The sequence below is a fragment of the Bos indicus x Bos taurus genome, chromosome 5 (genome assembly GCF_003369695.1).
Source record: "Bos indicus x Bos taurus breed Angus x Brahman F1 hybrid chromosome 5, Bos_hybrid_MaternalHap_v2.0, whole genome shotgun sequence".
Classification (NCBI taxonomy): Eukaryota; Metazoa; Chordata; class Mammalia; order Artiodactyla; family Bovidae; genus Bos; species Bos indicus x Bos taurus.
Genome location: NC_040080.1, coordinates 46,565,289 through 46,621,628, shown reverse-complemented (window position 1 = coordinate 46,621,628; position 56,340 = coordinate 46,565,289). Strand labels below are relative to the sequence as shown.

Here is a 56,340-nt window from a genome sequence, read left to right as displayed (position 1 = left end):
AAGTAAAAAGAAAGTTAACAAAACTGCTGGAAGTGTCGAAAAGGTTGCAAAGGTGACTTTGGGCACCGTCAAAGGCAGGGGTTGGAGAAAATGAGCAAAAGTCACAGTCAGGTTTGTGAACTGTGACCGATCTGCAAGCTTGGAGGGCGGCCTGGGGAGAGCAGAGCTGCTCTGTTTAACAGAGGAAGACAAATCCCGCATTCCAATGTCCACAGCCCGCTCCAGGAGAGGGAGGGAGCCCAGAGTGACAGGGAGGGGAGCCCAGGGTGAGGGGGAGGGGAGCCCAGAGTGAGGGGGAGGGGGCCCAGAGTGAGGGGAGGAGAGCCAAGAGTGAGGGGGAGGGAGCCCAGGGTGAGGGGGAGGGAGCCCAGGGTGAGGGGGAGGGGAGCCCAGAGTGAGGGGGAGGGAGCCCAGGGGGAGGGGGAGGGAGCCCAGGGGGAGGGGGAGGGGAGCCCAGAGTGAGGGGAGGAGAGCCAAAAGTGAGGGGGAGGGAGCCCAGGGTGAGGGGGAGGGGAGCCCAGAGTGAGGGGGAGGGAGCCCAGGGTGAGGGGGAGGGAGCCCAGGGGGAGGGGGAGGGGAGCCCAGGGGGAGGGGGAGGGGAGCCCAGAGTGAGGGGGAGGGAGCCCAGAGTGAGGGGGAGGGGAGCCCAGAGTGAGGGGGAGGGGAGCCCAGAGTGAGGGGAGGGGAGCCCAGAGTGAAGGGGAGGGGAGCCCAGAGTGAAAAGAAGGGGAGCCCAGAGTGAGGGGAGGAGAGCCAAGAGTGAGGGGGAGGGAGCCCAGAGTGAAGAGAAGGGGAGCCCAGAGTGAAGAGAAGGGGAGCCCAGAGTGAGGGGAGGAGAGCCCAGAGTGAGGGGGAGGGGAGCCCAGAGTGAAGAGAAGGGGAGCCCAGAGTGAAGAGAAGGGGAGCCCAGAGTGAGGGGAGGAGAGCCCAGAGTGAGGGGAGGGGAGCCCAGAGTGAGGGGAGGGGAGCCCAAAGTGAGGGGGAGGGAGCCCAGAGTGAGGAGAGGGGAGCCCAGGGGGAGAGGGAGGGAAGCCCAGGGAGAGGAGCCAGGGTGACCAGACAAAGGGTTGAGGAAGGTCTGGAGATGAACTACTGGACTGGGGGAGGGGAAGGAACAGAGTATCCCTGAAAGTTCCAGGAGAACAGACCTATCTAAGATGCCCTCTGCAGTGCCTTCTGTGTGGGACTTCACCCCTCTTGGTGACCCCAAGATCTTTATGTTCCGTTCACAAGTGTTTGTCAAGATGGGAGTTTTATGGAAATGGAGAAGGGACCAAGTTTCATGTCTGAGTCAGCACCATACTGAGGAGAAATCATTCAGGGAGAAGCGAGAGCGACAGGGGAAGTGGTGAAAACATAAGCGTCCAAGAATCTCTGAAACTTCGGAGGATTTTGAACTTTTACTGGACGTAAAGTTAGAGTGTTAAACCCAGCAGCTCTGCCTTCCGCCCAGTGAATTCCTCATATGCAGCCAAAATAAATTGTAAAAGGCAAATCTGTCCATGTTTTATAACACCTGCACTCCTAAACCCCAAAACACAAACACGAAACCCTCCACTTGCTCTCAGGTTAGGGCCCACTTCCTGGCCTGACCTGCAAGGCCCCTGGGGTCTGGGCCCTGCCACAGTCTCCAGATCCTCTGCACTCTTGACACCCAGGCTGGTTTTCTCATCTCAGCAGTTTCACACCCTACTGACCACAGGGCCTTTGTACATGCTGTCCTCTCTAGAACTGCCCCACCCCACCCCAACCCCGGGTTAACTCACTCACCCTTCAGCGCTCACCTCAGACAAGCCAGTCCTGACCAAGTCATCCGTTCATTGTGGAATTTACCACACCGATTACACTGGCAAAGAGGAATGGAATAATCACAAGATGGCTTGGAATCCATGCCTTAGAATAATCATGATTCATGTCCTGGTGCTAGGCACACCTTCCCTGAGTATGTTTTCATTTGAATCCCAAAGTGGAGGTCTGTCTTTGAGGGGACGGCGGGGATGGCTGTTGAATAGACGGTCAACAGTGTCTGCTGTATTACCATACACTGCACCCTCTTGCAGGGTGGAGGGGGCTAGCATCTATTTCTGGAAGGGGAGGGAATGGGCGGGCGTCCCAGGTGGCACAGTGGTAAAGAATCTGCTTGCCAATGCAGGAGACACAAGAGACTCAGGTTCGATCCCTGGGTCAGGAAGGTCCCTTGGCTTAGGAAATGGCCCACTCCAATACAAGAGCATGAATGAATTCACCATGTCTGAGGGCTGGACTCAGACTGGCCTGAGGAGATTGTGGGCTGTGTGAGGTATAACGGAGCCTTACTGGACAGCTTGTTTTTCATATGGGTAAACTGCAGGTCTTCTTGGGCTCCAAAATCACTGCAGAGGGTGACTGCAATCATGAAATTAAAAAACACTTGTAGGAAGGAAAGCTATGACAAACCTAGACAGTATATTAAAAAGCAGAGACATCACTTTGCCAAAAAAAGTCTGTATAGTCAGGATATGGTTTTTCCAGTAGTAGGGTACAAATGTGAGAGTTGGACTGTAAAGAAGGGTGACTACCGAAGAACTGATGCTTTTTAACTGTGGTGTTGGAGAAGACTTGAGAGTTACTTGGACAGCAAGGAGATCAAACCAGTCAATCCTAAAGGAAATCAGTCCTGAATATTCATTGCAAATACTGATGCTGAAGCTCAAGCTCCAATACTTTGGCTCAGATCAGATCAGATCAGATCAGTCGCTCAGTCGTGTCCGACTCTTTGTGACCCCATGAATCACAGCACGCCAGGCCTCCCTGTCCATCACCAGCTCCTGGAGTTCACCCAGCCTCACGTCCATTGAGTCAGTGATGCCATCCAGCCATCTTATCCTCTGTCGTCCCCTTCTCCTCTTGCCCCCAATCCCTCCCAGTATCAGAGTCTTTTCCAATGAGTCAACTCTTCACATGAGGTGGCCAAAGTACTGGAGTTTCAGCTTTAGCATCATTCCTTCCAAAGAAATCCCAGGGCTGATCTCCTTCAGAATGGACTGGTTGGATCTCCTTGCAGTCCAAGGAACTCTCAAGAGTCTTCTCCAACACCACAGTTCAAAAGCATCAATTCTTCGGCACTCAGCCTTTTTCACAGTCCAACTCTCTCATCCATACATGACCACAGGAAAAACCATAGCCTTGACTAGACGAACCTTTGTTGGCAAAGTAATGTCTCTGCTTCTGAATATGCTATCTAGGTTGTCATAACTTTCCTTCCAAGGAGTAAGCGTCTTTTAATTCCATGGCTGTAGTCACCATCTGTAGTAATTTTGGAGCCCAGAAAAATAAAGTCTGACACTGTTTCCACTGTTTCCCCATCTATTTCCCATGAAGTGATGGGACCGGATGCCATGATCTTCGTTTTTTGAATGTTGAGCTTTAAGCCAACTTTTTCACTCTCCACTTTCACCAACATCAAGAGGCTTTTTAGTTCCTCTTCACTTTCTGCCATAAGGGTGGTGTCATCTGCATATCTGAGGTTATTGATATTTCTCCTGGCAATCTTGATTCCAGCTTGTGTTTCTTCCAGTCCAGCGTTTCTCATGATGTACTCTGCATATAAGTTAAATAAGCAGGGTGACAATATACAGCCTTGACAAACTCCTTTTCCTATTTGGAACCAGTCTGTTGTTCCATGTCCAGTTCTAACTGTTGCTTCCTGACCTGCATACAAATTTCTCAAGAGGCAGATCAGGTGGTCTGGTATTCCCATCTCTTTCAGAATTTTCCACAGTTTATTGTGATCCACACAGTCAAAGGCTTTGGCATAGTCAATAAAGCAGAAATAGATGCTTTTCTGGAACTCTCTTGTTTTTTCCATGATCCAGCGGATGTTGGCAATTTGATCTCTGGTTCCTCTGCCTTTTCTAAAACCAGCTTGAACATCGGGACCTGGCTTATTGGAAAAGATCCTGATGCTGGAAAATACTGAAGACAGGAGGAGAAGGGGGCAGCAGAGGATGAGATGGTTAAATGACATCACCAACTCAGTGGACATGAAATCGAGCAAACTCCGGGAGACAGTGAAGGACAGGGGAGCCTGGCGTGCTGCAGTCCATGGGGTATCCAAGAGTCGGACACAACTTAGATACTGAACAACAACAAAACTGCAGGTGAAATCATGTCCCCTAGAACACACAAAAACCCCACACAACAAAACCTCCCAACTCAGTTAGCAACAAGTAAGATTTTTCATCTCATCCTCAGACAGAATCCTGGTAAAGACCAGTATGGAGTCATAGACCACTGCCATCAGCTAAGCCCTAATCTGATACCTAGTCTTTGCTTGCTCACCCTAGTAACAGGACACTTGCCACTTCCCACAGAAGCCCATGTCACTTGGCCAGATCTCCAACACTGACCCACCATTAAGCCATAAAATCTGATTGGCTTATTGTTTAATGGAAACAAAGTTTCAGTTTAGGATGATGAAAATGTTCCGGAGATGGATGGTAGTGATGGTTGCTCTAGAATGTGAATGTACTTAATGCCATTAAAAGCTACACTTAAAATTGGTTGAAAGGGACTTCCCTGGTGGCCCAGTGGCTAAGACTTCTCGCTTCCACTGCAGGGGGCCTCGGTTCAGTCCCTGGCCAGGGAGCTAGATCCCACATGCCACTACGAAGATCAAAGATCCCCCCATGCTGCAACTAAGACCCAAAACAGACAAATAAGTAAATATATTTTAAAATGGTTAAAATGGTAAATTTTATGTATTTTTATCAGAATTTTTAAAAGTGCATTGCCTCTGGGCTTCACAATTTATAAGCTTGTGTGACTTGGAGTACTTTTAAAGTGACCATTTAAAGGTTACTCTAAAAAATCTAATTAACAGTTAAGGCAAACCCTTCGGTGCACCTCACCGTCTTTGATCCTGATTTGTTTTCGTTCAGTCTTGTCCCCCCAGCTAAGAAATCTGGGCTTATAATTCCAGTTTCAAGTCCTGCCTCTGCCCTGAAGGGAGTACAGTCACTGTGACCCTCCCCGGCAAGGAGCTTACTATGCGCTAGGCTCTGAGGCTCTAAAGATGTCTCAAGGAATAAGTCAGAGCCCTTGTCGTCCCAGACACACAGAGAACACTAGGACTTCTTTTTTTTTCTTTTTTTTGGTACAAAGCTACAGGCCTCCAGTCCACAGGAAACCTGGCCCAGCCCTAAAGGCCTGCAAGGCTGGCCCACGATGATTCAGCCCTGAAGACGTCACCTAGCTGAAATGATGACAACGGCACAGGACGATTCTGGTTCCTGAACACTAAGCACCTGGAATGTTTGTGGGGTGCAGCCTGTGGCCTCCTGGAAATGGGTGACGCAGGACAGCCTGGGGATGTGCCGAAGGACAGGAGGCAGGAATTGCCATCTCTGAAATCTTATCTAAGTTCAACCCCACCTGACCCCCCAGGAATCACAGACCCACAAAACAATCAAAAAACCGGATGGAGACCAGAGGAAATGAAACACCCAGCTAACTCGGGGTTCACACTGGCAATTTGTAGGCCTTGTCAACTTTTATAGGGGGATTTTTTTTTCAACTGGGTTTTTTGTCAATGTTCCCCCCCCCCACACACATGAAAAAGTGAAAATTCTCATTCGTCTTTGAAAAATTAATACATAAATGAGGATGTCTCTCGTGATGAGCTGGCTGGAGCTGAGTTCCATCTCGCTTTGGATAGGCAATCATCCCAACCCCTTAGCTTCCCTTACTGGCACCGCCCCCGGGCCCCTGGAGGCCTCTGAGTTCAGGTTTTCTCATCTAATCCAAAATCTCTGTGTCACAGAAGAGTTCAATGAAGCCCAAAAGGTGAGTGACTTTCCCAGTAAGTAACTCATCTGGGACCAGAAAGATCTAGAATCTCAGGGGTGCTGCCCAGGGCGCACCCCAATCCTCTAAAGAACCTCCCTACGGGCTCTGCTGATGCGCAGCAACATGGGCCCTCCTGTGTGGGGAGGGGAGCAGGTGGTTCATTGGGAAGACTGAGGAGATGGCCAGTCGGGTGTCAGAAACGTGCCCTTCTGTGGGGGACACAGACGAATGCAACATGGTCCTTGCCCCTCACCACACCCCCTGTCTCCCCTGGTCTCCTGTCTCCATCTCTCCTCACCAGGTTCTTCCTCTGTAACATGGGAGTCCTCCTTGTGGCAGGCAGAATTGAGGTCCCATCCCCTGAGTGTGTGGGAAGCTGCAGGTGTGAAGGTTGAAAGGCACTTGGGGAGCAGCATGGGAGAGAAGTGGGCTGAAGAGGACGAAGAGGAAGGAGAGACAAGGCAGCCGCCAGGAGGAGAGGCCCTGGGAAAAGGGTGTCGATGTTTATGGGGGTATCAGGATGGACCAGGTGACGCTGAGGTAAGAAACAACCCCTCCTCTCAGCCACTCCACTGTTTTACTTATTTTCCCCAATTTTATTTAGATATAATTGACAGACATTTGTATTAAAGGTGTACAATGTGACCATATATATATATATATATATATATATATATACACACACACACATATATATAGAACGGATAAACAACAAGGTCCTACTGTATAACACAGAGAATTATACTCAATATCCTATGATAAACCATAAAGGAAAGCAATATTTAAAAAAGAATGTGTATTTATATATATATTAATATATATCTGAATCATTTTGCTGTGTAGCAGAAATTAACACAACCCTGTAAGTCAACTATATTGGAATTAAAAATATTAAACCTAAAAAAAAATAGCTTAAAGGAATGGGGTGATTTTTTAATTTGTCTTAGCCAGGTCTTAGTTGCAGCACATGGGATCCAATACCCTGATGAAGGGTCAAACTTGGGTCTTCTGCATTGGAAACGACGAGTCTTAGCCACTGAACCACCAGGGAAGTCCCAGAATGAGGTGATTGAGGGAAAAAATAGTTGACCCATCATGTGGAAAAGCTTCTTTTAAAAACTTTTTTTAATGTCATTTTTTATTAAAAAGAAAATAGTTAAAAATTAAAAAAAAAACACATCCACAGAAATAATTACTTTTTACTGAGCAATTGCAACAAGTCAGCCACAATGCTGAATATCTGACATGGATAACTTCATTTCACACAAGCTAAGAGGTAGACACTATTAGTATCCTCATTTTACGGATTTAAAAAAAACCCAGGCACAAAGACATGAAAGACTTGCCTAGATCACGCAGCTTATCACTAATGGAATTCATAATTGGTAATATGGTCTAGATATGTTTAACCATCAGGCTTTATAAGGAAGCAATAGCATCGTTTATAGTAATAAATCCTATTTTCCTTTGCTTAGTGAGCATCTCCCACTTGACACAAAGGCACTCTTCCTGAAAGTCCTATGTAATCAATCATAGAGCTAATAAAGGCAAATTAAGAATCTGATAATAAGATGTATCTAAACTCTGACACCAACTAGCCAGGTCTCAGTTTCCTTATGTTACCTTATGGGTTTAACAAGACCACATGGTATTTTTGCCAATGCCCAAAATTATTCAGTTCAGTTCAGTTCAGTTCAGTCACTCAGTCGTGTCCAACTCTTTGTGACGCCATAAATTGCAGCACGCCAGACCTCCCTGTCCATCACCAACTCCTGGAGTTCACTCAAACTCACGTCCATCGAGTTGGTGATGCCATCCAGCCATCTCATCCTCTGTCGTCCCCTTCTCCTCCTGCCCCCAATCCCTCCCAGCATCAGAGTCTTTTCCAATGAGTCAACTCTTCACATGAGGTGGCCAAAATATTGGAGTTTCAGCTTTAGCATCAGTCCTTCCAATGAACACCCAGGACTGATCTTTAGAATGGACTGGTTGGATCTCCTTGCAGTCCAAGGGACTCTCAAGAGTCTTCTCCAACACCACACTTCAAAAGCATCAATTCTTCAGTGCTCAGCCTTCTTCACAGTCCAACTCTCACATCCATACATGACTACTGGAAAAACCATAGCCTTGACTAGATGGACCTTTGTTGGCAAAGTAATGTCTCTGCTTTTCAATATGCTATCTAGGTTGGTAATAACTTTCCTTCCAAGGAGTAAGCGTCTTTTAATTTCATGGCTGCAATCACCATCTGCAGTGATATTGGAGCCCCCAAAAATAAAGTCTGACACTGTTTCCACTGTTTCCCCATCTATTTCCCATGAACTGATGGGACCAGATGCCATGATCTTGGTTTTCTGAATGCTGAGTTTTAAGCCAACTTTTTCACTCTCCTCTTTCACCTTCATCAAGAGGCTTTTTAGTTCCTCTTCACTTTCTGCCATAAGGGTGGTGTCATCTGCATATCTGAGGTTATTGATATTTCTCCTGGCAATCTTGATTCCAGCTTGTGCTTCCTCCAGCCCAGTGTTTCTCATGATGTACTCTGCATATAAGTTAAATAAGCAGGGTGACAGTATACAGCCTTGACGTACTCCTTTTCCTATTTGGAACCAGCCTGTTGTTCCATGTCCAGTTCTAAGTGTTGCTTCCTGACCTGCATACAGGTTTCTCAAGAGGCAGGTCAGGTGGTCTGGTATTCTCATCTCTTTCAGAATTTTCCACAGTTTATTGTGATCCACACAGTCAAAGGCTTTGGCATAGTCAATAAAGCAGAAATAGATATTTTTCTGGAACTCTTGCTTTTTCCATGATCCAGCACATGTTGGCAATTTGATCTCTGGTTCCTCTGCCTTTCCTAAAACCAGCTTGAACATCTGGAAGTTCACGGTTCACGTATTGCTGAAGCCTGGCTTGGAGAATTTTGAGCATTACTTTACTAGCATGTGAGATGAGTGCAATTGTTCAGTAGTTTGAGCATTCTTTGGCATTGCCTTTCTTTGGGATTGGAATGAAAACTGACCTTTTCCAGTCCTGTGGCCACTGCTGAGTTGTCCAAATGTGCTGGCATATTGAGTGCAGCACTTTCACAGCATCATCTTTCAGGATTTGAAATAGCCCAGCTGGAATTCCATCACCTCCACTAGCTTTGTTCGTAGTGATGCTTTCTAAGGCCCATTTGACTTCACATTCCAGGATGTCTGGCTCTAGGTGAGTGATCACACCATCGTGATTATCTGGGTCATGAAGATCTTTTTTGTACGGTTCTTCTGTGTATTCTTGCCACCTCTTCTTAATATCTTCTGTTTCTGTTAGGTCCATATCATTTCTGTCCTTTATCGAGCCCATCTTTGCATGAAATGTTCCCTTGGTATCTCTAATTTTCTTGCCAGAATCTAATCAAGAGAAAAAAAGACAAATCTAAAACACGAAACATACATTTTCAAGGCAACTGACCTGACCCTTCAAAACAATTCTTTGTGAGTTAATGTCACAAAAGACACTAAAAAGACAACCAAGAGGAAGACGTGGACCTTGACTGGGTTAGAAAGGAGGAAGCTGTAATTTAAAGAACTGTTTTGGGGGCTTCCTGGGGAAATGGAATGTGGACAGACGAAGGACGTCACAGAGTCAGTGGTCACTTTATTGTGATAATGATACTGTGACCCCTTGCTCTCACAGATAAAGGGTCATGAGATCTTCAATTACTTATAAACAGTGCTGGAAAAAAGTACAGGCATACCTCTTTTCACTGGGATTGCAGATACTGCATTTTTTTTTTTTTCAAATTGAAGGTTTGTGTCAACCCTGTGTTGTCAAGTGATGGTTAGCATTTTTTAGAAAGAAAGTTTTTTTTTTCATTGAAGTATAGTTGATTTACAATATTGTGTTAATTTCTTAGCTGTACAGCAGAGTGAATATATATATATATCTTATATATATATATGTTATATATATTATATATTTTTTGTAAAGCTAAGAAATTAGCATTATAAATATACACACATATACATTCCTTTTTAAATATTTTTTTCCATTATGGTTTATCACAGGATTTTTAAAAATTTTTTTATTGTGGTAAAAGTCACATAATATAAAACATACTGTTTAACCATATTTAACTGTACAGTTCAGTGGCACTAAGTACATTCACACCGTTGTGAAACTCTTGCCATCATCCATCTCCTTCCTAAACTGAAACTCTGTCCCCATTAAACACTAACTTCCCACCCCTGGCCTCCCGCATCTACCAATGTACTTTCTGACTCTATGAATGTGACTATTCTAGGAATCTTGTGGAAGTGGAATCCAACGGTATTTGTCTGCAACTAACGTCTATGGGCTTCACTGGTGGCTCAGATGGTAAAGAATCTGCCTGCAAGGCCAGGTCAGGAAGATCCCCTGGAGAAGGAAATTCTCCAGAATTCTTGCCTGGAGAATCCATTGGACAGAGAAGCCTGTCAGGCTATATAGCCCATGGCATTGCAAAGAGTTGGACACGACTGAGCAACTGAACTGAACTGAACTGACTCGACTAACACATTCAATTTCAGTGTCTATTGAAGTGCAATTTTTTTGGTCTCTATTGAATTTGCTATGATATTGCTTCTGTTTTATGTTTTTGGCCATGTAAGATTTCAGCTCCCCACCCAGGGACTGAACCCACACCCCCTGCAGTGGAAGGTGAAGTCTTAACCACTAGACCACCAGGGAAGTCCTGGAGTGCATTTTTAAGGTTAACTGAATTTATGTCCTAAAGACAGATTGTACCTTCTTCTTTTTCCCCTGTGCTATACAGGGGAAATTTTATACATATTTTATACATAGTAGTGTACATATGTCAGTATCATAGGATATCGAATGTAGTTCTCTGTGCTGTACAGTAGGGCCTGGCCATTTATCCATTCTCTATGTACAAGCTTACTTTTGCTAACACCAACCTCTCTCTCCATCTCTCCTGCACACCTTCTCCCTCCTTGGCAACAGTCCATTTTCTCTGTGAGTCTCTTTCTGTTTCATAGATGGGTTTATTTGTGTCATATTTTAGATTCCACATATAAGTGGCATCATATGGTATTTGTCTTTCTCTGACTTATTTCACTTAGTGTGATAAGGAAAGAATTTTCAAATTAAGGTATATACATCTTTTTTTTTTTTAAGACATAATGCTATGGCACACTCAGGTTACGGTACAGTGTAACTAGAACCTGATACGAACTGTGCGAGCTTGCGTGCTAAGTCACTTCAGTCGTGTTCAACTCTTTGTGATCCTATAGATTGTAGCCCGCCAGGCTCCTCTGTCCATGGGACTCTCCAGGCAAGAATACTGGACTGGGTTGCCATGCCCTCCTCCAGGGTATCCCCCCAACCCAGAGATTAAGCCCATGTCTCTTATGTCTTCTGCATTGGCATGCAGGTTCTTTACCACTAGCACCACCGGGGAAGCCCCTGCTGTGCACTGGGAAAACCCCAAAAAATCACGTGACTCCCATGATCGCAATCTTTCCCTTATGGTGGTGATCCGGATCCAAACCTGCAAAGATCTCCCAAGTTCTGCTGTAGAAGAGAAAAGGAGGGAGAGAAAGAAAAGCAGCAAAGTGTCACCAGTGTGTGACCTCAGGGAAGGGTATGCTGTTCTGTTCAGCTTCTTAAGAGGTCTGAAATGCTTCCACAGTGAAAGGGGAGAAAGAAGGTATTCCCTGGCAGTCCAGAGGTTAAGACTTCACCTCCCAATGCAGGGGGTGCTGGTTTGATCACCTGGTTCGGGAACTAAGGCCCCAGGGTTCCACATGCCTCTTGGCCAAAAAACCAAAACTTTAAACAGAAGCAATATTATAAAGACTTACAAAACTCAATAAAGACTTAAAAGAAATAGACTTAAAAAAATTTTTTTAAGGGAGAAAGAGGGATTTTCCTGGTGGTCCAGTGGTTAAGAATCCACCTTCCAAAGCTGGGAACACAAGTTCGATAACTGACCAGGGAGCAGAGATCCCACATGCCACAACGCAACTAAGCCTGCACGCCACAACTCGAGAGAAGCCTTCTTGCCACAACTAAAGAAGCCTGAGCACAGCAACAAAGATTTGGCGTGCTGCAACTAAGACAGAACAAAGCCAAATACATTTTTAAAAAATTTCAAGGGGGAGCATGGGGAGAGAAGAGGTAGAGGAAGGTGGAACTGGACAAGCCTGATCTCTCAGGGTCCCTTGGGTTTTAGAGTCTGGGACCCTGTGTTCATTTGCTAAGGATGCCAGGACCGTGGTTCACAGACTGGCTGGCAACACTCATTCTCCCAGTTCGGAAGGCTGGAAGGGCATGTCGGCAGGGCTGGTTTCCTCTGAGGCCTCTCCCTTGGCTTGCAGGTGACCCTTCCTTTTGCGTGCCCCCAGGGCTCTGTGTATCTCTCCTTTTCCTAGGAGGACGCCAGTCACAGTGATTACAGCTACCCTCCAGGCGTCGTGTTAACTTCATCTCCAAACACAGTCATCGTCTGAGTACTGGGGGTTAGGGCTTCAACATATGAATTCTGGAGGGACACAACATTCCCCACGTGCTACCAAGTTCAGGTTCATACTGCTCACCGCACAACAGGCCAGTACATCAAGAAGCAAGTTGCTGGGGCAAGGAATAGTGACTTTACTTGAAAATCCAGCAGACGAGATGGTGTCCCAAAGAACCTTCTTAGCCTAGTTATAATTCAGGTATCTTTCTTTCCTTTATTTATTCTGACTGTGCTGGGTCTTGCAGCATTCAGACTTTTCTCTTGATGTGGAAAGCGGGGGCTACTCTAGTTGCAGTGTGGACTTGTCCCTGTGCTTCACGGGCCTTGTCATTTACTTGTTTTATATAAGGAAACACTTTGCCTAAAGATGTTCCTTTTGTTGATATTCACAATGCTAGGTAACCCAGCCTGTACCTCCCTGACACCCCAACTTCTTGGATTATATGGAAGCACCCTATTTTCTAATTTTCAAATGCAAAGCTCCCAGCGCCGCCCCCCTCCACCCAAGGCACTGCTTGTTGGGGGAGCTCACAGTCCCCCTAGCCAGCCTTCTTGCCTTTCTTTCCTGCTTCTGCGACTGCCATCTCTTTTCTTCTCCTTCATTCCTACCAAGACCTGTGCCTGAACCTGTGCCTGAGGATCTGTGGTGGTGGTAGAGAATTACAGGGCACACAGCATAGGCAGTGCCTTAAAGTTGCACATTTGCTGCCTCTGCCCACAAGCCCAGTGGCCACTCACCACTTTCTCACCCTAAACCTCAATGTGGCAGCAGGACTGTTCTCTGACTTTCGTGGGCTGACTTTCCAGCTGAGGCTGAAGGACCTTCTCAGAAGCCCCTCCCTCTTCACTCTTTCTCCTTCTGTTTCACCTTTTCCTTTCAGACCCTGTAGGATGGGTGTGAGGCAGGCAAAGTGTGCTCAAAAATCAAAAAGGCAAATCTCTGATATGAATTATGCCCCTCCTCTAGGATGTGAAATCCACTAAGGTTATTTTTGTTTGTTTTAAATATTCATCTTTCCCTTCTGACGAAAAGAAGGGAGGGAGGGACGGAGGCAGGGAGGAAGAAAGAGAAAAGAAACAGAAAGCAACCCAAAGGTTTATTGTAGGTGCTGGCTATTTAGATTAACTATATTTTGAAGGAATGAATATGCCCACTCAGTGGATTTTTGTGTAGCCTTTGAAATGAGGCTTACAAGCGGGTTGTGATAATTTGAGAAAGCAGTTAATTAAAGGGGGGAGGCACAAAATAGACATTATCACAACATACAGAATTTGCATAGGAAAAGGCTGTAAAGAAAGACACCTACTTCTTAAACTGTGGTCACTGTTTTTACCTTTCATCATATTGTATATTTACTCCTTTGTGAGTATGCTACACTTTGCCTAGCATATTAACTCTAATTTTCTCCAAGTGTGAAATTATAAACTTCAGTGAGCCAAGTGGCCGTGCAGTGCTTTCAGATGTTGCTGTAGTTGTGTCCGACTCTTTTGTGACCCAATGGACTGTAGCTCCCCCAGCCTCCTCTGTCCATGGGATTTCCCAGCAAGAATACTGGAAACAGTTGCCATTTCCTTCTCTAGGGGATCTTCCCCACCCAGGGATCGAACCTGCATCTCCTGCAATGGCAGGCAGCTTTTGCAGGCATTGAGCCACCAGGGAAGCTCAGTACTTTCATAACTGATAGGTAAAAACAGATTCTTTAAAAAAATGTATTTATTTAAAATTCAAAGATGATAACAGATTCATGAAATGGCATTAAGTGAAGGGAGTTTATCTTTGTTCCTCAGTTTTAAAATGGAGGAACTGAAGACCCAGAGAGACAACCAAGTGTTTACTGAACTGGGCAGAAGGAAATCGCTGATCACTCATTTGTGCCAACCCCACCTTCCCAGGGCTCCAGCAGTTCCCACGCTGCTGGAGGCAGTGAATGGCCAAGTTACTGTCTCCAGGTCATTTGTTAAGGTACCCTGTGAACCCCTGCCATTCTGAGCTCATTTAAGCCTCCCAGTAGCCAGGCCTGTGCGTTTGGCGATGGTGTTAGCTGAGCTCAGGAAGGTGAGGTGGTAAGGAGGGGTCAGGGGGTCAAGGGCAGAACGCTGTCCCCTTCCTGCGGACGGCCTGGGCGCCAGCGTACGTGACCGGGCTCCGCCTGCCCTGCTGAGCAATCCTTTCCCAGCACGTCTTGCTGAGTCACGGTCCCCAGCAGCTTTTCGCTGAGTCACGGTCCCGAGATCTGTTTTCGCCGAGTCACGGTTTCCAACTGCTCCCGCCTTAATCCCTGCGGGCAAAGTCCCAGTTACTAGGCAGGCAGCGGCGACTCCCAGGATCAAGCCGGTCCTGGCTGACGGCTGAATCGCCCCCAGCAAGCCCTCTTCCCCTTCCCCCCTCCCGCGGCTCCCCAGCCCGCCTCCCTCCCATCCCTGTTTTAGGAAACTTAACACTTCCCTGCGGCCAGGAACAGCTCTGGGGGCTTCACACTTTAGATTGCAGAGCCCAGTGGGGTCGGCGGGATGGTCCTCTTTAAGAGATGGGGCTCTAGTCAAAAGCTGGATCGTCTGCGAAACTGCTGGTCCGGATCATGGCCAGACAAGGTCATGGAACACAGGAAGGCAGAGGGCAAAGAAACAGGACAACTAAATGCAAGGGTTAGAACCTGGACTGAGGGAAAGGGCAGTTAAGGACCTTTGAGGGCACTTGTTGAAATTTGAACATAGCTTTAATATAATGAATGTGTGTGAAAGTCACATTTCCTGATGTTTATAATTGGATCGCAGCTTACCAGAGACAGTCTTCTGGATATACTACATGCTAAATGAGCCAGGAAAAAAAAATTCATAGATGAATGTCAAAAAGAGCATATATATAATGGAAAGAGAGGGAGAATGAATGGTTAAACAAAAGGGACCAAATTCTAACCTAACAACTAGTGAATCTCCGTGAAAACATACAGAAATTCTCTGTAGTATTTCTGCAACTTCTGTGTATTTGGAATTACTTCAAAGATGATTATTTGAGAAAAAAGATGAGAAATCTGTTGTTCAAAACTCCCAACTGAGAGCAAAGTTTGTCAGGTATTAGTGAGCCTGACCCTATTCAGAACCATCCAGAAACTTTTAGATAGGAAAAAGGCTCTTGGGGGCCCTGAAAGGGGAACTAGATGCCACTCTCAGACCAAACAACAGCTAACACTCACTTCAGGCTTCCTGTGCCAGGCCCAGCTTCGAGCTTCTTACAGATCTTGAACTGATTTAATTCTCACCACATCCCCTTGAGCTGATGCTGTTATGACTCCTTGTTTTGCCAGACAAGGAAATAAAAGCTTAGTGTTGAAAAATATATACATGATAAGTCATGAATCCCAGATATGACTACAGTCCTTTGTGGAAGTGCTGTGATCAGACTCAACCGGGTCCAACCAGGTCTTGGAGCCATAGTCAGGCTCCATATTGGCCAAGCTTTTTAGCAGTCTGAGCTCCCTAACACTGGACTGCTGCCTGGTCTGGCTGTGGTCTTCAGTCCCTGGACCTGTGTTAATGGAGACTGGGCAATGTTAGAAAAAGATATTAGTCTTTCTTCATTCCTCACCACCTCAGGCCCAGGATTTCTAGACAGTTCATTGTTGTAGAACTTCAGTATGCTTTACAGCCAGACACACCTGGCCTCCCTCATGTCTCAGGTGAGCTATGTGACCACGGGCAGGAAATTTAACCCTGCTAAGCCTCCTTCATTTAATATGAAAAGATCATTTAATATGAAGGGACTGGATATAGGGAGTGTCACGATCCTTGCTATCTTCAAGGATCTTACAGTCAGGATGGAGGCTACTGGGGGACAGGGACCTCAGCCAGGGACCCATAAGACAAGGGGAAGAACTTCAGGAAAAGTCTGAGCCAAGTTGGTTTGTTTTACAGCTTTATTGAGATGTAACTGACATACAATGAACTCTATATATTAAAGGATGCAAACTGATGAATTTTGACATGAGTATACTGGGAAGCTATCTCCACAATCAATGTAATGAACTTATTCATCAGTCCCAAAAGTTTCCTCACCGTTCTTTGTTATCCTCCCCTGCAACAAGAGAACTGCTGATTATATTAGTTTACACTTCCCAGAATTTTACGTATTTCTATATACACTTCATATATAATTTATATATAAGTGTTAGTCACTCATTCGTGTTGACTTTGCAACCCTATGGACATAGCCTGCCAGGTTCCTCTGTCCATGGGATTCTCCAGGCAAGAATACTGGAGTGGGTTGCCATTTTTCTTCTCCAGGGGATCTTCCTGACCCAAGGGTTGAACCCAGGTCTCCTGCATTGCAGGCAGATTCTTTGCCATCTGAGCCACCAGGAATGCCCTGTTTATATATAAGTTTACATAAAAGAAATTATACAGTAAGTACTCTTTTAGGGGAAGGTCTGACTTCTTTTCCTCAGCAGAATCCTTTTGAGATTTTTTCATGTTGTATGGATCAGTGGTGGCTCATTCTGTTTCATTGCTGATAATCCAGTGCATGTTCGTACCACGGTTTGTTTACCCATTTACCTGTAGATGGGTTGTTTTCAGTCTGGGGTTTTGCAGATAAAGCTACTGTGATTATTCATGTACAGGTATGGACATATGCATTCATTTCTTGCAAATAAATACCTAGGAGTGGAATGGCTGGGTTGAATGGCAGGTGTATGTTTAGGCTCTTAAGAAATTGCCAGACTGTTTTTCCAAGTGGTTGTACTGTATAGGAGGAAGAAAACCTTTCCCTCTACCCTCCTAGGTTCTCCAGCTGGGGCCCTGGAAATTAAACTGAGGGAAGATAAATTGACAAGAGAAGCAGAGTGTGTTAAAACGCAGAGGGTTCATTCATGTGGGAGAAACACTGTGGTGAATTAGTCAAAAGATCCTTATAACTGAGGCTTATGTAGCATCTTAACAGAATAAGGGTGTAGAGAGGTGACAAGATAAAGAAAAAAGAGTTTAGGCTTTGGGGGCAGCAAGCAGCGGGAGGGTAAGCATACGAGGGAAAGTCGTGGAAGATAAGGGTTAATTTGGAAAGGTTTGTTATGCCCGTTCTTTGGGGTGCCATCCCTAGGCTACGAGTCTAGAGTTGTCTAAGCCTGCTTTCAGACAAATCAGGGGAAAAGCAGAGAAGTGGTTTTCTGACATTTCTTGTTTCTCAGTTGTCTTCAGCTCAAAACAACCCTTATACCAAAGTAGCATAACCCTTACACCAGAGTGTGGTGGGGCACACTCTGGCCTTTGGCCTCTGGCAAGTACCATTTCATGTTCCCACCAGCAGTAAACGTTCTCCTTTGTCTGCATTTTCAATAGCCGGAAGAGTCAGCCCTTAATTTTAGCCATTCGAATCGGTTTATAGTGGTATGTCATACCGGTTTTAACTTTCGTTTCCCTAATGACCTGAGATGCTGGAGAAGACTCCTGAGACTCCCTAGGACTGCAAGGTAATCAAACTAGTCAATCCTAAAGGAAATCAACCCTAAATACTCATTGGAAGAACTAATGCTGAAGCTGAAGCTCCAATACTTTGGCCACCTGATGTGAAGAGCCAACTTATTGGAAAAGACCCTGATGCTGGGAAAGATTGACGGCAGGAGAAGAGGGCGACAGAGGATGAGATAGTTGGTTGGCATCATTGATTCAATGCACATGAACTTGGGCAAACTCTGGGAAGTGGTGAGGGACAGGGAAGCCTGTTGTGCTGCTATCTGGGGGGCTGAGAAGAGTTGGACATGACTTGGCAACTGGACAACAACCACAACAAAATGACCTATGAACTTCAATGTCTTTTCATGTGCTTAGTTAGCATCCATCTATTTTCTCTGGTGAATTATTTGCTGAAACTTTCTACCTATTTAAAAGATTCACTTATTTGCCTTGTTATTGAATCATATTGATTCTTTACATATTCTAAAGACAAATCCTTTGTTGAATGTATTTTTGCAAATATTCTCTTCTATTTTATTAAATAGAATAGGTGTCTATTAAAAGACACCTCTTTTTTTTGCATCACAGTATCTTTTTCTTTTTAGTATTTATTTATTTGGCTGCTCTGGGTCTTAGTTGTGGCATGCAGGGTCTAGTTCCTCACCAGGGATGGAACCCCAGCCCCCTACACTTGGTGTGAACAGAGTCTTAGCCACTCAAACACCAGGCAAGTCCCGGTCACAGTGTCTTTTAAAAAAGCAAAAGTTTTAAATTCTAATGAAGTCCTATTGGTTTTTGTTTTTTTTTTTTTTAATATTTTCTGCTCTTTTCTTTTGGTTGTATTGGAGAAATCTTTGCCAAATCTGAGGTCAGTAAGTTTTTCCTTTATGCTTTATTCTGTATGCTTTATAGGTTTACCTCTTTCTTGGAGGTCTATTTCTGGGCTGAGTCTTGAAAGGTGAGTAGCCAAGCAAAAGCACCGGAAAGAACATTCTAGGCAAGAGGGACCACTGGAGCAAAGGCCCAGAGGGATGGGAGCTTCTGTAGTTCAGGAGTAGTCAGGTATTCCTGAAACTAGCACACAGGGTGTAAGGAAACGAGACGGGTGGGATCCCTCCTACTGGAGACGTGGCCTGGGCTGAGGGCAGAGGGCTAGACTGAAAAGCTTGCACTTTATCCCAAGGGCTACGTGGAGCTAATCACGAGTGTTAACCAGAGAAGTGCTGCCAGCACCTCAGTTGCCTTATCAGCCAAATCAGGAGGAGGAGGAGAAGAAGAGATAAGGAATGAACAAGTGTTTCATCTTGCGCCCGGGCAGGCCCTCTTCTCCTGCTCTTTCATGGGGGTACCCAGTTCTCCCAGAAGGGAAATGATAATCAACTCCTATTAAATGCTAACATTTCCTGGTGACTGTCTTCCTGCTTCTGGGAGCTCTCCCTCCCCTCTCCTTTTCCGCTTTGTTTTTATTGATATTAAGGTACAGTTAACTTACAGTGTTGTGTCAGTTTCAAGTGGACAGCAAAGTGATTCAGTTATACATCTCTATAAGGAGCCCTTTTATTAGCCATATTCATCTTTTGTCTGTTACAAGAAGTCCAAACGTTTTTCTCCCATTCTGTCGCTGGGGTGTCAATCTTGTTTATCAGGCCTCTTGCAACCTAGAAAGATTCAGTGTTTTGCAGTCCAGACTGAGGATGGTTTTCATGATTTGGGGCTCGTCTACCTTGCGGAGACCAAGGCTGGGCTCTATGTAGCCTGCACACCACCGTGGCATTCCCCGTTCCACCCCATCCCCCTACACTCCCTGGGTTAAGGACTTGCTTGTTCTCTTTGATCCGTGCGGGGCATGGATGCGGTCTGGCTACCCCTGCTTGAGGACACCCAGGAAAGAGTCCACTGATTCGCCTGGAAAACCGGTCCAGCTGAAGCTAAAGATTTCTCACCCCCAACCCTGTGTTCTCCCAGCCTCCACGGAGGCCTCGCCTTGGTTTTTCACTTTCATGCCTGAGGAGCCGCAGCCCTAGCCCCTCCCTGCAGCCCATGCCGCTTCCGTTTTCCAGGCGGGCGGAGGGGTGGCGCCTTCGGAAAGCTGAGTCTCGGTTTCCACGTTCCCCTCGTGCCATTTCTGCTGTGTCATGGTTGGGAGGGGGACTGGCGGAGACAGGAAAGGCAGATTTTGCTGAGTCACCCCAGCTGCTTCCTCAGCCTCCAGCTGGATGCTTAGGTAAGGGCAGTCTTCCCTGCTGGCAGGAGGAAGTGAAACTTCTAGAAAAGGGTAGACGCTTCCCATTTCACTCAAGTTTTTGCACCGCGTTTGCAAAGCCCTGTCCCATACATCTCAAAAGGGATGTGTCCAAGGTTGAGCTGCTGAAGGTCTCCCATCACAGCCAACTGATCATTCCATCTTCTCAGATGGTTGAACTCAAACTTTGGAGTTAATCCTTGACAGCTCCTCTTACTCACAACTCACTTCCTATTCTAATCCTAACATGTAAAGCTCTGCCTTTACAATATGCATGCCCTAGGCCACTTACCTCTCTGTTCTTTGCAAGCCAGCATCGTCTCTCCTTGGATTTGTGTGGTCAGTTGCCTTCTGCCAATGTCCTGTGTCACCCAGAGCAGCCAGTGATTGATCCCAGGAAAACCCAGTGAGACCCCAGCACTCCTCCCTTCCCAGCCCTTGGGTCTCCCCTACTTACAAAGGTCCTAGCAATGGCCTGCAGGCCTCACAGGCTACATGTCTCTCCTGCTCCCATTTTCCACCTGTCCCCTCCCGCTCTCTGCTTCAGCCATGCTGACCTCCAGGCTGCTGCCTGTCCCTGCCAGGTCTGGGCCACCTGGGGTCTCAACTCTGACTTTTTCCTGTGGCCCCAAAGAATGATCCTCCCACACCTCCCAGCCTGTGGAGCCCACCTTGACCTGACTGACTTAGCATCACAATCACTTATTGCTTCCCATACTTCACATCTCTCTGACATCTCCAGCCAGGGAAAGTTCTGTGCTTGCAAGGGTTTATGTGGCTAGACTGGGCCCATCTAGACTGGGCCCTTCCAGAGACTCTGCAGTGATTTCCCTACTTTGAGACCTGTGACCTTAATTACATGTGCAAAGGGTGATTGAGGAGGAGATAGGCTTCAGGTTAGACATTTACAACTGGCCTCCTGCAAAGGGTAATGATCCTATTCGACGATAACAGAACATATTCACAGGTTGTAAGGATTAGGCAAGGACATCTTTGAGGGGCCATGATTCTGCTTACCACAGATAAATGCTTACCTCTTGGGTATGGGGAGGATGAAATGGGACCCTGCTTGGGAGAAAGCTTGGCTCAGAGCAAACTCCAGTGTTTCTTTCCCATTTCCATCTACATATGGCTTTGCTGCTACCTACCCCCTTTCTGGATAATTTCCCTGGGCCCAGACTTCATGAGGACACTGAGCACCCATGTTCTGTCAAAGTGGGGTTCTAGCCTCTTCAGCTTTGTACCTCTAGCTCCACACATAATAAAACTGGCCCATTTCAGCTGCTCAAGTATTTGACTCTGCAAGGGAATCCAGAGAGAGGGTGGTGGGTTCTCTGATGGAATTAAGCTTTATTTGGGGGGCAGGGAACTCCCAAGCGGTTCAGTGGTAAAAAAAAATCTGCTTGCAGTGCAGGAGACGCAGGTTCGATCCCTGGGTCGGGAAGATCCCCGAGATGAGAAAATGGCAACCCACTTCAGTATTCTTGCCTGGGAAATCTCATGGGCAGAGGAGCCTGGCGGGCTCCAGTCCATGGGGTCACAAAGAGTTGGACATGGCTTAGTGACTAAAGAACAACAACAACACTTTAATGGTGGAATGCTAGGCATCATGCAGGGAGATGGCAGGAAGGATCTCTCTGTCCACCCAGTCCTGCTTCCCGAAGCTGTCGTGGCAAATATCACAAACACAGTGGTTTGAAACAACACAGATTTATTCTCTGGAGTTCCTGAGGTCAGAAGTCCTGAAATGGGTGGGCAGGGTTGCATCCCTTTTGGAATTCTAGGGGAGAATCTACTTCCTCAACTTTTCCAGCTTTTGGAGGGTACCAGCTTTCCTCGGCTCGTGGCCCCTAACTCCGTCTTCAAAGTTAGCAGCACAGCATCTTCCAATATCTCTGTCCTGCTTCCCTCATCACATCACCTTCTGTATCTGTAACCTCCCAGCCTCCCTCTTATAAGGACTTTTCTGATCTTATTAGGATAATCTTCTCATTTCAAGATGCTTAACTTAATCCCATCTGCAAAATCCTTTTTGCCATGTAAAATAAGTAACATATTCAGATGTTCTGGGGATTAGGATGTAGACACGGTGGGGGGCATTATTTAGCCTACCACAGGAGGAGAAATATTTAAATCATTCCAGTTGTTTGAGAACAGAGAAGAGGAAGTCAGGAAGCTGAATCAGCATGGGGAAAGGTCACAGGCTCAACACTGGGACAGAAGATACTAGATCAGCCCTATCCAGCCCCCTCCGCCCTAGGGTTGTCTGTGTGTGTTTGTGTGTGTGTGTTGGTGGGGTGGGGTGGGGGGGTCTGTTCTGGCTAAGTCAGGGGCTCTCACGGAAGAACCTGTAGTGAGGAATGAGCCTGGACTTGGAACCAGGACCCCTGGGCCACTGAAGGCTCTGTGTGGGGCACAGCCTGGCGAAGTCACTCTCCTCTTGGATCTTCTGCTCCCCCATGTTAAGTATGAGAATGGCAGATCATATGAGCTTTACCTTCTGGGCTTTCTGAATGGACAGGCTGACGGCAAGCATTCAGACTTTCCCACTCTTATCCTGTAAACTCTTGGAGGATAGACTGGCCTCCCATAAAAGGGCATGTGATATGGGGGTCAGAAGTATGGATTCTGGCTTCCAAGTGCTGTGCTTTGAATCCTGGCTTGGCTATTACTAGCTATGTGACTTGGGAAAACGACTTTACCTCTTTGTACCTTAGTATTTACGTGGACAAAACAGAGATGAAAATCACAGGGCTTTTGCCAGGATTAAATGCAGTCTTACACATAAGGGTTCTGTACACAGTAAGTGATCAGTAAAGTCAGACTAAGATCAAAACTTGTAGCTTGATTCCAACTCTTTCTGGCAACCTAGCTGTATGATCATGTTTACCAGAAAGAGATCTTGTGGCATATATTCATTCATTCAATGTTGATTGTCTGCTACTTACCAGGCACAGTTCCAGGCTCTGGAGATTCACAAAACAAAACCCCTGTCGTCCTGGAGCCTACATTCTAATGGAGATATCTGTTTCTAATAATCCTTCTTTCTAGAAAGTTCCTGGCAACTCTTTTTTGAAATCTGCTAGCAGCTCCAGTTCTAGTCCTTACCTCTGTGAATCTTGTGAACCGGTAAATGCCATCCTCTGTAGAATGAGCCTTTCAAGGACAACCATGGAGGTGACTTCTGGGCTCTAGCGGGAAAAACCATGGTTTGTTTTTTGGCTTGTTTCACCTTCTACTGGATTCTGAGACAAGACCAAGAACAAAAGTTCAAGACCCTACCTTGAACTTTTGAAATCTTTGTGTTAGACTGCCTGGATTCAAACCGTTATCTTCACCTCTCTGCCACAGTTTCCTCATTTGTAAGATGGGGACAATAACAGTAACAGCCTTATGGAGTTATTACAAGGATTTAATCTGTTAATGGAGAAGACAATGGCACCCCACTCCAGTACTCTTGCCTGGAAAATCCCATGGACGGAGGAGCCTGATAGGCTGCAGTCCATGGGGTTGCTAGGAGTCGGATATGACTGAGTGACTTAAATTTCACTTTTCACTTTCATTCATTGGAGAAGGAAATGGCAACTCACTCCAGTGTTCTTGCCTGGAGAATCCCAAGGACGGGGGAGCCTGGTGGGCTGCCATCTATGGGGTCGCACAGAGTCAGACACGACTGAAGTGACTTAGCAGTAGCAGTAGCAATCTGTTAATACGTGTGTTTAGTATAGTATCTGACGCACAGGAAGGGCTCAATGAATATTAGCTATTAGTATTGTTATCATTGTTCATCGAAGCAGAAGGTCAATATATAATTTATACCAAGAGCTAGATTCTTTGGCATAGCCCCCCTCTCTAGAAGACTGAGCAGCCCCCATGTCTCTAGATTGATTTGGTGGTTGAAGTTCAGGTCAGTGATCCTGGAAGAGGATGGATCATGGGCCAGAGCTCTGACCTTGGGTCAGATGGACACACTGACCTCCAGTACCTGCTTGGTTCTTCCAGACTGTCTCCAAGCATCAGAGACTTCTACTTACCCCCAGAAAGGACCGCCTCAGCCGCTGTAGTCCCCCAATCCAAGAATCCGTGCTTGATGGCTGGGCTGGCCGTCCTCAAGCTTGTACTCACATTCTTTCAGAAGTGGAGCACTTGCTACCTCTTTTCCAAACAACATCCTTGTCCTGAGTCAAAGTTAAACTTCTTTGTTTTGTTAATCTAGAATCCAGAATTGCAACTTTGGGAAGAGACTTTGATATTGTCATTCGAATTGTCATCTGGGCTTGCCCAGTGACCTGCTTCCCCTGATCCTAAGTGATCAATCTCATGCAGTATCAATTCCATAGTTGATCACAGGACCAGCTCTGTTCCAGGCCCGGGTGGGTACCACATGTGCGCTTAGTCACTCAGTCATGTCTGATTCTTTGCAACCCCATGGACTGTAGGCCGCCAGGCTCCTCTGTCCATGGGGATTCTCCAGACAGGAATACTAGAGTGGGTTGCCATGGCAGTCTTCCCAACCCAGAGATTAAACCCAGGTCTCCCACATTGCAGGCGGATTCTTTATCATTTGAGTCATGAGGATGAGATAACTCAGACTCAATGAGCTCCTACGCAGGTGAGCAGGGAGGTGGTCTGGATGACCAACATCATTGTCCTGCTGGGAACCAAGTGCTAAGAGGGCCTGAAGGAGACAGGCAGAGACTTGAAGTTTGGGTCCCGTTTTCCTGCTTTATGTGTATCCTTGGTCATGTCACTTAATCCCTGCCCCCACCCACCCCCTAGCTTCATTTTCTCTGTCTGTAAAATGGTAGAGATCTACCTCATAGGGTAACTGTAGGGATGAACCATGAAAACAGTACCGTCTTTAGCACTTAGTAGGTGCTCAAGAAAGAAAAAAATGGCCAAAAGGAACATGAGGAAGACCCTCAGGCTGCCAGCTGAGGGTCCCAGAAGGAGGTGATACTTAGGGAGCAGGCTGGTGCGGGGGACTGCAGACAGGGTCTGGGGACGGTGAGTCCTTGACATTGCCCTGCAGCCTCCTGCTCTAAGAATCCCTGCCTCCCAGCTCTCTGGAACCATTCAGATTCCTGGGGTATTCAAGTACCATTTCTGGGCTGGAGGCTCTGAAAGGGGCAAAATCACACTGCTGCACAGATTTCCAGAAGTTTTTTTTTTTTACGTCTTGTTTTAAATAGATTGTTTTCCACGGGTCATATGACCGCTCCTCCTCCGCCCCCGCAGGCCAGGGGCGGGCGGGGCGCCGGCTCCCGCGGGTGTTGCAACTTCGGGCCCCAAAGTGGGGAAAGGCCAGCGGGCGGCGGCCACGTGACTCGCCCCGGGGATAAATAGACGGCGAAGCTGGGATTCGGCACCGTAGCCCTCCCACCTCCTCCATCCACTTCTGGGCCGTCGGAGCCGGAGTTCTCGGAGCCGCAGTTCTCGGAGCCAGCATCGACCCCACACCTACACAGCCGCAGGATGGAGCGCCCGCAGCCCGACAGCAGGCAAGTGCGGGGCGGGGGACCGGCCTCTCCCGGGCAGGGCAGCTCCCTCTTCCCGAAGAGCTCCCGAGACCGAGCCGGGAAGCAGGAAGCGACCTCGCTGAACGGGCGACGGTCACTTGGGGCTTTGGTGTTAGGAGGAGCTGGGTGCCAGTCCCGCCCGGTGGGGCAGCTGGAGAGATGAAAGGTGATTGACATGCCTGGCTCCCTGTGGATGACCTGATGGGAGTGTTGTCGTGGGACCGACTTTGGTTTTGGTTTTGTGCGAGTGCTTGGAGGTAGCGGTCTGCTTAATCCGGGATCCTCGCGACTGTTTGAGCCTGGGTGACAAAGCCTGGCTTTCTTACTGGGGACTCCTCTTGGCCGCATCCACCACCTCTGGCTAGCTGTCGAATTAAGGAGCACATCACCCCGGCTACTGAGCCCGCGTTTGCAGTATGAGAGTGGCATAGTAGAGGAGGCACAGCAAGCAAGCCAAGGTCTCCTGACTAGCTGGAATTTGGCCCTGGGTTTGTCCACCTCTGAGTCTGGCGCCTCCCATCTCCCAAGAATTTGACCAGCATGTACAGAACAGGGGGTGATGTTTCTGAAGGAGTGCTGGCCAGAAAGGAGAAATGACACTCGTGTGGGAGGTGGATGCAGAGGCAGAAATACTCCCCAAAAGGGACTGTTTCTTTGAGTAAAGCTGAGTTTTACTTGAGCTTTTTCAATACTTTGCTGCGAGCAGAATATTACAAGGGATTATGAGATCTGTATCTGAAACCTCAACAAAGTTAATGAGTTAAATCTTGGGTCTAAAAGCCAGTGGAAGCAGTTGCAGGTGAATTGAGTGTTCACCTTGCCCACCGATGCTGCTCCCTTCTCTTCTCTATTGAGAATAATTGGCCAGACCTTTCCTGTTGGTTTGTGGGACCCGTATTACAGTGTTTTAATAACTGAAAAGTGTGGCTGGGGTTGCATCTTAAAGGTAGTTGGGGAAGTGGCTGTGTATTAGATGGGAACCTGGGTTTCCGCAGAGAAGCCTGATAAAAGCGGAAATCTCTTTTTTAAGTCCTGCACACAGGCAGGGGTACCCCTCAGAAGCTCATGCTGGAAGAGACTGTGCCCAGAGCCCTGTCCTCGACTCCCTTGTTCACCTCTGTACCTTCTCTCTGCAGCATGCCCCAGGATTTGTCAGAGGCCCTGAAGGAGGCCACCAAGGAGGTGCACACCCAGGCGGAGAATGCAGAGTTCATGAAGAACTTTCAGAAGGGTGAGCTGACCCAAGAAGGTTTTAAGGTATGTGGACTGGAGGTACCAGCCTTGGCAGGGGTACTTTGGGTGGGAGTGCACCCAAAGCGCAGAGCAGTGGTGTTAGTGGGGATGGCTGCTTGAGATGCAGAGGGACCCGATGAGCATGTTCAAGGGAGTCATTTTACAGGTCATGACATTGAGGCTCAGAGAGTGGAAATGACTTACCCAGGGTCACACAGCAGATTTCACAGCCTGCAATGTGGTATTGTGGAGGGGCTGGGGCAGTGGTACTCTTTAAGTGACCACCTAGTGCCTGCTTGGCATTTTACTCACTTAATTTTAATTAGTGCTTCAGCTTTGATAAGGAAGATGAGGAAGGGAAGGCTCAGAGAGGTTAAGTAACTAACAGAAGGTCACACAGCCTGTAAGAAAATGGGAGAGGCCAAAATCGAGCCAAGGCTGGTTATCTTATTTGCCTCTGAAGGTAAGAGGGGGAGTATGGGTTCGAGCTTGAGTTCTTCCATCCCCTAATAGTAAGACTATGGGCACCATCTAATCTCCCCAAGGTACCTTTTCCTCACCTGTGAAATGAGACTTTTCAACAGCAGGGTTTTCTTTTTTTTGGACCACACTGCACAGCATGTGGGCTCTTCGTTTTCCAACCAAGGAGTGAACCCATGCTTCCAGCAGTGGAAGCACGGAGTCCTAACCACTGGACCAAGGGGAATACCTAGCATGATTTCCTCAAGTGCCCATTGTATTTGAGGCGTGAATTTTTGCTATTACTCAGCACAGTTGTGAAATTCATGCACGTAGAAGGAAAGCATGTGACAAGAGAACCCGGCAGGTGCTGGGTGTGAGGAGAGGCTTGTTGGGGTTGAACAGTAGGGGTGGGGAGCTGTGGCTCACCACTCCTGACACCCTGTCTTTGGCTATTGGGAGATGCCCCCTACTTCCAGCAGGAGAGGTGCTTCAGTGAAGGGCGATTTAACATGCAGCCCTAAGGGGCTCACAGCCCTGGGCTGTGTCCTGTGGATGTGAGTTTAGCCCTTACTCCTTTGTTCTGCCCCCACTCCCCTGAAAAAGCTGATGTACAGTTGCTGTAATGGGAGTGGGGAGGTGGCCGCTGGAGTACCCCATACCCAGCCACTGTACGCTTTGGAGCTTCCTTCTTGGCCCCTGAGTTCAGAGTCAGCACAAAGATCCAGGAGAGGACCCAGTGCTCACTCGGATTGTGCTGATGGAGGTAGCGTTTTTTATCACCACGGTCCAGCTTCAGTGCTGGCTACCAGGTCGCACCTAGCGCTTTACCTCTGCCATCCTCCCTGAGCTGCACACCTGCCCCATCAGTCTGTGGTCAGATTACCCTTCTTTACAAGGAAGGGGACCAAGGCTTGTCTTGTGCAGAGTCACTCAGGCCCCAGATTGCCTAGAGAGGGAGAGTGGTTTTATCCACCGTCACCCAGCTGAGGACTGGCCGAGCGGAGCTAGGGCCAGGTCGGTCACAGTTGAAAACCCAGGCTGCTCTGTACCAGGCTGCCTGGGTTTCTGCACTGGTGAGAGACAGTGCTCCCACGAATGATTAAAGGCTCAGAAATCACCTGAAAACCTCAGCCGGAACATCTAAACTTTGTCCTCTTTCAAACTCAAATTAATGTGTAATGGGAGTTACCTGAGCCAAGGGCTCAAGTCCCCCAGCCCAGCTTTCAGAGGTGATGGGGTTCAGAGGGGTCTTCTGGGGAGAGCTGTGCCCTGCAGATGGATCCCCAGAGGTCAAAAGCCAGGGAGAGGTGCCTGGCGTCTTCCTGTAAGCACGTTCATTCAGTTACTTCCTCCAGAAAGCCATGCCTGTGCTTGGCTCCATTTCTGTTCCTTACTAGCTTTGTGACTTCGGTGTCTCATACCCTCTCTGAGCCTTAGTGTCTTTCCTGTAAAATGGGCATAGCCATTCCTTTGTTAGATTTTTCCAAGGATGAAATGAGGATTTGTATTTTTTCCAGTGTGATAAAAAGGTTTTTAGGCTCAGACAATGCACAATGAAAATTTTCTCCTGTGACACTTTCTCTGGCTGCCACATGCGGAGGGTTAGAGGGGCTGGCAGGAGGTGGGAGCCCAGCCTGGGGAGGTGACAAGGATGACTTTGAAGGCGATAGTGCCAAGGGGCTGGATGCTCTGATAATGACCTGCTTGCTCTGGTTTCAGCTGGTGATGGCGTCTTTGTACCACATCTATGTGGCCCTGGAGGAGGAGATCGAACGCAACAAGGAGAACCCCGTCTACACTCCCCTCTACTTCCCAGAGGAGCTGCACCGCCGGGCCTCCCTGGAGCAGGACATGGCCTTCTGGTACGGGCCCCGCTGGCAGGAGGCCATCCCCTACACGCAGGCCACCAAGCGCTATGTTCAGCGACTCCAGGAGGTGGGGCGCACCGAGCCCGAACTGCTGGTGGCCCATGCCTACACCCGCTACCTGGGAGACCTGTCTGGGGGCCAAGTTCTCAAGAAGATTGCTCAGAAGGCCCTGAATCTGCCCAGCTCCGGGGAGGGCCTGGCCTTCTTCACTTTCCCCAATATCGCCAGTGCCACCAAGTTCAAGCAGCTGTACCGCTCCCGCATGAACACTCTGGAGATGACCCCTGAGGTCCGGCAGAGGGTCCTGGATGAGGCCAAGACCGCCTTCCTGCTCAACATCCAGGTGAGGGTATGGGCTGTGCTGCAAGGCCACCTCTGCCTCCAGCTGCTCTTCCAGGGTGGGGGCCAGGGGGGTCAAGGGTCGTATTTAAGGGCAGAGGCTTGGGGTCTAGGGTTCCAGTTCTGTCACTTACCTGGCGGGGTGATTTTAGGCAAATCCCTTTCTTAATCACTTTGTACTTCAGTTTCCCCATCTGTAAAATGGGGATATAATAGCACTTAGCTCACGGAGTTGTTGTGACTGCTTAAATCAATCAAGTCCCCAAAGCAGGGCATGTCACAGGGTCAGCCCTTGAACATTAGCCACGGTTATTGTATGATGTGAGCGTCACCGTTGTGGCACTCTGTGATAACTCCCTGTGACAACATACAAGTTGGCTGTGTGTTCATATGTAGCCAGGTTGGCACTGCAGGGTTCACGGATGCCGCAGACCTGGCCTCTGCCATCTGGGCCTCTCAGCCCAGTCAGGAGGCATGATCTGTCTTTCTACAAGTGTCTCAAATCCAGGGGAAGATAGGTTTTGCCTTGAAGGGTGACTTCTTAGGCAGAGCCACGATGGGTGTTCCCAGTGGGGGTGAGATTCCTTCTAACCCTGATGTAGAATTCTGTCGCTCTCCTCCTATCTGAAGGCCCTGTGGGAACTGGGCTCTTAGTTTATGCTCTCCTGGCTCCTTATTCCCAGCCTGAGACCCCAGAGGAGATTGCTCATAGCACTCGCTATTGAGCAATGTGCATCTTTTGGGCATACGGCTAAAAAATACCCAGCACACCTGGTCAGTCTTCTGAGAAAAGCTGTATCTTTCAGAAAGGTGGTGTAGAAAGAACAGGTGTTTTGGAGCCAGAGTCCCATGGGAGGGCTGGCCCTTGCCGCTTGACCTCTGGGTTAGCCACCACCCAGGCACTGAATCTCTGGAGTGGCAATGACCTGGTCTGTAACCCTAGCTAATGAGTACCACAGAGCATTGAGTGCCTGCTTGGGGACCACTCAAGACATGGTACTTTTCAAAGGGACCCAGCATATGGGCATGAGTGGCCATTCAGAATGGCTGTTATTGAGGAGCATTTGGGGAAGAGCAGGCAGGCGAGTTAATGAACTTGTGACATCTTATCTCTTAACCCGGATGTTCAGTATTTTTGCTGTGATTCTGTTCTGTCTTGCTATTTCACAACCAAACCTCAGACCTCCCATCAGCAGGCCTGGCCCCACCTTTCATGGAGACATGCACTTTGTTCTCTTGCAGCTGTTTGAGGAGTTGCAGGGCCTGCTGACCCAGAAGGCCAAGGACCATGATCCCTTGCAGGCACCAGAGCTTCACAGGCGAGCCGGCAGCAAGGTGCAAGGTGAGGGCCTCCCCGGGGGCGTGTGTGGAAGGCATATGGCCCAGTCGTCTGGCTCTGGTGTCTCTGACTCTTCTGTCTTCTCCATGCTTTAAATGGGAAGTCAGGGGTGGAGCCAGCCTTCACCAGGATGCCCCTCTGCGCCTCAGTCTCCCCAGTTCTAGAATCAGGGGGGTTGGGCTGGTTTTAGCTCACTTTCGAGTACTCAAAGGATACTCTGAAGTCATGACAAGTCCTCCCCCAACCGCCACACACACAATTTAGGTCCTTTGGGGGTCTGTTAATGGTTTCCAAGCAGAGACCCCCTGACTTGGGGCTAGGGGCCCAGGGCAGCTTCTAGCTATCCCCCCCGCTGTGGACGCAGGGTCCTATCTTGGGTTAGTCCCTCCCTCAGGCCGCTCAGAGAGCTCTCTAGGGGGTGGCAGTGCTGAGAAAACATGGGAAACTTCCAGAGCACCAGAGTCCCCTCCCTCCCTCCCTGTGGGCGAGAGTGTGGCTTTGGGAGTCAAGAGAGGGGAGGGGTGAAGCTATGCCACCTGCTTGGCAGGTCATCTCAGGCCTCTGCTCCTGGTGCCACCATAGCTCATGCGTGCCAGGACTACATGGACCCCTCCGTTGGTGGGGTTTTGCAGGGAACACTGGAATGTGGCCATTCCTGATGAGATTACAAGGTGGGGGGGAGGGGACTCAGTCCTAATACATCAATTCTCAAACTATGGTCCCCTGGGTATCCCTGGAGAGTACTTCTCACAATCTGGCCGAAAATGGAAGAGTGGACAGCTTGGAGAAGTAAGCTCCCTGTCTTAGGAGGTATCCAAGTAGTGGCTAGAGGGCTACTGGTTTGCATCTAGCAGGGACTTTACTAGACGCTGCTGAGGTGGTTCTGATTTGTTTTTCCATGACGTCAAATGGCCCTGCCTCCATCCTCCTGGACTTAACATCATCTCCCTTCTCTTTCAGACTTGGCTCCCACCAAGGCGTCCAGGGGGAAGCCCCAGCCCAGCGTCCTCTCCCAGGCACCTCTCCTGCGATGGGTCCTCACACTCAGCTTTCTGGTGGCCACGGTCGCTGTGGGGCTTTACGCCATGTGAATTCAAGTGTGCTGGCTCCTGGGGGCCATGAAAACTGTTCGTGGAGAGGGGCAGCCTCTTGGCTGGCTTCCTTCCCTTGAGCTTGGGGCAGGGGGCAGCTGTCAGGGCTCCTGCTGTCTCCCTGTATCCCTCTCTTCTGGATAAAAGGAGCCTGAGACATCTCCACCAACCCAAAGTACATCCAGTCAGTGACCTGAACTTCAAAGTGGGACAAGGGGTCTTCCCTGGCCCCTCAGCACTCACCCCTTCCTGTTCCTGCAGCAGAGCCCAGAAGATGTAGCCAGAGCAACAGCTGTTGAAAACCTCCAAAAGCCTTGGGTCTGAGGTCTCCCTTTTGACCCGCTGTGACCGCTTGCCCTATGGGCCATGGCAATTTTTGTATATGTTCAAAGATGTTGTGTCTTATGTTTCCGTCTTGTTTTTGTTGGAGCAGCTTTGTGTTCCTGGCTCAGCCTGAACTATGGTATTCTGTTGTGTGCTGTTCTGTTCTTATAACAGGGTAGGGGTGGTTTGTGGCGGGTGGGGAGGAAGTGTTTAACAGGACTGTGGCCTTGATTGCTGACTTTCATGTGAAATAATAAACTAAATGGCCTGATAGTAACTTGATGTGTTTTTCTTGGGCTCTGTTACCCTTGGGGAACTGACCTTTTTTCCTCACATGTTTCTTGAAAGTCTGGTGGGCAGAAGGTGAAAGTGCGGGTGACACAGGAGCCAGTTTGAGATGTTGTGCTCTGTTCCGAGGGTGGTGGGGGCGACCTTGAAGCAGGCAGTGGGCACGTCTTTGGGGTGAACCCTGCTTGATGGAAGACAGCTTTACCAAGGACGGGATTCACTGTAAAGCTGCAAATTCTGGAATAAGATCTGTCTTGTACAGTGAATTGTAGGGACTGGAGTAAGAACCCTGGTTTTCTTCTTTCTGTAACTGCCTTTGGGGTTAGGTATTAACCCTTCTGGGGCTCAATTTTGACACCTTTAACACCAATTCAGAGACCCAGCTCACCTGTCTTGAGAAGCAAATGAGATGCATGTAAAATGCCAACAGCACACAACGTGAACTCTTAATAATGAAACGAGGGAGATCAGTGTTCTGTGATTCTTGCCAAGTGATTCTTTACTGTGCGAGTCACCTCACATGATGTCATCTCATTTGATCCTCAGAAAAACTGAGGAGTTACCACTTCTAGAGGGTCAGGAGGGATTTAAACCAGGTCTGGCCAGCTCTAGATCCAAGCCTTTTCCATTGTCCGAAGTCCTCAAAGTGTGTTAGTTGCTCAGTAGTGTCTGACTCTTTGTGACCCCCATGGACTATAGCCCACCGGGCTTCTCTGTCCATGGAATTCTCCAATTCTGGAGTGGGTAGCCATTCCCTTCATAGGATCTTCCCAACCCAGGGACTGAACTCCAGTCTCTATGTTGCAGGCAAATTCTTTACTGACCGAGCCACCAGGGAAGCCCCAAAGTCTTAAAAGCCACTGAAAGTAAAAATGTAGTCCCTCAGTCTGGGAGAGTGAAAGCCCCAGGTTGCAAGTGTATTTAGCAAAGCAAAGGACAAAGCTTTTCCTTAATGAGACTCGAATGTGAACACGGATCCAGGAGACCTCTGTCCCTAGTTATGGCTCTGTGAAGTAAGTCTGGAACCTGGTCAAGTCACTTCATGTCTCCATTTGCTCGCTGGCAAACTAACAACCACCTGCATCCCACAGCTGGGAGGCGGGTCTAGTGGTCTCCAAACCCCAGTCTGTGGCTGGTGACATCAGGATACCTGGGTATCATGGACCCCCAATCTGAGAGGCTGATTCTGGAGACTTGGAGCAGAACTCTGCAATGGCTCGTTACCAAAAGCTTCTTCAGTTCAGTTCAGTCGCTCAGTCGTGTCCGACTCTTTGCGACCCTATGAATCGCAGCACGCCAGGCCTCCCTGTCCATCACCAACTCCCAGAGTTCACTCAGACTCACGTCCATCAAGTCAGTGATACCATCCAGCCATCTCATCCTCTGTCGTCCCCTTCTCCTCCTGCCCCCAATCCCTCCCAGCACCAGAGTCTTTTCCAGTGAGTCAACTCTTCGCATGAGGTGGCCAAAGTACTGGAGTTTCAGCTTTAGCATCATTCCTTCCAAAGAAATCCCAGGGCTGATCTCCTTCAGAATGGACTGGTTGGATCTCCTTGCAGTCCAAGGAACTCTCAAGAGTCTTCTCCAACACCACAGTTCAAAAGCATCAATTCTTCGGCTTCTTGGGAGATTCCAAATAGCATAGCAACTAGGTCTAGAAGCCACTGTTTGTGTGATGATGTATACCAAGAGTAGGCATTCAAAATATTTACTTGGCTCTTTTCACTCAGGCCCAGTTTCCAATTTTCTGTGACAAGGATACCAGTACTCATTGTTTGCAGTGACAAAGAAAGGAAGGAAGAGAGGGAGGGGCGATAGAACCACTTTAAATTCTACTAACAGGAAAATGGCTTAATATTCTGTATTCTATTCACACGGTGGAAGATTAAAGAGCTGTTAACTAGAATGAATTAGAGCTATGTCTCCATGCAGAGGGACCTCCCTGAAGGATCAGATTCATTTGGCATAATTTTGACACCTTTAAACAGACTCATATTTTAAACACTGCCCGTAAATGTGTCAATGTAGACTACGGAATAAAAAGATGGTTCCTGTAGCTAGTGTTTCCAGTGAGAATGGAAAAAAAAGAAGGGAGGGGAGATTATGCAGTCCTTGCTGCCGCTTGAGAATCCGTCAGGTTTTGCTGGATCTTCCCGTTTTTGTAACCTAGACTAGGAATCTGGTCGTGAATTTTTGCAAATTTTAAGCATTGCCAGATAATAAAAACTCTTCTACAACTTAAAAAACAAAAACATAAAACACCATTTGGGCCTAAGAAAACATTCCTGGAGTCCCCTTTAGTCCTAGAGGCGTTAAGGAGACCACAGGTGGATTATTTCTAATTAATCCCCAACTTGTTTAGGCGTGAGAGCTGGGAGGGCAGGAGGGCAGCGCCCCCTCCAGACGCTAGGGGACAGCAGGCTCACACCCAGCAAGTGACTACACCTTGAGAAGCAAGTACTTCTCAGGTACCTATAGCTTCTTCCGCCCGTGGTCGGAAAGGGGTCATTTCCTCCTGAAAAAGGCTTAAGACGAGTACACATTAACGTCCTCCCCTCCGCCATCTTTGCGCTCCGCCCCGCCGCTTCCTCCGGGTCAGTTTCGCGCCAAATTGTCCCGCAAGCAAAATGGAGCCCGGAAGGAGGGTATCCCGACGTCCTGCGCCCTGCAGCCAATCCCCTTCAGCAGTTTCTTTGGAGGCGGGACCCTCAGGCGCAGAGCGGCCCAATCGCTGGCCTCGGGGTCTCGGCGAACCAATGAGGGCGCAGCTGCCGCGGCGTCCAAACGCTGCATCTGGTTTTTCCCGCGAAACGCTGCAGTGGACTGTGGGGGCTCTTGTGTCTGCGGTTCCGGGGAGCGCGGGAAGGCAGAGGTGAGGCTGGCGGAGCTGGGGAGTGGGCCCCTCGGAGCCAGCCCCCCCCGGGAGACGGCCGGCGTCTGCATTTGGGGCGCAGTAGGGCTGGACAGGGGTATCTCATGGGAGAGCTTTGGTCGAGGTCTGGGAGGCGGAACAGGGCTCACGTCTGCCTTGCATTCGGAGCCGAGGACCTGCGTGTCGGAGGGGACGCCGCACGCCCCCATCTGCCCTTCAGTCTACTCCATCTCCTTGTTCCGCGTCAGGTGCAGTCATGTCGGGCTTCGACGACCCCGGCATTTTCTACAGTGACAGCTTCGGGGGCGACAACGCGGCCGATGAGGGGCAGGCCCGCAAATCGCAGCTGCAGAGGCGCTTTAAGGAGTTCCTGCGGCAGTACCGGGTGGGCACCGACCGTACCGGCTTCACTTTCAAGTACAGGTGCGTGCCGGAGCGGGACAAGAGAGGAGATGCGGTCCCAGCGGTGCTACGTTCCACTCGCTGGGGCCCGCACCCTCGTGGCGTTTGGTTTTGTACATTTCATATCTGAAGTTAACTTTTGAGTGAGTCACCTGGGCCCTTTGGTTCTTTTCCCAGGATTTGCTTTTATTCATCTGTTTCTTACAGTCCTTCTATGTTATGCCTGCAATACTTTGTGAAGCGAGTTATCTTCAGTTCTCTGGAGATGGTAGTTATGCTTTACCTTACTTGCTCACTCATTCATTCCTTCCACTCAGTCAGCTTCTATTGACTGAGCACCTGCTGCATGCCAGCCACTGTTCTAGGTGGTGAGCTGCAGCACTGAATGAGCTGGGCAAAGCCCCTGCTCCTAGTCATTATACAATGGTGACATCCCACCAAATCCTGTAGGCCCTTAAATGCAGACAGCATGGATTTGCAGGTCCAAACTTGGGCCTGATGCATTATTAGCTCAGTGACTTCCAAGTGACAGTCTCTCTGAGCCTCAGTTTCTTCATCAGTAAAATGGGCATAGCCACTCCTGCTTCTATTTATTCATGCACCAGCTGACACTGACCATCTGTGTGCCAAACCCTAGGGTACAAAGATGAAAAGATTCATACTACTTGCCCTCGAGGAGCTTTTGAATCAGTGGGACTGAGGCATAGGCATGTCCACGTAAATTACAAGGTGATGATTGCCTCAAAGGAGGAGTGTACAAGAGGAGTTAGGGGAGGCTTCTGGTGATCTAGAGCTGAGAGAAGAGTATCTGGTGTGGAAGGCATTTCTGATAGCAGGAGGTGCATGCATGGGCAGTATGGGGTGGCCTCTTACAACAAGGGGCTCTCAGAGCCAGACTGGCTGTTTATGTGGCTCTGGACATAAGGTAGAAAGGGATGAGGCTGAGGAGGTCAGTGGCCCCCAAAAGTGTTTTGGGGATAATAGTCTCACGGGATGCTCTTAAAAAGAGTCTGGTGGTTGATAAGACAGGCATGGTCTCTGCTGCCTTTCATTGCCAGGTTCCAGCTGTGTGCCTTGTTAGTATCTGAGAGAGGGTTAAAGGCTCCAGGGAGTCCAGTGAAAGGACTGGTTTGCAGTGAGAGTCTCCCAGACTTGTGTGTGAACTTTGAACTGTTCTTTGATAATGACTTGGACTGCTTCCATGGAGCTTGCTTTGAAAGATGCTTCTGTGGAGGGGGGAGCAGATGGTTTGCTGGGTTATAGCAGATCCACCTGGAGCTCAATGTGTTTGGGAAGCTAGTGGTGTAGGCAGACTCAGGGTGTGGGTGCGCCTCTGCCAGTATTGCCTTCTCTAATCTGTGCCTGTCCCTGCACCTACTCCAGGGATGAACTCAAGCGGCATTATAACCTGGGGGAGTACTGGATCGAGGTGGAGATGGAGGACCTGGCCAGCTTCGACGAGGAGCTGGCTGACTACTTGTACAAGCAGCCAGCCGAACACTTGCAGCTGGTGAGTGGGACCCCTGCCCCGGAACCCTTGCCCTGGAACTCCCAGGGCTGGCCCCGCTCTGGTCACTCACAGCCTGTCCCCTCCCCATCTCCAGCTGGAAGAAGCTGCCAAGGAGGTGGCTGATGAGGTGACCCGGCCGCGGCCTGCTGGTGACGAGGTACTCCAGGACATCCAGGTCATGCTCAAGTCGGATGCCAGCCCGTCCAGCATCCGTAGCCTGAAGGTGGGTCCTCTCGGAGGGTGGCGGTGGTGGCTGTGTGCGTGGAGGGGTTTTGGAGAGAGACCTGAGTGCCAGCTGTGCGACCCTGAGCAACTCATTCAACTTTTCTGAGCCTGTTTCTGCCTCTGGAAAATTAGCTCCTTGGACAAATGTTTGCTGAGCTCCTTCTGTGGGCAGGACATGAGTTGGGTCCTGGAGGAGCAGTAGTGAACTCAAGGACAAGCTTCTTTCCCTGGGAGACTGGATAAATGGTTAACATCACCACAATAACTGTAGGTGACTGTGAGAGCAATGGGAGAAATTGGAAAGTGATGAGAACGCATAGGGCCCCTCTGGAAAAGATAGAGAAGGCTGCTTTCCAGAGGGGACATCCGAGTGGAGACCTGTGGGTGAGAACGAGCAGCGTGCAAACAGCTGGGAGGGCACACGGGGTGGGGAGAGGAGGGCAGGGCATAGCTAGTGTAAAGCTTGCAAGGTGAGGGGCCAGGGCGTGTACCAGGCTGAGGGAAGGACACTCAGTGTGACTGGAGAGTGATGGGGCCACGGGAAAGCTGGGTAGGGCCAGTCTGCCACCCAGCAAACACTTTCTGAGTGGCTGCCTCACACCGGATGCTGGGTTCGACTTTCACTGTAGACGGTAGGTTCCTGGTTCTGTGGAGCTTATAGTGAGAGAAACAGACAAGGAGCACTTGAGCTGGTTTCAGGTCCCAGGACATGAGCCACGAAGAAGAAGAAACGGGATCAACGTGAGGGGCTGGGTGGCGGTTGGAGAAGGCTTCTCTGAAGCAGTGGTGTTGGCACGAGTCTGAGGGATGTATGACCCTGTGACAGCTCAAGGGGGGAGTGTTCCGGGCTCAAGGAAAGGCAGGTGCAAAGGCACTGGGGTGGGGAGAGCAGCCATTCCAAGGGCCAGACATGGGGCAGATGGCAGCTGCTGTGGCTGGACCCCAGGGAGTAAGGGCAGGGGAGAGGAGCGGAGGGAGCGAGTGGAGAGCCAGATGGCCAGGGCCTTAGCTGCTATGGAAAGGAGTTCGGATTGAGAGCTACGTAGGAGGATGGGCTGATTCCGACTTTAAAAGCTTCCTCTGGCTGCCAAGTGAAAGGAGAATTTATAAAGCGGGCAGGAGTGGGACCCAGGGGAGTTTCCTGAGGAGGACATGAGGGTCGAACGTTGGTTTTTCTGTCAGAAGGTGGTTGTGAGAAGCAGATGCAAGGATGCGCGCGCCTGTGCCTGGTGAGCTCTGGGCCCAGGTTGTGCCACCAAAAGGCCACGCACTGGCTTTTGCTGCAGCCCTCATGTCCCGCTGCGCAGTTCAGGTCCCCACCAGACCTTCCTTGGTTGGCACCGTGGCACGTCTGTTACAGGAGCAGGGCCAGGCTGCGGGCTCGTGAAGCTGTGGCGTGAGCTAGCTTTGTGTCTGTGCGCTGCACCAGCCTAGGGGGGTGAGGGGGGAGGCGCAGGCGGGCCCGCACTTGAAACGAAACCGAGCATCATGTCTGCCTGTCCATGGAGGCGGATTTGGGCTTGTTTTGTGGGGCAGCTGTTCCCTCAGAAAAGCAAACCTCAGCCCCACTTGAACAGATTTCCTCTTCTCAGCCCCATTGGAAAACCCAGTGACTGGCCTGCTTGGGTGGGCGTTCTGTGGCAGAGGAGAAGCCCTCTCTAGAAGGATCACTCGTCAGGGTGGCCTCGGGGCTGAGGCAGCCCCAGTCCTTTACAATCCTGGGGGCTCAGATCCCTGCACTCTATAGAGTGTTTTCCAGAAGCAAGCTCTGAGGTGGGTGTCAGCAGTTCTGGGGTCCCCTGGGCACGTGTGCCCCTGGTCTCAATCACCAGAGAGGGTCAGCCTCCTTCCTTCTCCCCTCTCCACCCCCCTGGCTTCAGAGGGGGCATCAGCTGGAACCCATAGCCTACCTGCCTGTCCCAGAACACCTGCTGAAAATAGGAAGAAAAGATGATGATAAAAGGAACTTTTCTTGTTTTATTTTGCTTATTATAAAAATATCACACACAAAAGTAGTGAGAGGGGCATCCCTGATGGCCCAGTGACTAAGACTCTGCTTCCAATGCAGGGGACCGGGCTTCAATCCCTGATCAGGAAACTAGATCCCACATGCTGCAATTAAATATATATATATATACACAAACACACATATATTTATGTATATATACACTAAGTGCCACAATTAAGACCAGGCACTACCAAATAAATAAATATATATATTTTAAAGAGTAGCGAGAATAGTGTAATGACCCCATCTGCCTCCATCTGGGTTTAACAGCTGTTAATATTTTGCCTTACTTCCTTTCTCCTTTTTTCTGCTGAAGGATTTTAAAGTAAATCACAGACATGGCACTTTATGCCTAAATACTTGAGCAGACATTAGAATAGAAGAGATTCTTGATGCGTGATCTCGGGGTCCCTGGCTCCCCTCACCCAGCCCCCTCCCTGCGGCTCTGTTGCAGTCGGACACAATGTCACACCTGGTGAAGATCCCGGGCATCGTGATCGCAGCCTCGGGGGTCCGCGCCAAGGCCACCCGCATCTCCATCCAGTGTCGCAGCTGCCACAGCACGCTCACCAACATCGCCATGCGCCCCGGCCTGGAGGGCTATGCCCTGCCCCGGAAGTGCAACACGTGAGTGGGCTTCGCGGGCCCTGTGGCACCCTGGGGGGTGACGGGGAGATGTCTGAGCAGAGGTGTAAAGGATGAGGAGGAAGCCCTGCAGCCGGGAGGGGCTGGCGCCGCGGCGTGCCCTGTGGGCGTAGGCCCAAGCGGACGTCCTGGATCCTGGGGTTGAGAACAGGGTGGTGTCCCCCTGCCTCTCTGTGGTGGTGAGTTCTGTCCCTCCAGGGAACCCAGGCAGCTGTGCAGGGGGCTGGGGTGGGGAGTCCACCTGGAATCTTTAAACCCTGGCTCGCTGGGGCAGGTCTGGGGCAGAGGCCCAGGAACATGCCAGGCTCCTTGGTTTACATGTGGCCTATGGCTGGTTGCCTGTGGCCTCGTGGCCCACAGACAGAAAATATGTGTCTCTGGCTTCTTTCAGAACATGATTGCAGACCCTGATCTTCAGGGCCCTCACCCTTTCTGGCTGCTGGTTCCCCTGTGCTTCCTAATCTCAGGCTTAGCCACACTTCTCTTTTCTACACTTAATTCCTTTTTGATCTGGGTTTTTGAGTACCCTGAGTGCAGAGGACATGCAGATGTGTGTTTCCACTGAACCCCAGACTCCAGTCTGGCTGCCTGCCAGACACCCCCATGTGGCTGTCTAACACGGGTTAATGGGAGAGGCAGGTTCCAAGCATGCCTCCCCAACCCTAACCCCATATATTCCACCCGCCGAGCTGCCGTCCTCTAGCACCTTCCCTGAGCTTTTCCTGGAGACCCTGAACTTGCCACTGGCCAGGCTTGTCGCTGACTTGTATGATGGGTTCCCTGGGCTTGGGGCTCTGGGGGTAGCTCTGGTGACTCTTTTCTCCTCTCTTCTTACAGGGATCAGGCTGGGCGCCCCAAGTGTCCACTGGACCCGTACTTCATCATGCCAGACAAGTGCAAGTGCGTGGACTTCCAGACCCTGAAGCTGCAGGAGCTGCCGGACGCCGTGCCGCACGGGGAGATGCCCCGGCACATGCAGCTCTACTGTGACCGGTGAGCGGGCCCCTGGCTGTGCCACCGACACGGGATCAGGGCTGTGAGCAGGCTGGCTGGCCATGCCTCCCGCCCCTGAGTCAGGGGCCATATGTGGACCCCGAGTGCAGTAGGGAGCAGGGAACAGGGCTAATTATGGAAACTTGCTCTGTGCCTGGTGCTTCCTCCAGGCTTTTCTTCCCCTCGTCTCCAGTATTCTGCAGGGGCGGGTCAGTCTCACGTGTGACCAGCTCCCTGAGTGGAGGGGTCTGGCTTCTGCTGCCTGCATTCTTCCTGCAGAGTCTCCCTGGTGCTCTTAGAACCAGGAGGCCTGAGGTGGCACAGCTGGTCGGCCAACGGCAGGGTGGGGAGGACCCTCTTCCCAGGCTGAGGCCCACCCTGGGCTTTCTGTTAAGATTCTTTTTGGATGTTTCTGGGTAATCGGAAAGTGTGGAGAGGGTGCTGGGCTGGCCTGGTCCCCTTCCAGAGACCTCGGAGGATGGCGTGGAGATATGGACGGGGCTTCTTCGCCTGGGCTCACGCACCCTGATACCTCAAGCAGGTAGTCTGTGCAGTCGCTTTTCGGACGAGGGGATCCACAGGTTGTTGCTCCTTCAGGGACAGTGGAAGGTGTAGAGGTCAGACTGCTGAGCAGGTGACGTGAGCTCACTGAGCCTCAGTCTCCTCACCAGGAAAATGGGGACAGTGACGGGCCTTAATCTCTCATCACTGCTGGGAGATTTAAAGTAGAAAATGCACGTGAAGTGTTTACTACAGTTCCTTCATACAGATTAAGTATTTGATGTTAGATTACTTGTGCAGTCTGGGGTTAGATTTAAAGCTGAAGAAGTGGGATCTGGGAAGAGAGGAGTCCCAGAATGTTAACAGTGACAGTGAGGGTCCTATAGGAATGGGACTCTATTTTGCCTAATGCCCTTCTGGGTCTGGTACCTCACTTGATCCCACAGTAACCCAGCAGGTCAGATCACTTCATCAAAGCCCTCCAGGGTCAGAGAGGTGCAGTGACTTCTTTGAGGTCACACGGCTTGTAAGTGGCAGGGTATGAATACGTGCCCCAGCATCCTGTCCACATGGCATTGGAGCACAGTTCTGGCCGGAGGGCCTTGGAGACTTCCTTGTTGCAGTATTTTTTTTTCTTAAAGAGGAGATTAAAATCCAGGTGCAAAATGACTTGCCTGAGCTTCGTGGAGCTGTGAAGAGGCAAAAATGGGGAGTGGCCGTTGCAGGGAGGCTGGGAGGGGATCAGGAGGAAGGCTTCCCCTGCGATGGCTGAGGGGAGCCTTGCAGTGCTTCTGACAGCAGGCCAGGTGGACATGGGGAACCTGAGGAGCTGGGGGTGGGCCTTCTGACCCTACCCAGTCAGGCCGCTGCCATGACCAAGGATTGTCCTCCTCCCGGCAGCTATGCCGTCCAAACGTGGGCTGGGTCGTGGTGAGAGGGTGAGAACCCTGGGGCAGAGTGGCGGCTAGAGCCAGATCAGCTCGTGAATTCTCCTGTAGAGATGCTGAGGTGAACAGCGAGCGTGACGGGATGGTGGGAGCCAGGGACTCCTGCCCCCACCAGACTCACCTTCTTCCTCCTTCCTCCCCACCCTCCTCTTAGGTACCTGTGTGACAAGGTCGTCCCTGGGAACAGGGTCACCATCATGGGCATCTACTCCATCAAGAAGTTTGGCCTGACCTCCAACAGGGGCCGCGACAGAGTGGGTGTGGGCATCCGGAGTGCCTACATCCGGGTCTTGGGCATCCAGGTGGACACAGATGGCTCTGGTGAGTGGGCTTTGGGCCAACTCCCCTTGTCCCTCCCCAGGCCTCTCCTACTCCCCCTGTCTATACCCCCGCCCCTACACTCTGTTCCGCACGGCAGCCAGGGAGAGCAGTGCTTTCATAACCAAAGATACCTGTCACTGCCCTCAGCAAGGTAGAAGACATCCTGGTGGTCTCTGAGGGCCCCTCTGATCTGGCCTCTACTCCTCACCTCCCTTCCAGGTCCTCCCCTTGCTCACTGGAGCCTGCAGCACACAGGCCCAGCCCTCAGGCGAGAGGTGGGGTCTGTCTGTGCTCAGACTGATGCTTATGCTGCCAGGCTCTGAGGGCCTTGCCCACTGGGAGGCCCGGGGCTGGGAGGGTGGGCCCTCATGCACCCGTGCCCCCTCTGCCCTCCCAGGCCGCACCTTTGCTGGTGCCATGACCCCGCAGGAGGAGGAGGAGTTCCGGCGGCTGGCCGCCCTCCCCAACATCTACGAGCTCATCTCCAAGAGCATTGCCCCCTCCATCTTCGGGGGCACCGACATGAAGAAGGCCATCGCCTGCCTGCTCTTCGGGGGCTCCCGAAAGAGGTGGGGGTCCAAGCCTTCCCAGGTCCAGGGAGGGGACGGGTGACTTGCCCACAGCAGGGCAGCTGTTGGATGGGTAGGACGGGAATACTCTTTCCATCTGCCCGGGACCTTCAGTCCCGCCTCCTACTCTCAGGCACTCTTCCCACCTCCCAGGGTTGCTGTCAGCTGGTGGGGGGCCGATCCATGCCCTCCCTGCAGAGCAGTCCCCCCGACCCTGGGTTGGTGGGGCAATTTGGGGGACCTGGCAGATGTAGTAGAGAGAGCTCTGGGCGTGGAGTCTGGAGACCGGAGATTAAATCTCTGATAACTACTTACTTACTGTGCAATTTTAGGCAAGAGACACCACCCCTTTGTACCCAGATGTCCATATAAATACAACAGATGGAAGCCTAACACTCAGGGGACATTGTGTGTCCTTTTGAGATTCTGAAACAGTAGAGATAAAGAGAGTGATAATGTTACTGGCAGCTACCAGTTACTGAGTTCTTATCATGTGCCAGACAGTCTTCTGAATGTTTTCATATATTTGCAACCCAGTTCTCAAGTTAGCCCTATGAGAAAGCTATGGTTGAGCCCATTTCATAGATGAGGAAACTGAGGCATAGAGCATTAAAGAGACTGCTAACAGGCACATGTCCTGGCCTGGAGCCTGCCCTCTTGGTGTCTGCTCCACGGTACCACCAGCAGCACGCTGGCAGGTCCCATCTCTCCAGCTGGGGCACGTGTTTATCAGATGCTGTCTGTGTGTGCCCGAGCCCAGCTCTTGGTGTCATTTTCCTTTGACCCTCCCCTTCCTGGGTGGCAGGTCACCGCAGAGGAGGCTAGGAGATAGAGCTGGCTAGGAATGTGGCTCTCAGGCCAGAGCCCCCGCCTCCCACCTACTCCAGGGCTCATGACGTGGTGGGATGGGAGTGATAGCCAGACCGCTGTGACCAGCCAGCCCTCGCTGGATTCTCCTCTTGCTCACCTGGCCTTCCTGCCCATCTCCCCAGGCTCCCAGATGGCCTCACTCGCCGAGGAGACATCAACCTGTTGATGCTGGGGGACCCGGGGACAGCCAAGTCCCAGCTGCTGAAGTTCGTGGAGAAGTGCTCACCCATTGGGGTGAGTGTCCCGGATGACCTCTGCCTGCCCTGGCTTCCCCACAGGGATAAAGCTGCAGGAGGGGCCACAGGGGAGAGAGTGTCCGGTCAGCCGGGTCCCCTGTGTGGTGATCAGCACATCTGGGGGATCGGAGTGGGGTGAGGATGGCTGTGTGGTCTCATGGGGGGAAGCGTGGCCTCTGGGTAGACGTGGGGTGGGTCAGGTGTCCTCTGCCAGTGCTGCCCGGTGGAGACACGTGGACTCTAGCTGTGAGCCTTGAGGAGTGTACATTTCCTAGTAGCCTCTTAGAAAAGCAAAAGGAAGCGGTGATGGGCTTCCCAGATGGCTCAGTGGTCAAGAATCGCCCTGCTAATGCAGGAGACACAGGTTCTATTCCTGGGTTGGAGAGATCCCCTGGAGAAGGAAATGGCAAACCACTCCAGTATTGACTGGGAAATTCCATGCACAGAGAACCCTGGTGGGCTACAGTCTGTGGGCTTGCAAAAGAGTTGGACATGACTGAGCTTACAAAGGAGAAGGCAATGGCACCCCACTCTAGTACTCTTGCCTGGAAAATCCCATGGATGGAGGAGCCTGGTGGGCTGCAGTCCATGGGGTCACTAAGAGTCGGACACGACTGAGCGACTTCACTTTCACTTTTCACTTTCATGCATTGGAGAAGGAAATGGCAACCCACTCCAGTGTTCTTGCCTGGAGAATCCCAGGGACGGGGGAGCCTGTTGGGCTGCCGTCTATGCGGTCGCAGAGAGTCAGACATGACTGAAGCGACTTAGCAGCAGCAGCAGAGCTTACAAGTACACAATCTTAATTCTGTTTAAGCTGGGTAAAATGTTATTATTTCAGCATGTGGTTTAAATAAGAGAACCTGAATAAGGTACCTTGTATTCTTTTTAGCACTAACTTTGAAATTCCTGTGTATTTCATACACTTAAGCACACCTTGCTTTGGACTTGCCACAGTTCAAAGGCCCCTTGGCAGCATGTAGTTCTCAGGTCTCTACAAAGATGATGGGACTCAGGGTGGGGAAGCTTTTCGGAGAGTCCGGAGTTCACCTTACTGGGAGAGTGTCACTTCTCTCAGCCTCAGTTTACTGCTCAGTGAGCCCAGCTCCTGGAGGCTGATTCATGAGACAGTCGAGCTCAGGTGAGTGATGGATATGAACAGCCCTGGGGAGAGCCTCCAGGCCAGCTGGGGCTGGTGGCCCCCCATCAGAGGAGGAACGCTGAGATTGTCTGTGCTCTGCACCCCGCTGTGATGTGTGACCCTGGGCGAGCTCCAGCTCTGGAGGCCCCTTGACTCACCGGGGTCAGAGCCTGGGGGGCTGTGTTGGGCCCTGACCCTCCCGTGGCCCTCCCCCAGGTGTACACGTCTGGGAAAGGCAGCAGCGCCGCCGGGCTGACAGCCTCGGTGATGAGGGACCCCTCGTCCCGGAACTTCATCATGGAGGGCGGGGCCATGGTCCTGGCCGACGGAGGTGTCGTCTGTATTGATGAGTTTGACAAGGTGAGCCTGGCAGGGCGAGGGGGTGGCTCAGTGCTGGTGGCACCTGGTGGCCGTGGGCTGGGGGCGTGAATGGCAGAAACCCCCTTGGATGACGTAGAGACCTCCCATCACTATAGGGGCATAACTAAAGCTCTCCGAGCCTAGAGAGTGGGGAGACAAGAGCCAAGCCTGCACGTTACCCGTGTGACTAGAGGTGACCTGGTTCCTGCCGTTGGCTGGCACGGAGCAGGGACTTAGGAACAGTAGCTCCTGTAGGGTGTCCTGCTCCCGCTGCACCCCAGCCCCCTCACCTGGAGCTGGTGGACATTCCTCTCTTGCACACAGATGCGAGAGGATGACCGTGTGGCAATTCACGAGGCCATGGAGCAGCAGACCATCTCTATCGCCAAGGTGAGCACCCTCCCTGGGGCCCACTCACCACAGAGCAACCTGGCCCAGCCATGCCCCGGGCGCTGGGAGGGCTGGGCCCGGGCCCCACCCTCAGGCTGTCCTGAGCGTCCGGCCTCTGTTGACTGCAGCAGTGGTCCTGGAATCATGTGTGTGTGTGTGTGAGTGTGACCTGAGAAGGCTGTGAGCCCGAGTTCTCATTTCTCTCCTCTGCTGCCCCCATACTCCCCTCTCAGGCTGGCATCACCACCACCCTCAACTCCCGCTGCTCCGTCTTGGCTGCTGCCAACTCGGTGTTCGGCCGCTGGGATGAGACAAAGGGGGAGGACAACATCGACTTCATGCCCACCATCCTGTCCCGCTTCGACATGATCTTCATCGTCAAGGACGAGCACAATGAGGAGAGGGATGTGGTGCGTAGGGCGCCGGGCTCCTCCCAGGCCTGCAGGTCTCGGGCGGAGGAAGGGTGGGCAGACTAGGGGCTTCAAGGGTCCAGAGTCCTGGCTACCAGATCAGCCTGTCAGTGGCCCCCAAGGAGGTGGGTTGCAGACTCCAGAAACACTGCACTGGGGGCCCCTGGTCCGGCCTCTCCTGTGGACCACATGTGGTTTGATTTGGGGTCTCTCATTCCCTGGGCGTTGTTCCTTTGTATGTGGAACAAGGGGGTTGACCCTTGATTGCAAGTATTAGAACCCCAGTTCCGTTTAGTCTTTCTGGAGGAACTCAAGAGAAGGGCTTGTGTTACAGGCAAGCCTGGAGATGCAGGGCCCAGCTGGGTCTGGTCTCAGGGTTGTCTGCCTCTGCCTCGGCCTCCCTGGGTGGAGTTTTGTTCTCCGGCAGCCTCGCCCCGCCTCAGGGCAGCAGGGAGGGCCCTGGGAGCTCTGGATGTTGTTTTACCAGCTGACAGCCCCCAAGGAAAGAAGGGCCACCTCCTCTCCACTGGTTCTAGCCCTGGGAGCCCTCCCTCCCTTCCTGCTCCAGCTCTGTGTTGGGACCTGGCTCGGAAAGGCCTGTGGGCTGACCCTGGGTCCCCTCTGCCTCCCAGATGCTGGCCAAACACGTCATCACGCTGCATGTGAGCGCATTGACACAGGCCCAGGCCGTGGAGGGCGAGATTGACCTGGCCAAGCTGAAGAAGTTCATCGCCTACTGCCGCGCGTGAGTCGCAGACGCTGGCCCCCGGGCGTGGGGTTGCCAGTCTTCCCTGGTTGGGGAGATCCCTTTCAGGATACCTGAGATGAGCCCTTAGGGTTTAGCTCTGCTTCTTCCTCCCACTACAGTCACCCACTCCGTGGCTCTTGGCCTCAAGCTTCCCCGTTTCTAAAATGAGGGTGGAGGGTTTAGATGGTCTTGAAGGCACCCTTGACTCTGATGTGTGGGGATGCGTTGTGGACATGGTCTCTGGTAGCGCCTGCCCCCACTGTGTGGCCTTAGGCAAATCAGCTGACCTCTGAGCCTCGCTTTCCTGGGGTGGTTGTGCCCTCAGGTTTTTCTAAGAATCACACAAGATGACTCATGAGCTCTTGGCATGGCCCTGTGCCGAATAAACACTTAGTGAACAGCAGATGCAGCCTTAAATATTGTTGTTCTCACAGACTGCCAGCGATGGTAGTCATACATATAGTGATTATTCTGTGCCAGGTGTTATTCTGAGCATTTTTTAAAATTTTTTAAAACTTGGGTAGCGCTGCACAGCTTGCAAGATCTCAGTTCCTTGACCAGGGATTGAACCTGGGCCCTAATAGTGAAAGCACTGAATCCTAACCATTAGACCGCCAGGAAACTCTGATTACTATATATACATAAGTGAACTTTATCCCTCTCCCCAAACCTGTGAGGTTGGCGAATTGTTATCCCATTTTACAGATGGGGAAGCTGAGGCGAGGAAAGGTTAAGTAACTTGTCTAAGTTTGCAGGCAGGAGCTAGTGGAGCCAGGATTTGAACCCAGGTGCCTGGCTCCACAGGCTGTGCTTTTGGCTCCTGTACCAAGGTTCTGGACACGCACCTCCGCTGTCTCTTACTGGAGCTAAAACCCGGGGTGGAGGGCTCTTGGAGTACCTTTCTGATGGGAGGTGAAGTCCTGCATCTGGATTGGTGCCTCCTCACCGCTTTTGTCCCAGTGCCCTAGTGCCCAGTGGTACCGGGGTCTTCGTCATGGTTCTGAGCTCTTCACGGCCCCACCCTTGGAGGCTTGGGCCATTGTGTGTGAGTCTGAGAGCCCTGAATTTTTGTTCTCCCTTGATGCCAGGTCCCAGGGGGCCTTGGGGAGTTTCCTCCCTCCCTCTGGGCTCGGTCACTCAGTCATGTCTAACTCTGAGACCCCACGGACAGTAGCTCTCCAGGTTCCTCTGTCCATGGGATTCCCCAGGCAAGAATACTGGAGTGGGTTGCCATGCCCTCCTCCAGGGGATCTTCCCAACCCAGGGGTCGAGCCCAGGTCTCCTGCATTGCAGGCAGATTCTTTACCATTTGAGCCACCAGGGAAGCCCTGGAGTAGGTGATCTGAGGTTCCCCTAAACCAGTGACTGTCAGTTGGCTTGGGGCGGGGCTGTGGGGTGGAGGGGATAGAGTGCAGGTGGATCTGACCAAATGTCCCCCGCTGCAACCCTTCCAGCCCCTCACCCCCTAGTCTGGCATGCTTCTAGCCCCTGGACAGCAGTCACCAGGAGCCTCTCGTGGGTGTCATTGCACATCTCACCCCTGAATGTGTTGAGGGGAAGCACCGCTGTGAGCCTGCCATCTGGTGGGCCCAGAAACTGTGTCTGCAAGCCAGCAGAGGCTGGCCAGGGTGGGTACCCCAAGATTCCTTCCCACTCTCATGGCAGCTGCTCTCCCCAACCCCTGTCCTGCAGGAAGTGTGGCCCCCGGCTATCAGCAGAGGCCGCAGAGAAGCTGAAGAATCGGTATATCATCATGCGGAGCGGGGCCCGTCAGCACGAGAGGGACAGCGACCGGCGCTCCAGTATCCCCATCACCGTCCGGTGAGCAGGCTGGGTGGGCTGATGCGTGGCCTCGGCTTACAGGGCATGGTGTGCCCTGCAAGTCTGGGGCTGGGACCCACTGCTGACCACTGGTGCTGGCCATGATCAGGCTGCTGGGCAGGGACCACTCCTTTAGGAGTGAAAACAGTGGCCTCCCTAATTATCCGTATCTTTTGCTTTGTTTACTGTTGGGAAAATCTGGAAGCCTCTCTTCTGAATTCTGTCTAGCTTCCCCCATTTTAGGGAAGCCTGAGGGTGAGGGAAGGTCCAGGGATGGAGTCAGGAGACCTGGTCCTTGCCTCCTGCCCACCGTGTGACGGCTGAGAGATTGCTTTCCTTTTCTGGGCCTCAGTTGTCTTAGTTGTTAACTCTCTTCACTGTGGTGAGTTTATCCAATTGAGTGACTAAGAGCTTAAACCTACCTCATTTGAATCCTGCTTCCGGCACTGATTAGATAGAAGTGGGTTTTGCTCTATATAATGGAAGGTCCAAATAAAGTCACTTAAGTAAATTGGGAGTTTATTTCCACCTTAGGTGAAAATGTTTGAAGGCAGGTAGTCTAGGATCGTGTGATGGTTCTTCAGTCATCAGCAGCAATTTGCGCTCCTTCAGGCTCACCTTTATTCTCATTGTCCAGTGTGGCTGCTCGAACTCCAATCATTACCCCTGCATTCCAGGTGGCAGGAGAGGGAAGAAAAGAAGTGCCTTTTTTTTAAGGACACTTCCTAAAGTTCCCATAAAACGTTTCGACATAAAACATACTGGCCACATCTTAGTCACACAGACATACCTGGATGCAATGGAGACTGGGAAATGTCTTGTAGCTGGGTACCATGTGCTGGAATAGAAGCTGGGGTTCTGTTACTAAGAGAGATAGATCACGGGGACAACCAGCAGCCTTCGCTGTGAAGGGGCTGGACAGAAGAGGGACGATGGACTGAGTGCACCCTGGCGTCCCGTTGCTCCCACACAGGCAGCTGGAGGCCATCGTGCGCATCGCCGAGGCCCTCAGCAAGATGAAGCTGCAGCCTTTCGCCACAGAGGCAGACGTGGAGGAGGCGCTGAGGCTCTTCCAGGTGTCCACGCTGGACGCCGCCTTGTCTGGCACCCTGTCAGGTGAGCAGGTGTGGGGAGACAGGCCGGGTGGTCCGTGGACTCTGGGTGGGGCTCATGCTGGATGCCTGCTGTGCTGATTGCTTCTCTGCACTTGCTGAGGTCTCTGTGCTTCCTCCTGCGAAGAAGCCACCCCTCACTCCCCGTCCCCACCCCCACCAGCCATTTTGTTCCAAGATGGGAAGAACAGCCTCTGGAGACCCTGGAGCACAATCTTCTTAGGCCCAGTCCATTATTAAGGCTCACAGTTTTATCATTGGTTAAGAACAGCACTCACCAGCCCTGTTGAGTTGTAACCGTTTGAGCGCTTCCGACGGTCTTCCCCTGTTTTACTTACAGCCGCCCCCAGAAGCCAGGTTGGGTGCTTAGTCCTTCCCCTGTTAGAGATGAGAAAACTGACACCGAGAGAGGCCTGTTCACAGTGCCCAAGGTTGGTCGCCGTTCTCCCAGCTAGAGTGCAGGTCTCCTGACCCTGAGTCCAGCGTGGGTCAGGCTGCCATCAGTCCTGCCGCCTGCTTCAGGCTAAGCCTCTGAGCGGACTTCCCAGAGCGTTAGCTCTGTGCCAGGCTCCCCTGGGACGAATGTGTTCCCTTGCCAGCAGACAGGGCTTAGTGTCTGCCGGGCTATTTTAGGTGCCAGGAGGGCAGGAGCAAGCAGATCTCTTGAGTTCCACCTTTCAAGGCCCCCTTTCTCCTGGGGAAACACACCAGAGGCAGACATGCCAAACTCAGGGAGCCGGGAGTGCAGAGGGGAGAACTCCAGCAGGTCAGGCGTGTTGGAGAGGGGCGGGGCTGTGTCCCCGTCGGGTGGCCCAGGATGGGCTCTCAGGAGGTGGCAGGAAGCAGGGATGGGCATGAGTAGACACCTGGCTCCCTGGAGTGTGGGGATGGGCCCCTGGGTAGAGGAAGGGCTGAGTGGCAAGACCCCAGGGACAACAGGTTCAAGGGCCAGTGTGGCTGGAGCCGGGGAAGTGGGTAGGGGCTGATTGCCTCTGCCCTCCCCTTGGTGATGACGACTCAATCTCTGCCCTGGAGGGGCTTCCTGTCCCCTGAGATATTTGGTTATGGGGGGCTCCCTCGGATGTTTGAGGGCACAGAGTGGGTATGATTTGGGGTGGGTAATTAGAGTTGGGCTTTGCAGGCTATATAAGAGTTTGCCTCATGAACTCATTTCAACTTGAAGTCCCTCTCAGCGGCTTCTCCCCTCCCACCTCGCCCCTCTCTGTAGCTGAAACACCAAGGCGTCTGCAGGCCTGGGTCAACAGAGGAGACCCCCTTCCAGCAGTTGTCGGAAATCAGGAGCTGCTTGCCAGGGCTGCTTGGGGTGCCTCGCTGATGTGGTCTCAGGACAGCCTGCATGCTCCTGGGTCACTGCGGGTCCCCTCTAGCTTTGCATTCTGATGTAGCCGCCTCCAGGAAGTCTTCCTGACTTGTCTAGCCACCTGGGGCCCAGGTGCTGTCCTCAGCTCGAGGCCCTCCTCACAGCCTTCCAGTGGCTGCTCCACTCACCAGAATCAGGAAAACTTGGGCTGTGCCCTCTAGCCTGTGGGACCTGGCCCCCATGTGGCCCCCACTCTGGCCCTGTCCCTGGTCCTACGACTAGATTTTGAATGAAGTGGGCATGTTTCCCACCTCTGAATCTTTGCACCTGCTGTTCCCTCTGCCTGCAGCATCCTTCTGCTCATGCCTGCCCTGTCCTTGACTCCAGGCCTCTGTCCGTCGTCTCGCTCAGGCCTTGGCTGTCCCCAGGCTCCCCCTCTGTCTTCCTCTCATGTTCTCTTCGGGGACTGGCTGGCTCTTCCCCGCTGTGGGCAGACTGAGGTCCCCACCCGCTGACCCGCCTCCCTCCTCGCACCCACAGGGGTGGAAGGCTTCACCAGCCAGGAGGACCAGGAGCTGCTGAGCCGCATCGAGAAGCAGCTCAAGCGCCGCTTTGCCATCGGCTCCCAGGTGTCTGAGCACAGCATCATCCAGGACTTCACCAAGCAGGTGGGCCTCCAGGGCCGGGTTCCCACCCACCCTGTACCGTGCCCTGCGCTCAGCAGGCAGGCTTGGGGTGGGGTAGGGGTGGCTGTTTCTAGGCCCAGGCCTGTCCCCAGGGCTCTCCCTTTGCGACTTTCTCTGTCGCATTAAAGGGAGAGGACAGGGGTCTGAGGTTCTGCTGGGACCTCCCAGGCTCCCCCAGCCCTTTGTCTCTCCCTTCCCCTCCTTCCCTGCCCTTTGTGGGGTTGGGGGTGCAGAACCAGAGGGTGAGCCTTCCAGCCCGCTGGGGCAGAGCTCTTGATCCCATAGATGGTGGAAGGGCCTTAGCCTTCTAGAATCTGTGGGGAACTTGTCACCATCTTTGAAGTCACATGGACAGTCTAGTTTCTGGGCTCAGCTCCCTTTCGTGTATGTCATCTCCTCTTCATCTTTAGGGCAGTTTATGTGGTAGGTGGTACCCCACCCATTCGAAGGGTGAGCAGACCAAGACTTGGAGGAGTTCGGGGATGTCAGGAGTGGTAAAGAATCCGCCTACCAGTGCAGGGAGACTCAGGAGACCTCGGTTCAATCCCTGGGATGGGAAGAGCCCCTGGAGGAGGAAATGGCAACCCACTCCAGTATTGCTGGGAAATCCCATGGACAGAGGAGCCTGCTGGGCTCCAGTCCATGGAGCAAGTAGTAAGTGACTTAGCCTCTCTGTGCCTTCGTTTCCTCCCCTGTAAAATGTAAAGTGATCACGTACCAGCTGCTCGGGGATGTTGAGGGGTGGAATGAGTTTAAGTACGTGAAGATTTAGAACAAAGCTTGGTAGGTAGTAGGTGCCTAGGACAGGCAAGCCCGTTTAGAATGCAAAGTGGTAGGTTGTGAAGGCTGGAAAGTCCCATGAGCAGGGGGTGCCTGGGCTCCTGAACCGTGGGGTGTCTGGGGGCACGCCTCTCACCCTGCCCTGTGTCCCGCAGAAATACCCGGAGCACGCCATCCACAAGGTCCTGCAGCTCATGCTGCGGCGGGGCGAGATCCAACACCGCATGCAGCGCAAGGTCCTCTACCGCCTCAAGTGAGCCTGCAGTCGCCGCCGCCACCGCCTCCAGCCACCCTCGCACTCTGGACGGAGGGACCCCACCGCCCCCTGCCTCACCGCCTCTGGTGTCTGCCCTGGCTGCAGATCCAGGAAATGTGCTTTTGGAAATTTATAGAAGTAATAAAGACATGGTGTGTTTGTGGATATCTGTGGGCTTCTGCACCGGGTTGCAAGGACAGGCTTTGGAGCCTGGCAGACCTGGGTTTCTGACTTGCCTGTGCCCCTTGGGCTCTGGGCAGGGCGCGTGCTATGTGCGCTGGTAAGAATCAGCAAGACCCAGAGTATAAGGGTGCTTACGAGAGCCCGAAGCTGCTCCCCAGCAGCTAATGTGTGGTTAGGAGCTATGGTTCTGCATCAGATTCACTGAACTGTTCTGCACCTCAGTTTCTTCATCTGTACATGGGGGTGAGTTCCAAGGGATGTGTTTAGGAGAAGAGTGAACGTCCAGAAGGAACCAGGCAGTGTGCTGAGATTGAGCCAGGCATTTGGATCCAGGTACCTGGATTCCCACCGGGCCTTAGAACAAAGTAGGTAAGAGTACTGGGATTCCGTTCTAGGCTGGCTCTCTCCCGGTGGGCCACCTCAGACTGTGTGACCCTGAGTGGGATGCCTGACTTCTGTGGGCCTGAGACTTTTCTTAAGCCATTGAAGTTGTATTTTATCTTTTGAATTTTGGCTGTGCTGGGTCTTTGTTGCAGTATGCATGCTTAGTTGCCCTGTGGCATGTGGAATCTTCGTTTCCAAACCGGGGGATTGAACTGTGTTCCCTGTATTGCAAGGTGGACTCTTAACCGCCAGACCACCAGGGATGTGTGTGTGTGTTTGTTTTTGACGTTTCATTTTCTTGGTCTAGTTAGCATCCACCACACGTAATTACAGGATTTGTGTTCTTGTCACGAGAAATTTAAAGATCTATCCTCTTGGCAGCTTTCACATGCCCAGTGTATCTCATAACTGCAGTCACTATGCCATACGTTACATTTGCGTGATGTAATGTATTGTGTGCCTGGAGGTTTGTGCCTTGTAACCCCCTTCACCCGTGTGTGGCTCCTGCCGGCACTTACCTGCCTCAGCCCGCGGACCATCTCACCTCTTCTGTGTCTCTATGAGCTTGGTATTTTTTGATCCCACATATAACTACAGTCTTGCAGTATTACTTTCTGCATCTTGCTTAGTTTGCCTAATATAATGCCCTCAAGGTCCATCCATGGCACACGTTGCAGGATCTCATTTTTTAATGGCTGGATAGTATTCCGCTGTATGTATGTATGACATTTTTATTGTTCTGTTGATGAGACCTGGTGTACTGTAGATAATGCTGAAAGGAAAATGGGGGTGCAGATACCTTTTTAAATTACTGTACCATATTTTCTTCAGATAAATACCCAGAAGTATCTGTCTGTGGGATTATACAGTAATTCTGTCTTTGCCTTCTGAGGAGCCTCCACACTCTTCCCCTTAGTGCCTGTCCCAGTTTACCTTCGCACCAGCGGCGTGCAAGCGTCCCCTCGTTCCCGCGTCTTCACCAGCACTGTTTGTTGTGTTTTTGCTGATAGCCCTCTGACAGGTGTGAGCTGGTATCATTGTAGTATTGACTTGCATTTCCCTGATGATCGGTGATATTGAACAGCTTTTCTGGACCTGTTGGCCATCTGTATGTCTTTTGGGCAGGTGCTTATTCAGATCTACCGATCTTTTAATTGGATTGTTGGGGGTTTTTATTTTTTGCTGTTGTATGAGTTCCGTATGTACTTTGGATATTAGCTCTTTATCAGATATGACTTGTATGTTTTCTCCTGTTCCATAGGCTGCCTTTGTTCATTTTGTTGATTGTTTTCTCTGCTGTACAGAAGCTTTTCAGTGATGTTGTCCCATTTGTTCTTTTTTTTTTTTTGCTTTGGGTATCAAATTCAAAAAATTATCACTGAGACGGATGTCAAGGAGCTTACTGCCTGTGTTTTCATCTAGGAATTTTATGGTTTCAGTCTTAACGTTTAAGCCATTAATCCATTGCATTAATTTTTGTGTAAGGTGTAAAACAGTGCCCCAGTTTCTTTCTTTTGCATGGGGCTGCCCAGTCTTTGCCACACCATCTATTGAAAGAGACTGTCCTTTCCCTATTGTGTATTCTTGGCTCCTTTGTTGTAAGTCATTTGACCATGGATAAGTGGGTTATTTCTGGGCTAGCTGTTCTGTTCCATTGATCTACGTGCACCTGAGTTTTATCACTAAATGGAGGTTGTAGGAGTCATCACCGTGAGCTTTGAGGTTTGAGTAGTAGAAAGCACTAGTAATAGTAATATTTGAGAAAATCAGCAATGCCATTTTTTTGCTCATTATTTTGCTTAATTTTGAAATGACAATTTGAGTATATTTTGTTTTTAAAAAGTTAGAATTCACAGAATTAACAAATCAATTCATTCGCTCGGTTGTGACCCCATGGACTGCAGCACACCAGGCTTCCCTGTCCTTCACTATCTCTTGGAGTTACTCAAACTCATGTCCGTTGAGTCGGTGATGCCATCCAACCATCTCATCCTTTCCCCCTTCTCTTGCCCTCAATCTTTTCCAGCATCAGTGTCTTTTCCAACGAGTTGGCTCTTCGCATCAGGTGGCCAAAGTACTGGAGTTTCAGCTTCAGCATCAGTTCTTCCAATGTATATTCAGGGTTGATTTCCTTTAGGATTGACTGGTTTGATCTTGCTGGCCATGGGACTCTC

The 56,340-nt window shown here is 50.7% G+C and overlaps 2 protein-coding genes across 2 annotated transcripts; both read left to right on the top strand.

Annotated features, from left to right (window-relative positions):
• Positions 1–25,356: 25,356 nt before the first annotated feature.
• HMOX1 (heme oxygenase 1) lies at positions 25,357–32,464 on the top strand. Its single transcript, XM_027541841.1, has 5 exons — positions 25,357–25,513; positions 26,668–26,788; positions 28,946–29,437; positions 30,676–30,775; positions 31,733–32,464. Exons 1-5 carry the CDS (start codon positions 25,488–25,490, stop codon positions 31,861–31,863), a joined length of 870 nt encoding a protein of 289 aa, XP_027397642.1. The 5' UTR covers positions 25,357–25,487; the 3' UTR covers positions 31,864–32,464.
• Positions 32,465–35,238: 2,774 nt separating this feature from the next.
• MCM5 (minichromosome maintenance complex component 5) lies at positions 35,239–53,764 on the top strand. The gene is made up of 17 exons (XM_027541840.1): positions 35,239–35,347; positions 35,596–35,770; positions 37,133–37,259; positions 37,354–37,482; positions 39,947–40,119; positions 40,975–41,130; positions 42,733–42,899; positions 43,297–43,468; positions 44,461–44,572; positions 45,932–46,075; positions 46,400–46,465; positions 46,699–46,875; positions 47,508–47,620; positions 49,316–49,444; positions 50,418–50,560; positions 52,418–52,545; positions 53,499–53,764. The coding sequence occupies exons 2-17, from the start codon at positions 35,604–35,606 to the stop codon at positions 53,598–53,600; spliced, it is 2,205 nt and encodes a 734-aa protein (XP_027397641.1). The 5' UTR covers positions 35,239–35,347; positions 35,596–35,603; the 3' UTR covers positions 53,601–53,764.
• The last annotated feature ends 2,576 nt before the right edge of the window (positions 53,765–56,340 follow it).

Excerpts from the sequence above, each read along its gene's own strand:
- HMOX1 (XM_027541841.1), top strand. The coding sequence starts at position 25,488 with ATGGAGCGCCCGCAGCCCGACAGCAG. Across the intron at positions 26,789-28,945 it reads TGACCCAAGAAGGTTTTAAG|CTGGTGATGGCGTCTTTGTA; the intron begins GTATGTGGACTG and ends CTCTGGTTTCAG. Across the intron at positions 30,776-31,732 it reads AGCCGGCAGCAAGGTGCAAG|ACTTGGCTCCCACCAAGGCG; the intron begins GTGAGGGCCTCC and ends CTTCTCTTTCAG.
- MCM5 (XM_027541840.1), top strand. The coding sequence starts at position 35,604 with ATGTCGGGCTTCGACGACCCCGGCATTTTCTACAGTGACAGCTTCGGG. Across the intron at positions 40,120-40,974 it reads CTGCCCCGGAAGTGCAACAC|GGATCAGGCTGGGCGCCCCA; the intron begins GTGAGTGGGCTT and ends CTCTTCTTACAG. Across the intron at positions 52,546-53,498 it reads TCCAGGACTTCACCAAGCAG|AAATACCCGGAGCACGCCAT; the intron begins GTGGGCCTCCAG and ends TGTGTCCCGCAG.